Raw genomic sequence first — 63,667 nt, 5'->3', positions numbered from 1 at the left:
CGGGCATCCGAAACTTGAGGGCGAGACTTCACTCAAGTCTGACGACTACCACGGCTATGCACGAAACACGACGACGCTGCCCATACGATTGTTTGGAAGATGAGATGTTAGGCTACTGCAAGAAATAGATTCGGTTTGTTTTGTGCTTTGTTAGCTCTACACAAGAGGCCGTCCAAAACTAGAGGAATTTGTCCGGGTCTAGAGGTAGGGCGTGGTTTACGTTTAGTCGAGTCTCGTTCTCGCTAGAACGAGCCAAATCCATTGATTGTCACGGATCAAGATCAGCTGCCTAACATCTCTACGTTGCCTTATATTTCATACCTAGACAACAGCGTTGGACCAAGATCTCGCGTCCGAATCTAGCCGTTATCCAAAATTAGATATTGGACACTATTCTACTCCACTGCTTTGTTAACGTTTACACGGTAAATAATCAGTCTTTTCCTTAATAGATAGAATATCTATCAATGCTTCTTCACGAGTTCGGAAATCGGTTCGCAAGCCAAGAGTTCCTGTTGCTACTAGAATGCCGAGGTGATGTCATGCAGACCTTTTGTGTCACTAAATACAGTTTACATGCTTTTATTACCGCAAGATTTAGTTGTAACTGTTAACTCTATAGCTTTGATTTGCAGGAGCGCATCCACAGCCCAAAATGGGATGTACGATTGATATCAATAAATGCAAATTTATGTGAACACAAAAATAGGATAGGCTTACAGAAGCTCTGTAGTTACTAAATAGCACTACGCACTAAGTTGCCATTATGTCATCTGTGTCCAGAATATGGATATTAAATAATTCAATTTTTGGGTTTTCTAGCAAATCGTTGTTGACTTCTTCGTATTCTCTTTCCGTGTCGTAGTGAAAGTGTGACCGCGGGAGACCGTTAATTTTCTGTCTCATTGTAGAAGGCAGGTAAGATTTAGGTCGTAATAGTTCACTCATGCTCCGGTCACAATCTACAAGTGGTTACTGATAGTGTGCAAATAATTCTCAAAAGTGTATTTACAAATGGACAATACTGCTCATCTGCGGCGACTGTTAGAGGCTGCTAAAGAGTTGAAGGCAAGTCTTTAATTTCAAATTCCTGCCAGTGACCGATACCAGCTTCTCGTCAAAAGTCGCTGGACAATAGGCAGATCCGTCTGATTAAACACTCCAATCTTTTCCGCTTGCCTTTCCAGAATTGCTTTGTATACGCATACCTAGAGGGACAAGGTTTAGTCTAAGTACTTAAGTTCTTCTACGTTTCAGAAACTCGTTCCTATACGCAATTGCACAAACAAAGAAATGTTCAAGGTCCCGACAGCATAAATTGAGTCCAAACATTTACTCTATTCTGCCAAGGGAAGTGGAATGACAGTAGTTCATTATCAAGCTCTCGTCTACTGTATCTGATGCAACATTTGCGCGATACCTTTGTCTACCAGAACTATACAGGGTGTATATAGACGGCACAAAGTTGCCTACAGCTTCACAAACCTTTATGTTTCGCGTGCATATTTAAACCATCGGTCATTGGTTCCGACACGTTGTCCCTGAAAAGCTGCAGCCCTTGGCAAGTCCTATCTATACGTTTATATATGCTTTACTTTTAAAGAAGACAACTATAGCTTGACACTAAGACCCTTTACAGTAGACATTACTTTGAATAGAATATTGAGAACACATGTGAAAATTTCTCAAGACTGTGCTGCATATATTGGGTGACCATCCCTGGATCCGCGCTTGATATTTTTGAATGGCTCTGCCATCACCACATGACTGGTAGCTCGCCATGAGATGTCATACACTATCTGTAGAAAGAATATGAGTATGAAAATCAGTCTATTTTTCATGTGAATAGCCAAATTAAAACTAAGTTTATCTCAAGTCGAGGATTACCTAGGAAAAGCTTTTAGTAATTTACTCAGACAAAAATTAATCACTTTAAGTTGAATGACCGAAGAGAAACGAGGTTTTCGACTTTAGTAAACGCTATTATAACAACTGTAAAAACGTTCTTTTGTACAAATTTTTGATTCAAACTTATAAAAACACTGACGTGATTCCGCATCATGTTTAGCAAGTTTTACTCTAAGACTGAAGCAGTAAAAATAATCGAGCACAGCAGTACGAAAGCAACAAGACAAAAATACACAAACATCAGCACGTAAGATAAGCTAAAGGCGCACTCTTTGATGCGCCCGCTTACAGAAGATGGAACTAATACTAGCGCACCAAACCAATTAGCATATCAAAGACACCAGTTAACAAAGCTTTTATCCTTGAGACTGTTAACGAAGAAATGCTTCTGCTTCGTCTGCGAACAAGTCTTTATAACGATTGGTGATCCTGTCAATAACTTGGAACTTTTTGAGTAAAGTAAATATTTGGAATGTTACCCAATGTTTCTGACGGACTCTGACTGCTACATATACACTAACCGCGTTCAATGAGTTCCTTTCTCAAACTACGGGGCTGCAGATGTAGATTCGGCGGTGTACTGTTGGTAAAACTGAATGCTGAAAAGGAGTCGTGACACTGCAGAATATTACATGGCTAAGCTGTCTAGATACGTACTAGAAGCGAACGATGATCTCAACTACATACTTCGCGCAAAACAAGCAAGTGCGTGAAGTGATGTCGCCTGTTACTCAACTTTCATACCTACATGCTTAGCTAATCGAATTAGCCTTATCCAAGCTGTGAAACCGGATCCAGGGTTCCACGTCACTATGACGTTTTCGAAAGCGACCAGGCTCTGCTCGCGCTGGAGCAATTCCGGCAAAAGCTCCTCCTCTTCGCGTGATTCACGTGCGTTTAGATCAGCGACTGCGCGGAAGATCCTGGCTTGCGAGGCTACAGGAAACTGCATGCATGGCCTCTGGACGGATAACTACTAACCCTCGCAACATGTTGTCAATTGGTACCTCGTGCGCTAAAGGTCTATTGCGCTAAATAGCTGCTAATAGGTAGACTGGATTATATTTTGCTGACGTGAACAGACCGTTGTCAGCAGGTCCAGCCACGCCAAGACTATGATTGCAGTCACTTGTCTTCTGGCGACAGGTGCCTGCTTTCCGAAGGTAAGACAGTTTGAGTCACTTCAAAGTTCTGTACGTCTGTCCCCTAAAATTCACGTCTTTGTCGTCCAATAAAAGTCTGTCGCCAATTTTGGTAACATGGCGACAACTTAGACATCCCTTAGTTCTACCATTGTCACTTGTTTCTTGACCAAATCGAATCCGCAGCACAACTTATAGAATTCTTTACATAAAAAGGCACCGCAGATTCAGACAGCTGTAGGTGTTGCTGTTGTAATATGTATCACACGTATGTGGTCCCTATATTATTTACCCTAGACCCGAACCAGGAAGAAAGACGGAGCTGGTCAGAAAAACATTATTGAGGTCGGAAATGTATAGCGTAGCTAGACCACTTGATTATCATAGGTGAACCAGTTTAGAGGCAGTATGGATTAGTTCAACGTTTGAACACACCTTGCGCGTGACAGTACACCAGAGTGTTACAATTAATTAATGCAAACCTGGTTTTCTAACCCTATAATGTGAACACGGCCAGTGTGAGTAAGGCCAGAAAAAACATATCAACGCTAAACCCAACAGACTTGATGAATTGTCTGCAAATAACTATGGCATCTAACTAAACAGACGTGTATACATTCAGTCAGGCTCGTAGACAAGGTCGAACGTTCTTACAGGCTAGACGATACTAACTTGAGACCGTTGAAGTGAAAATCAGGAATTGGATCAACACCATAATTGGAAAATATACCATCAACCCAAATATTCTGGACGAGTAATGGCTACAAGTACAAAATATGCACCTGGAAATAGTAAAAAACGTAACCATTTGTTCCACTTTACCTCATTCTGATGACTGGAGTCGAGAACTGAGCACGATCAATAATTTCAGTAGCTCTAATTTACGTTAGTCGATAGAAACGTTACCTCGATCTGATGACAGGTATACAGGGTCGTACTAGTTAAGCACTCAAGAACTTCAAAGAATGCAATAGCTTGATACGATACACTCTGTCCAATATCTTTTGTGGTATTAACTGTTACCGTAGCCGACACGCCCTCTGGCGCATTCACAGATTAGGTAAACCTACGTAATGATGACAGCTTCATTTTAGGAGACGTGGCAGGTGCCACTGTCTTGTTTACTGCCGCACTGAACCGGTTCAAACGTCACTCATTTTTCTTTTCTAGGCGACCGATTACACGATCAGTTGCAAAGCCGTCTCAGAACGACCGACCAATGGTCTTCCGATCTAATTGACTTGAGATCGCACGTATAGCCATAAATGAAAGTTTCATTTGACGTCTAAAGTTACATTAGTTGCATCGTTTAAGTTAACGCTTGTTCGCTGAACGAACAGCTTGTACTGCAGATGAACGCATCCAAATTAGTTACTCAATTGTGTCTATAGATAACGTTTCTAGCAGAAATGCTACTACCTGGATAATGGATTATGAAATCATCGAATTATGTATTGATAAAAGTTTATTTTACTTTTTATTGTACACAAAGGGCTGAATGCCTTTCGTATTAATTTTGTGATATGCAATATACAGGATAAGCGGATATCACAACTTAGCAAACTACTTTGATCTAGTTGTTTGATTGACGCCATGTGTATGTGCTTGTGACAGCCCTACTTTGCAGGTTACGTTGGTAATCACCAGAGCTAACTTACAGATATGCGAGTAGATAATGGCTTCATTAAAGCATCCGTGGGGGTGAAGTCTGGTTGTAGATGTAGCTGACAATATGTGAATGCTAAATAATTAAAGTGCGGACGTAAGTGTAAATACCTGTGCTTGAGTAGCACGTGTTGTTCAGCTATACAGAAGTGTGTGTATATGTATGTATTTATGTAAGTATGTATGTGTTTGTGTGTGTGTGTGTTTGTGTGTGTGTGTGTGTGTGTGTGTGTGTGTGTGTGTGTGTGTGTGTGTGTGTGTGTGTGTGTGTGTGTGTTTGTGTTCGTGTGTGTGTGTGTGTGTGCGTGTTTGGGTCTGTGTGAGACATGGGGTAAAGATGATAGAGAGACAGCGAGAGACATAATTCTTCAAAGTTAACGTCATGATATCTTGATGATGTTACAGTTCTTGGTCCCAAACAAGACGTGTTTTCAACGACAAAGAGCTAAAAGTCTAAATTATCGAGCATTGGCCTTGAGTTGACAGATTCAAAATGTGAGGCATTTCTTTGAATTGTTGTCAAGAATGGTCATTTGTTACCTACTCTCGTGCGATCTAATGGTATGAAGCTCTTAGGGACTCTACTAGAAAAGGAAAAATTGTACAAAGTCTATGCCTTACAAAAGCTAAATCGGAAATTCGTTTTGTCCAGACTGCTCCAAATGGAGGCAGTCAATCATCATCATTACTATGACGCTACTGAGGGGTGCAAAAAGTGTTCCATCTCTTACGGGCTGTTTCACAACGGGTAAGCACAGGTATGGCCCGTCTGCATGTCATCAGTACGTTTGAGAGCATTTTTGGACGCAAATTGACTAAAAGACATCGGAAAATTTCGATCAACAGCTTATGCTGAATCAAAGTTGGGGCTTTGGTCTCAATGAAGATTTCCTGACAACCATTTCATCATTTTAGGTGCGGAAGCTAACAGTTTGTCAAATATGCCCGTTTTCACTGACATTAAATATGTGAAGATCTTACAGCTGCCTGTATTGTCGAAAATCTACCCTTACAGTAGATTTGAAGAATTCTTTGAATGCATGAGTCTTACAAGTTGAAAAGAAGCGCAAGACAAATCTACCCATCTTTAGATCAATTGTTTAAATAACCAAACAATCTTCAAACAAGAACCCACAAGGAGATGAATGATATGCAATTTGAAGCATTTCTTGCATCTTTTTTCATCAAAGAGCACCGGTCAAGTCTTATTAGCTGTCGCGGAGCCATTACGGGAAATAGCTGGAGGTTAACACTTTCTAGCACCATTTCACACCTTGAAACGGTGAGTTTTGAACTGCTTGGTTTTGTGACTTGAAGGAGGTCTTCGTCATCTAAGTGACACCTGCTGCTTTGTTCCTCAATGTCAGCAAGAAGTGGTCTCTAGATGATACGATCTTCTCACATGGAAATTTGGTGAAGGCACAATTAGGCGACACGACCTTGTCCTGATTGCTTTTATGACGTAGTCAGGTTTATCAATTTACGCTGCCAAAGTGAGACTCCAGATCAGTTTGAGGGAAAACAGCGTCCCGATATTGTGATTTACAGTCATAAAGATGGTAAAAACCTATGATACAATCGCTCATCCTTGTGCTCTAAAAAGATCTGTCTGGAAACAGCACACACGTAGGATTTGCAGCAGCTACAATAGGAAAAGAGAAGAACCACAAATATCTCACAAAATTTTTAAATCTTGGACATCTGTTTAGACCGCTAGCTGTTGAAGAGTTTGGCAGATATGGGAAGGAATCTGTAGAGATGTTAAAGGAAGCTTCTACACTGGCAGGGGAGGAGGAGCTGGCAAGAAGAAATTTGGTCATGTTTTAGGTGCCATTCGCAACTTGCTCAAGCTACTCCTGGTATCAAGCCTCTCTGTGCTACTCGCTAAACGGTACGTGCGCAGTAAACTCTTTCTTGTCAATTATGATGTTATTCGAATAACCATGGAAGAAATCATGGAAGAATACAGCGGCATGATTGATGTCACAGCACAAGCAAGAGGTATGCTATTCTCAATGGACACGTTTCAATTTCTATTTGGCATAATGATAAGCAAGACCTTTCAAAGAAAACCATTTGTGCGATAGAAGCTCGAGCCTGCACGGCTGTTACTTTGCATACTATAAAAGAGAAAATTATGACGATCGATTTGAACAAATGTCGGATGACATATTTAATTATGGCGAAACGTAATCAGGTGGGAGTTGGCGACCCAATTCTATCGCGGAGAAGAAGATCGAGCACCAAGGAGATATGACGAAACAATAGAGAATGCCTTTCACAATCCTACATCCAAAGAATTCTATCGCAGGCAGTAATTTGAAATTGCGAAAGAGTACGTAGGCAAAATAGAGAGAAGGTTTGAAGCTCCCAATTCGTTGTACCTACAAAAGTTGAAAGAATGTTCAAGGCAGCCGCTGAAGGCCAGCACATCCATCTTGACACTAGTCAAGAAATTCATGGCCATTTTGGGGTTGACGTTCAATAAGATTTGCACACAGAGGTATGAATTAATGCTTAAGAGTACTTTCCAAGAAATTGATTTTTACAAATAAGAAAGTTAAATGACCAACTGAATCGGTACCAAGAGTTGTTTCTAGGACTCTGCAAACTTTCCGGTTGCCATTAGTAATGTCTGCTACATCAGCCACAATGAAGGGTCATGTTCTTCTCTCAGACGGATCAAGTCGTATCTTCAAACAGCAATAGAACAAGAGAGATATCATAACTTGCAGTTTCTTCATATACATAAGGAATGAACGATAGATTACTCTCAACCATGCGAGAACCTGTTTTACGTAATGAAGACCGCTTACGTCTTTTTGGCAAGTTTTAATCACTTCATTAATATCCTAAAACGCTGTATGTATAGTGAGTAACAATAAACATCTTTTCGACAAAACAATTTTAGTTTAGTGTATCGCAGGTCGAACGTAAGTACTCACAAACAGTAGGGTATTACACACCATTATATCACATTAAACAAATGGTGTTGGGCTAATCAGTTTGTTTCCACAGTAGCACTCTAGGTCTGTGGAGTGCTCCGCCGCCCCTATCTGGCACATGCTGTTCAAGGAAAATCAATCGCCCAGTTCAACTCTAAATGGTCTATTCGGTGATCTACATGTTTGCAGAGGGAGAACGCAGAAATACTCAACAAAAATCAATGGAATCGTTTAAGACAATAAAGACATAATGTTTATAAATAGTTTGCTACTTACGAGCTTTCCCCTTTTAGTTGTACTTAATTCAGTTAACTTGATGTACAGGGCATATAACCCTAAGATTGTTTTAATTAATATTAGTATTTTCTGGTTAAAGCATATTAAATTGTTTAAGACAGACAGAGACGCGGATGTGAAGGGCAGAGTATACTCCACAGCGAAGCTCACAGTTCCATGCGATACTGTTGTCAGATTTCGAAATTTTGGTTTTCTAGCCTTCTTGCTTCTAGCAATGCAATCGCCTGGTCTAGTATTCTGTCCAATTGCTGTCTGTCCGGTCAAAACATGTCGTCGGCATCATGGCTCACGCCAGCGAGTATTCGATCACATCCGACGCAATCAATATGTTAGTTTCATCCCAAGAATTTCCTTATTCGTCAATCGCTAAACCATGTCAATTTTGTGGTAAGCCCTATGTCGCTTGCAGTACCTGGTAATCAAGTGCTACAGGAAAGTGCTTTGGAATCGGAGACAACAATTTTGACACCAGCAGCATCAATAGTGCCGACAACACTGTCACATGGTACAAATAAGCATTCAGGGTGGTCGTATGAATTGGTAAGGGAGGACCTCAGAATGAATTTGCTTGGTTCGTTCGCATCCTTAAATAACCTCGGCCTTCCAGACTCGTGTAGCGCCAATTCCAAATCGAGCTCCACGGGTCTGGGATTTTACCGCCTCTTCTCAATATATTGCGGTTGGTCCTAGAACAAGCATTAGTGTTCAGATTCATAAATGCATATCTTTCCAATTACGGCGGTAATTTCTTAGGAACGACTAATCAAGACATGTTACGCTAGAACATCGTGTCCCATACCGCTGCTCGGGTACCCCTGTGTTTACTGTAGCTACGGTTTCATCGTTTATGTGTACTAGGGAACGCGAAAGAAACACCTTCTCTTACTTAATCCTCGTTCACAGTATGACGCTGACGCCGACGTTAACGCTGACGCTGACGCTGGAATAGAAATGAATCTTATTCCAGCGTCAACATCACACGATACCGCCGGCGTCAAGGCGGTGTCTTTGATGTTGACGCTCAGCTGAGCGTCTGCGTCAATACTGTGAACCGGGCTTGATGGTGCTGCGGAAGTGATCGGCACGTGTCTGATCGCGGCGAGTCGTGGTTAATCGTTGCGAAATCGCGATAAAAATTCGCGATGCGCCCATCCGTTGTGACTCGTCGCGGATTTTATGTCAACTTGCCGCGAAATCGCGACAAAACTTCGCCGTGAATTCACCGCGAGACTTTGTCTAGTAGACGTGATCATGAAGAAGTTGAGCATGCTATAAAGTGCACATGACGAACCATCGGTTCGCGCATTAGAAAAACCGCTCTAAAGCCGCTACTAAAAGTTGACGTCGCTTAATACAAACCACAACGTGTAGGGACGTGATTTTGCGTGAAGAGCGTCATCGTTTGTGTACAGTACTCTTTGGTATACAGCAAATCACTATCACAAAATGCATGAGATGTCTTCGTTGGATTACAGCCGTAATTGGGATGGTATGAAACTGAACACTAATGCTAGTTCTAAGACCAACCGCAATATATTGAAAAGAGGCGGTACCATCCCAGACACCATTTTGAATCGATTCTACAACCCCCATATGTACACGCCTGTAACTGAACGTAACTTAAGACATTATTTCAACGCAATCGTGTATACACCAGTCGTTACATCTTCTAACTTACCAAACTAGTCGATATACTACAGGCAACATCCAAGCTGTTTAGCCTTGAGTCTCATCCAGACGAAATTCTTCAGCTTTTTCTGCGAACAAGCTTTTATAATCGTCGGTGATCTTGTCAATAACCTGGAACGTTTTGAGTGAAGTAAATATTTGGAATGTAACCCAGTGTTTCCTTTTGCTATGATATGGTAAACGAATGGTGGCCACTTTAAAGCTTCCATTGTATAGCTCTACAGTTCCATTTCCTTTGCGAAAATCGTAGTACGGATGCGAATATGAATCAACGTAATGTCCGTATACGCCAGGCTCAACTCCTTCGGTAACTAAAAAATACAAAAATACAACATTACTTTTTATTACAGATATAGGTTAAACCTCTTTACTTACTTGATATAGTTTCATAGCCGAATTGTGCTTTACTATCGGTATCCAAAGTGATCGTTCCATATTTAGATTGCACTTTCTTGTTGTCGTAACTGACGTGCTTACTATAAGGTTCTGGGAGTACCAAGTAGGCATCGAGATCACTTGGTACTTTACCCCACGAAAGTACGATCTTCCAAGTATCTAAGTAGACTATGACGTCACATAACACAATTGGGAATTAATTAATTCGGTCTACCTGATTCCAACACTCTAGTGATTATAATGTCAGCGACTGTGCCTTTCGTAATATTGCCAGTTACATGAAGGATTTTTGAGTTAGACACATAGCCATCTGCAGACGCATTCAATATGTAATAAAGAGCAGGAACGTTGAAAAACCGGAAAACGCCTTCGCTGTTTGAGGTTGTTGATCTCGGTCCAAGGGAAACGACCGCTCCACTAATGAAGTCATTAGTAGAAGCATCCATTACTCGTCCTTCAACAGCATAAACGTCACCAATACACGTGTAGCCATTTCCATAGTATCCAAGCTTGCAAGTGCACCGATAACTACCTATCGTGTTTTGGCAAAGTCCGTGAGCTTTGTCGCAAGGATGCCTTTGGGAGCACTCGTCAATGTCTGCAAAGAAGAGTTCATATCATATCGGCTGTTTATAATAATTACAAATTTTTATTTTAATTATAATAATTGCATATTTATTTTAACCATATTATATTCTAATGCGTTATAAAAATAGAATTAATCCTGATTATTATATGATGTAAGATAGTTAACATTGATTCATTAACTAAATCGTTTTATTTTTTAGACAAGCTGTCATTAGGAATCAACCACTAACCTAAACATGATGGAAGTGCGTCGCCCCAATTTCCTGTATTACTACATGTGATTTCGCTTGGTCCAGAAAGGTCGTAACCAGGTAAGCACTCAAACCTGACAGTAGTTTTACAAGATGTAAGTTCTTCCTCATTTCCACTATATTCTAGTCTGGCATGTTCGGGAGGTACGAAACTAGGGCACTGAATTACTTCACAAGAATCTCCATTCCAAGAGTAACATGGATTGCACACGCACTTGTAGCTGCCGTAAGTATTGACGCAGTGACTATTTGGGTCACAGAAATGTGACTTTTGACGGCATTCGTCAATGTCTGCATAACACAACATAAATTGCATTACGTGATGTTTTATTTTAATTTAAACATGTTTAAAATAAAGTCAATGGTTCTAATTGACTTGATTGGAAAAAGAAGCACCATTTTAATATGCAAATACTAACCTACACATGATGGAAGAGTGTCGCTCCAATTTCCTGTATTATTACATGTGATTTCGCTTGATCCAGAAAGTCCGTAACCAGGTAAGCACTCAAACCTGACAGTACTGTCACAAGCTGTAAGTTCTTCCTCATTTCCACTATATTCTAGTCTGACATGGGCGGGAGGTACGAAACTAGGGCACTGAATTACTTCACAAGAATCTCCATTCCAAGAGTAACATGGATTGCACACGCACTTGTAGCTGCCATAAGTATTGACGCAGTGACTATTTGGGTCACAGAAATGGGACTTTTGACGGCATTCGTCAATGTCTGCATAACACAACATAAATTGCATTACGTGATTTTTTATTTTAATTTTAAACATGTTCAAAATAAAGTCAATTGTATTGATTGACTTGAATGGAAAAAAGAAGCACGATTTTAATATGCGAATACTAACCTACACATGATGGAAGTGCGTCGCTCCAATTTCCTGTATTTTTACATTTGATTTCGCTTGATCCAGAAATCTTGTAACCAGGTAAGCACACATACTTGACAATAGTGTTACAAGCTCTACGCCCTCCCTCAAATCCACGATATTCTAGTCTGGCATGGACGGGAGGTAGGAAACTAGGGCATTGAATTACTTCACAAGAATCTCCATTCCAAGAGTAACATGCATTGCACACGCATTTGTAACTGCCATAAGTATTGACGCAGTGACTATTGGGGTCACAGACATGTTGCCTTGTACGGCATTCGTCGATGTCTGCAAACATAAATTGCAGCGTAGAATCTTAGCTTCTTAATATACATTGCAAATACCTTACCAGTACATGTTTCAGGTTGACCGCTCCAAGAACCGTCGGTATGGCACGTACGGGAATTCGCTCCGGACACATCGTATCCGGCAATGCAGACAAAAGTGACGACATCTCCTGGAGAGTGTCCATTGCCTACTTTGAAACCATGTGCGGGAGCTTCAAGAACACTGCACGGTTTATCTACAATTGCAAAAGAAACCTAGAACTCTTTCTGCTAAAAGATATTTGGACAAGAGGCTTACAGCATTCGGGCACAATCGCTGAATAGAATTTTTTGTTACATTGTTGGCATTGAATTTGATATGATCGAATTGTGGAGCAAGCTTTTGTCTTATTTCCACGATGCAAGCAACCTATAAGCACACATTTCCTGTAAGCCAAACCGGGAGCGGTATAAGGGTGACATTCCGCAAATGGGCCCTTTGGATCAATAATGACATGACAAAACCGTTCCACATTTGTTCTCTGATTTGGCAGTTCACAATAGGAGACGTCGGTGGGATCTCGACAGTCGTCATTACGGAGCAATATCAGTCTTTCTCTGCTTACGGCAGTCCATTGGAGTCCAAATTTGTGGACGTTGGAGATAGAAATAGCTGATGTTGAATCATTCACGCTGCTGATGCTCAACGACTTCCTACTGGGCATCATAAGGTCGTCGTTTGGGTTGCCATTGAAGTTACCGCACAGTCCACACGTTTTGTTCTTGAATGACGGCGGAACAGAAACGACAATTTTGGTTTGTCCTACCAAAACTATTTTTACATCTGTAGCTGCCAAAAAGATCTCAACTCGGTCTTCGACTGCGTCAGTAGACAGCAGCACACGTGAACCGTCGGCTGTGTCAATAGTTGATGGCCACTTTATACGTTTGCCGTTCATATAAACTTTTACTTTCTCTCGAGCAAAGATTGCTTTAATCACGCCTACTCCTTCTGCACGTACCGCAACCCCACCGACTACGGCACTCCGTATAGCACTATGAAGGAGAGGATCGTTTTCGATATGAATATCAAAGAGACCTCCAGTGCAGTCACGAGCCAAGATGTATTCACAGTATCCCTGGAATCGGTGAACAAGACAGTCAAATGTTACAAACTTCTGTTTTGATCTTTGAACTGATTCCAGTGTATTGCTGAAAACAGTGCATTCGGAACGTCTATTTTCATGTAACAACGGAAAGTTGCCAGACATTTCATCTTCATAAGATGGCATAGGTCCGTCTGTGTTTTGCAATGGATTTCCTTGTACACCTAAAATGCATTTGACTTCTCAACTTATGCCTGTCAAGCACTAGTAAACTATAGCTAATTATAGTTTTGAAGAAAGGACGATTGCACAAACATATGTATATGTATGTATGTAAGTATGTACGTATGTATGTATGTATGTATGTACGTATGTATGTTTGTATGTGTGTGTGTGTCTGTGTGTGTGTATATATATATATATATTGTATGTATTTGGCTCAATTGGTTAGAGTGTGCATTTGGAGATTGGCCACATCCGGGACCTTCGGGTCAAAATTCGAGTGCGGGAGGGCCAATACAATACCCTCTCTCTCCGGAGTGTCAGGTTCTGTCTACAGCAAGTATCTACAGCAAGTACAGCAAGAGGGAAGTACGTCACAGTGACTTCTGATAGTGACTTCTGATACAGTAGTGTTAGATTGCAGTGTTAAATTGCGGTGTTAGATTGCAGAATAGTGATTGCAAGATCTAACCTGGGCCCTAAGGGTCATTGTAAACAAGAAACAAAAAAATGTATTTATGTATGTATGTATGTATGTATGTATGTATGTATGTGGTCACCAGAGACACAGAGGACACTAAAGAGAGTCATCAAAGTTATCAGTGGACATGCCATCATCATGTATGTGGCTCAATTGGTTAGAATGTGCAGTTGGAGACTGGCTTTATCCGGGACCTTCGGGTCAGAGTTTGCATGAGTGCGGGAGAGCCACATACATAAATTCCCCTGGGCAAGGAACTAACATACAATTGCCTCTCTCTCCGAAGTGTCAGTTCTGTCCAAGAAGAAGAAGTCACATATAGACAGAGACCGCTGATAGCATTGTAGCATCATAGTATTGTATCATTGTAGCATTGTAGCATTGTAACATTGTAGCATTGTAGCATCGTAGCATAGTCATTGCAGTATCGAACCTGAAACTTAGGGACTCTTGTATGTACGTAGGTACAAAAAATGTATGTATGTATGTATTGTATGTACGTACGTATGTATGTATGTATGTATATACATACATACATACATACATACATACATATATATATATATATATATATATATATATATATATATATATATATATATATACTACTCATCCCTCAAATTAAACTTCATTGCCGTGGTTGTGCTTTTTTCTAACTGTTGAAAGTAGCAATTTATAGCAACAAAGTAGACAAACGTACGGTCGCGAAGTTTGAGTAAACAGCTTCAGGCTGAGTTGGAGACGTGTAAAATCAGTTAGTGAAGACGAATTTAATTAAAAACGAAAAGTTTATTTTTTAGTAAGCAGTATTAATCAAATGTTTAGTAAGCTGCCTATTCTAAGTACCAAAAATAGTTTATTATTATAAAATTATATCTGTTACGTTGCAACAGCGAGCAAGAAGAATTAAAGGCATGCAATCACACATATTTTTACCACTATAGCGACACCCCTGTTATCGGACACCATCAATCATCGGACAGCCGTGCAAGAAGTAAACGAAGTAAGACTGAGCTTTGTTAAAGTCCACAGTAAGAAGGATTAGTAAAGACTGTAATTGCATACGCGAGACGTCCAAAGGCTTGAAACGGTTATGCTAGGACGGTAAACATGATCCTTCTCTGCGACCCCGTTCATCAGACACAACCATCATTCACCGGACACGACCTCCCCTATGAAAACGCAAAGGCAATTCTGCAACTTCGCACCTGAGATAGGTTTATAGGTGACTAGCTAACACAACAACACTATCGCTGTCTCCGTTTGCTACACTCCAGGAGAGACAACGCACGCTCATTGAGTTGAGGTAACGCCCCTTTCGTCGGAGAATCTTTTTCTTTGCAGCAGCAGTCTTCAGGTAATAATGTCATGAGAGAGAGAGAGAGAGAGAGAGAGAGAGAGAGAGAGAGAGAGAGAGAGAGAGAGAGAGAGAGACAGAGAGAGAGAGAGAGAGAGAGAGAGAGAGAGAGAGAGAGAGAGAGAGAGAGAGAGAGAGAGAGAGAGAGAGAGAGAGAGAGAGAGAGAGAGAGAGAGAGAGAGAGAGAGAGAGAGAGAGAGAGAGAGAGAGAGAGAGAGAGAGAGAGAGAGAGAGAGAGAGAGAGAGAGAGAGAGTTGGAAGGATATATCGTACGGTCCCCAATTCGTTTGACCTTTATTTGACTCAGCAACGGTTATTAGCGGAAACTGCTGAATTTTCTCTGCTGACAAACTCACTCTGTTGGCATCTACTAGCCCTCCAGTACTGTCTAGTCTTCCCAGCGTAAGAATTTGAACTCATGAGTATCTTGCAGCACAACTGCACAGGCTTGATGCACCAGATGTAGCAGACGATCACGTCATTCATGTTCGAGCTTTGCGGTGAGCACATTCTCCCAACTCGCACAGGAACAGCCCGTACTTTCCTTTCAAGGCCCCTAAATTGTTACTTGGCTCTGAATAGGACGTGTGCAGGTGTTTCTATCTCAGTTTGATATCTACCATTGCCTGACCTTGCACCTTCACGAAATGCAGCACGTCATCGTTGGTAAAATCGGCTGTACCGAATGCAGAAACTTTGTTTATTATCAGAGCAGCTAGAACCTTCACCCCTGCTTCTCCTAGATACATTTGAATTAGATTACGTCAAGTCCTTGTCAACGCGCGCTACGCAGCGATCGACGTTCTTTGCAAAAGGGTACATGAGCGTTTTACCACTTCAATCCTGCCCTCTTATCGGCTTCGGTTGTCGTCTTCTTTGTTGAACGGCTAGTTCCTTCAAGCGACATCTTTTACACGTCCTAGTGGGGGCGTGGTTGTAGGACAAATGACTCAGAATTGCCATCAAGCCCTCTGGGCAAGTGTTCTGCGTTCTGAAAAGCGTTTCAAATAGCTGAATTTAATCAACTGCAGTTATTTGAAACCTAGAGCTGTTGCTGAGAAGGTAGGAAGGCAAGAAAATGGGTGTCCGACGATTGGGGCCGTTACCACTGTCGTTTGACCGACTGTAACTCATACAGATCTTGGCTGACATGCAGGGTATCAACTCTAGTTGTAGGTAAAGAGTTGCTGATTAGCAATATATAAGTAACTAGGCTGAAGGATGCGTGTGTGCAATTTAGACGCTACTTTCCGGTGAACGATGCGTTTTTCCGGTGAACGGGGTATGCAAGGCTCCACACTGTTTTCAATCTCACTCTAAGCAGAGAAGAGGTACAATGCTCTCTTTTGGTGTGCTCGATTACAACTTGTATACCTACATTTATGATGTGGTAAGGACTGCGTTCAAAAACGAATAACTGAGAACTCGCGTCCGGAATATGATGGTGTCCGAGGAAAGGGGCCGCGCTCTACAAGAAACGAGTAAACGAGAAACGAGAAACGAGCAAAAGTAAACGAGAAACCTAAAGAAAGACCCATAAACTGTTGAATAGACGAGAAGGTAATGAAACCGGCATTACAGACATATATATGTTTGTTGCTTTCAATCATATATAAACACTAACCTAGTAGACAGTTGAGAGTGATGGACGGAATGAGAAGCAGAAGTAGAGTATACCAATCAGGGTAAATTCTATATTACAAAACATGAAACTGGAACATGTAATCGATTTAGGCTATAATTGTCTGAAATCACCTCATGTTGATGATCTAGAGAATCAATAAAGCAAAAACGAGATACTTCACTTTCTAATGCTTAACTAGATGCCTATCACAAACGTTATTTCTGCTATATAGAACAAAGATGGTTAATATCAGACATGATAGTAGATACTTACTCTAGACTTGAGCAACCACTGGAAAGAAGGACAACTGAAACACTGAATTTTGTACTCGTTCTGAATCGCTAAATAGTTTTCGTATGTCACAGCAGCTGACTCTTGACGCCTTTGCCCGCCTCCATATAATTGTCTAGGAATGACAAAGCCGACGTTACGTTGGCGTTTGCTAACAACCACAAGCTAATTAAGTTTACGATACAGTCAGCTGGAGAGACAGCAATACGCGAAAGATTACTATATTACATGCAGACAGTGTACATTTGGCTTCTAATTTGTTTATTATTTGTTCTAACATACACAGTTATGCCTAAATTATATAAATAAAATTCAAATCCTACAAATATATTTGTTTGCAAGATGAAATGACTAGACAGATGCTTTGGCGCGTCAGTCTAGTTCGTGAGCAAAAGAAGTGGGCGTAACGTCGATGACGTTTTCCTAGCAGTGGTTTGCTGATAGCTGCTGTTGCGCAAGAAATAGTAGATAAGAAATCGTTTCTTAGTTGATCTAGCATGCTACACAATTCAACTTGTATTAGTCGAATATAAATCATCTCTGAACAGTACTGAACAGTACTGAGTTTTGTTTCGACTACTAAGCCGATACGTGCACTGCATTGATTGATTAGAAGCGTCAGCTGATGCGCGTGGGCGTATAGACGCTGACAAAGTTGGTGGAACGCCGCCGATCAGAACTAGCTTGATGCGATTCCATGAAATAGCTGCCACGTAGAATGTTCAAGGATGAGGTATGGTAATTTTAAGGAAGTTCATCTGAAACGGATGATGAGCACTGTGACCAAAAAGAGGGCGTGGCCTAGGTAATTAATTTGGAATCTTCGAGATCATGTTTTGCAAAGACGCAAACCGCCGATCCTGCCCCAAAACGGAACCTACTCTGTACTACGTCGTTCGAAACTAGGGTGTAGTGTATGCTGATTGAGTATATAGGGATATGTATGGACTTGAGGTCCAGTCCCGTGGCTGCGCTAAAGTCAGTGCCCTCCAATGCTCTGGCCAGGCATCAAGGGGTTCGTCAGCGTGGACTAAAACTCCGAGTAGCGCCGGGGTCCTGACCTAGAAATAGGCAGGGGGTGCTATCTTCGGAACTTTCTGAAGAGCATATCCATTTGTCCATGTGTGTGTGTGTGTGTGTGTGTGTGTGTGTGTGTGTGTGTGTGTGTGTGTGTGTGTGTTTGCGCGCGCGCGTGCATGCGTGTGTGTGTGTATGTGTGTGTGTGTGTGTGTGTGTGTGTGTGTGTGTGTGTGTGTGTGTGTGTGTGTGTGTGTGTGTGTGTGTGTGTGTGTGTGTGTATGTGTGTGTCTGTGTGTGTGTGTGTGTGTGTGTGTGTGTGTGTGTGTGTCTGTGCGTGCGTGCATACATTTAAAGCTGTTAGAGGTGTAGTTTTCCTAAAGGTAATGCCAATAATTAACATAATTAATTGATTAATTGATATGGCGTGACAGTCATCTATTCTGACATTTATTTTAGTTGCAAGACTTAGAGGCAAGTCTTTAAAATGGTCTCCCAAAGGTTGCCATTTGGTTGTCGTTGAGTGCTGTGCCACTGATTTCATGGATGCGTTTGCCAGATGCCAGCCAAAATGCTCTGCCTGTGTATTGTTTGGTTGATGAACTTGAGATACAACAACGTACTGCAACCTCAAGATGAGATACTCAAATTGCTAGAAGTCAAACATTCTAATGGCTAAATTATATATTTCTGGTACAAGTTGACCTGCTACATTTCGAGATCTGACAAATACTTTAGCATTAGTTGTGCTTACAATGATAATTTAGAATCCAACTATGTACACAGTGAACTTTGTCATACATCACTGAAACTGAGTGATCTTTGGACATTGCTAGGTGACTTTGGGATAACAACAATTGGGATCTAGTGTGAAACAGTACTATACTTCTGTATAATGTAGCTGTGATTCATTTATTGAACTGAATTAATTAATTAAGAAACTTACAATTACATTTTTGTCAATCATGGTCAGCACATGGTCTAAAAGCTTCAACAGTTGTTTCTGGGGCATGAAATTCAGGGTATCAGAGTTGGTGGAACAAAAGTAATTGACACTTTTCAAGGTGTGAAAATCATAAAACTTAGCCTGAGTTAAGAATGGGGCAACTATATCCTCGAGATCATGTCACTTAGGTCATACAAGTCGGCCAAAGTTAGTGATATTGAATTACTCACGTGACTGTGGTAATCAGTCATGTTGTCGAATATTCTGTACTAAACACATACCCAACAAATGCAAGAATTCATGCATTGGAATGAGAATGTAACTGTGCAGTTTCAAACGTTTTGTGAACTGTAATCAAGACTGTCCTGCTTCTTACAATTTCAATAAATGGATGTGCATGTTTAATAATTCAATAAATGTTTGCAGAGATAATGGGCATTCAATGTCACTTTTCCTGGCCATCACATTTGCTTAGTCAATCTACTTCTAATTAATTAAGTTAAATACTGTAGACAGCCTAATAAATCTGAGCATGTATGTCAAGTATATTGTCAATGTTATCTTGATCATGACTAAAATTTCGACATGTACGTAGCATGCACCATTTGCGAACAGATTGGGGTTTGGTTTTTGAGCTCCCAAGAAGGGAAAACGGTTTAATTGTGTATGATTAAATGCAGTGTATTGTTGTGCATAGAAATAACAAACAGAAGCTACAAGAACTGATGACTGAAAATGCTTACCAGGTGGGATTAGTGCAAGTTGCTTTGCACTGTTAATTAAACTGATTCTGCTGTGTGCATTTTAGAGTGTTAAGAAACAATGTACAGACAAGCAGCTCGTGTGGAAGTTTGTGAAACAAATAGTTAGTCCACGTATTGTTGATGCTCGGATAGAACCCGTCCTTACAAAGGAAACACTTTTTGCTCAAATCACAGTTCGCATCAATGCCAGACAGGTCGGCCATAAAGCAGTTTACTTGCTAGACTTAATTGTACTCATATATAATCTCCTGATACAGTTGTTTGGTGTTCGTCACCGATTTGGAAAATTACTGAGAGGGGATGACTGGAAAGAGCGTGATGTCATTGATTATGTGATACTGGAGAGACACATAGTTGAAGCATTATCAGTATGGCGCGTCTGTGGTAAAGTTGCTCCAGAACAGATTTCAACTCAAACAACAAGTTAGTACAATTGAATAATGACTATATGCATACAATTGTAAAGAGTGGTATACCCTACCAACAGATGTTGTCTGTCTCTTATATATATAGAAGAGCTTTCGTGTTGCAATAGTAGCTGATTTCTCCAGTTTAGTCAGTCATCATTGTCGTTTACCTACCTGCACGTTCTTCACTGAATCGTCTTCGTCACTAGATGTATTACGTACTTCGGTATTAAATGGGGTCATGCTACACTTAGCTATTCTGCTAAAGAATGTGTCCAAATCACGATTTGGGACTGTCTGCATCGCAGCGCATATCACCTCCGATTTAGTTCTCAGTGTAAATCTCTGTAACAATGGAGATATATTGGATTTGAGTGAAACTGAGATGCCATAAAACAAAATTCAATACACAAACCTGTGGGTCACCCCACACCGGTTTTCTTGCTTAGCATAAAAATAATTTGGAGTTGCTTGAGGACCTTACATCCAATGTGCTTCTTTCAATATTAGCCCCAGAAAGTCCACATTTTCTTTTCCAAGAACCACAATGTCTCAGCAGGAAGTACGATGTCTTCTTCCTGATCTGGCAACAAATCAGCATACATTCTGAAACAAGGAGGAAAGAATGCAATAATTGATTTAGAGTGATCTCCAGTTTGTTGCAATATCTGAAGTGTAATTCTTAAAGTGTAGTTTATATTGCATAACACGACCCATTTATGTATGCTTTTGGTTATGTATACTACTCTAGTTAGGTCACACTTCACTGTAATTGAGAGATCTGATCCTCGATGATTCAAAACAAATGTCAATGATCCACAAATATGATTGACCTTGCAGTATGTAAATAACCAGATTATGGATGTAAGTAATATTATTAAGTCTTTTCATAAATATAATGCAATTATGGAACATAAAATAGTACTCGTAGAAGTGTCTGTTAAATCATTTTTACATACAGTTGTATGTTCAAGTGCAGTCCATTCATCAAACAATTAATAGTATGAAGGCCAGACCAATCAACCAATCAATATGAAAATTCAAAAATAATGAGAACATGGGGTCTGAGCATGTGCAGTTCTCTTGGTGCCGCACAAGAGCATAGAAAGAGAACACGAAAACCAAATGGAGTGTAGAGATACTAAAAGGAAAACACAGCATGTGGGGGACACAGACTGGATCACATGCTGTTGTCAGTTGTCCTACCATTGATACTCGCTTTCATAAGTAATATGTACCAAATGCTACAAAAGACAAATGGCAATGCACATACGCATTCAAATTTTAATTTTGGTCAAACTCAAAATTGGACTGGCAAATCCAACCATTGAAATTTAATTGGTTTGGCTTAATAGAATATCTAAATGCATTGCACAAGTAGAGCGTATGCAGTGTGGAAAATAGGGAACTATTTTGGCTCGGACAAACTGAGCCTTGGTAGGACATTTTTATGGTGTTACATGTCTAATTAAGTGCCTCCCCTCCTGCAGCCATTTTACATGTAATTTTTACAACCAACTTCCAAGGGAGAAGTGACATTAAAGGGAGCTAAGGTTTTCTCTGGATAAAGCATACTAGTAGGCACCTAAGTTCATGAAATTAACAGTTACACCATTGGAAAGGCCATCACGTGCCAGGGGTGTCTAAGTTGTGCCATGTCACCAAAATTGGCGACAGAAATTTCATTTTAGCAACAAAGACGTGACTTTTAGGCGACAGACCTCTAGAAATTGAAGTGACTCAGCTAAGCCTTCGGTTGGCAGGCACCTATAGCTGTTGTCAGTAGACTCCTGCCTCCAGTACTGCATATGTATACAGTAGTCTTGGCGTGGATAGACCTGCTGAGAACTGTGTTGTCACATCTGCAAAAATAATCCAGTAGAGTAGTACAACCTATTTTACTGGAGGTACCAACTAATTGACGGACATGTTGCATGCTATTATTTTATCTGTTCAGAAGCTAAAAGTAAGGTGTCGGCGCATGCATGCAGTACAGCAGCTGATGTGAGAGAGGTTTTAGTACAATAACCAATCTAAAAATGAACTTCATAGTAGAATGTGAAACTATTAATGCATGCATGATTGTTGGTCTTGAAGAGAGATCTGTTTCCTTTGTGAACTTTGTGTAGGTATTTAAAAAGATATCCAAGTATTAAAAAGTGGATATGTTGCTCTGGTCACGTGATCTCAAAATAGTTGGCGCCTAAGTCCATTCTGTTGCTAGAACTTGCCACGTCATGGGCGACTGTCCTCAAAACCATCGACACCCGTGCGTGCTAAGAGACAAGGTTTACATTAACATATATGCGTATGGAAGGATGTTTTGTCCAGACAAGTCCCAACACTGGTGCAGTATTTGGTCAGACAAACAACACATTTGGTGGGACATCATCCTATGTCCTACCATTACTTTCTACACTGGTGTGCCAACTAGATTATCAAAATGTTAATTTTGTGTCTTGCCAAATTTATACAATGCAAACATGGAGAATTGCAAAGAGGACTTAAACTTTTATGGTTGGATGAGCACATATATATGAGTTGGTTAATTTTTATGGCATAACGTACATAGTATGTACTGATAACTGTATTTCCACGAATAGTGCCCTGTCTCGTGCAAATTGTGCCTCATGCTCAAGTAATGCCCCATGGTGAGACTATACTAAATAACAACGCCCCATGCTCGATTAGTACCCCACTAGGGTAGTATTCAAACCCAGTTATATTCATGCACGTCTATCAATGTGTATGGTTGAGATGAATGAATACCGAGATAGAACTACTGAGTGACGATGAAGATATAAAGTACCAAGAATGCTACTCCTCAAGTGAAAGCAAAAGTAGCTAGTGGGTAAGTGTAAGCTTAGAGTAAGTAGTTTGTTTGTGTAGTGTGATGGAATGCAAACAAACAACTCAACAGTCTCTGAGCTTGTGAAATAATAATGGCCCATGCTCGAATTGTGCCCATGCTCAAATAATGCCCCATGTTTCAGAACTATGAAAATATAGAGACACATGGGCAACTATTAGGGGAAATACAATACACCAATTCTCACTACTTTTCTATGATTACACACTCAGCTCTTAATTGATATTTTCAGAAGTTGGTTGTATCCTGTTCTGTTTGACTAGGCAAAATTTCAAATACTCTAGAAATGATACAATGGATCACATGCAAACCCTTATCAGAGTGTTGAAATAATGAGGACTGACTGTACTTATATCACGACCACTGACTAACAAGCAGAAAGAGCTAATTAACTGATCACTATACCTTCTTGAATATTTCATGAGGTTATAAGGGTTAAGGACGCCGGTCTGTGATGCATATGTTCTGTGTGTTTCGTCAAGGAATGCTCTCTCTTCTTCAGCTATTAGTTTCTTTGCCTCAGATTCTTCATCTGCTAACTCATCCTCATCTGTTAGTTCTTCTGCAAGTTGTGTGAGAAATTCTTCTCTTTCCTAGAAACAATGAATAAAACACAGCTGAATAATTTGGTGGAATATATTTCATTGCAAAATTTTACCAGATGACATGCAAAACTTGCTGCATAATTTCCATCAATTGCCCTTTGAGTCAGTCTTTATATGGGTCTGAGAACATTTCCAGCTACCTGTCTGCATGATGAATAATTTACACTGTCACCTTGCACTATTTGATATCAACTGCTACTAGGCTCTCTACGAACCCTAGGCTCTCTACCTGTCTGTTACAACCTGTCTGTCTGCCTGTGCAAGAAGACATCGGCTAAAGTGGTCATCCCGTACGTGTAGCTTGCTCTGTCTTCAAGTTGATGCAGAATTCCCAGCACTTGCACGGGAGATTTCGTTCCAATCCTGCGAGCAATCGCTAGTACGGCAGAATGGATCCTCGTTCCAAAGCGTTTTATAGCTGCATAGAACGTTGCAATTTCATCCTCGTGCCACGTACGTGAAAATACATTGAACCTCGGGTGTCCCATGATCCAGTCTGGCCGCGGCTTTCGTTTCCATGACGATGGACAGAATTGTGGCCCCGTTTCAGGTTAAATTATTGTGGCTCCAGGCCAAACAAAATGCTAATTACAAGTTATCGTATGGCCACGTCGAGGATATCGTTGTTATTATCAGAGGGGAGTGGCAGCTATTTCAGAGGTAATTGTTGAGGTAGGGTACCTGCTCTAATCTCCGACATATTCTAATCCTGGTCACTCGTTCTCTGCCAAAGAGCTGCAGCCAGACCTAGCTGCTACGCTAGCGTCATAGTCCTACTGGATAGCAACTAGGTAGAGCGGGTCACATACAAGCATACACACTTGGACACATATGTATATTACCTTAACTTAATGAGTCATTCTCATTTCTAACGACTTTTTGAAATAGCCTATTGCATAATCAACGCTGTGGAAACGTAGTAGGATACCAGACACCAAAATGAGGTTCGAAACAGCGAAACTTTTAGCCACTTGTTTTTGGATATAACATCATTTAGCGGATTCCTACATTTATAGATCGGAAAAATTCTCTTTTTTGACGTAGTCTAACATCTACTTCTGCGTTCAGATAAAGTCACTATCAGTGAGGTGCAGTAGCTATAGTAGATAGGTATGCACTGAGACCGATTTCAGGTGTGTCTGATGAACCTGGGTCACGTTTCTACCACTAAACGTTTTGCATTCTGCACGTATGTGGCGTGTCATCTTTGCCAATTAAAACATTTGAGCTCGCATTTTTCCAAAGTTGATTATATAGTCTGGCGTTCACATCTCAAATGCAATGGCAGAAATACATTTTTATTGGGATATTTGGTTAATTAAAGAAAACTACTTAACTCAAACTATTTTAAGTATTATCTTCAATTTCAAAATGCGATGAGTTGTAGATTTAGAGTAATTCTTACAGAAAAAATAGAAACAGAAAATTTAGCTATGCCCCCACATATTGACGCGCGCTTTTCTCGGTTTGTAGATTGTCTTTGTAAAACGAAAGTACCGATCAAGGCTTACACTTTTTGATACGCAATTTTAGCAAAGGTTTACTTTTGTTTCCGGACTTTTCTAGCGGTTTACGCAAACACTCGGCCACGCCATAACACGTACAAATTCCTACATACAGAGTGCTACCATTCCACTTTTCATTTTAATGTTTATTTATTAGTTTATACACTTCTTGTTGAAATTCTGAATGCCATCAAATGCCTCAGATTATATAATCCCATACAGTTCTCACAGAAAGAAGCGAGATACATTGTATATTTAAGCAGTAATTGACGTGCAGGGAATGCACGATATCAAAATTTAATAGTACATGCTTGAAGTGACATTGTCATTTGTTGAGCAACATCCCACTTGATTCGAGGACTCCTGCATGTATTGTCCATGTAGACACCATCAGGGGCGGAGCGTGACCTCTAAAAAGGGCAAAATAAACTTCATGATGTTACGGGACACGCCCACTTTTATTAAAACGCTTAATTTTATTGGCTTCTAATTGACGGATACGGTAGAATCAGTGGCAGATCCAGACTGGAAAAAGTGTGGTGTATATGCTTTACACAGCTTTGGTCCTCACAAGGTATCTACAGTAAACAATTTTTATGACCACACCTACAAATGATGGGGCGTTTACGCTGTTTCATCTCTGGGTCAGTGCATTGGCGGAGTAGCTATGGGGTACTTGGGGGGAGTTCCGTACCCCCAAAATTTATGGGCGTGATTGCTGATCTATTAGATTTTTGTTTATTCTATAAGAGTGAGTTTATGTACGTAATTATACAGTAACGAGATGATACTTTGTTAATTCGGACGGTAGTGCACAGTCTTTCTATTGTGACACTACCTGAAAACAATAAATATGTTTAGGCTGCGTTAAAAAGTAGAATTTTCAATATATATAAATAAATATGCAATCTTCTTCCGATGCTTGTGTCAAAGTTTTGTGTTCCACAAACCAGTGCCCATACTGTCGGGCACTTGGTTTTTGGTACTTATCGTTTTTCCGTTTTATCAGTGTTATTCACCAGGCTATGTCCAGAAGTCGCTAGACGTGCTATGAATGCATTAATTAAATATGGAAGAAATGGGGGTGTGCACGTATGTATATGCTATATAGGTGTATAATATTATAATGGTACTGACCGTCTCAAAATTATAAGCCACTCTCTGCACGTGACCAAACCGGAAAATTTCCAGATCAATTTACTGATTAAAAACTGATGAGCAGTATTTTACAAACAGGCTATATTATGTAGTAAGAATAGAGCAAGAATGTGACAAATGTTGTTTGAGGAAACTTGGAAAGTCATTGCGTTACGTAGCAAGATGCAAGTGGCGTTCGTGTGGGCGGCTGTTCCGTTTAGCAGATTCAGCGTACACCCACAATCCCAAAGACGGGTACCCACAACCGAAGATAGCCCTTCTCGAGAATCTCGAATTCCAGGTCTCCGTATTTCTTGGACACCGCACAGATACGGCCGGTGGTTGTGACCTAAGTTTTTTCCTTAGAGCTGTTTGGTCTGCTTCAACAAGAGTACCATCTTGCACTGTATGGCCAACGATAAGGCTTTCCATTGTTCGCATAGAGGTTGCTCCCAGATTAGTGGAGCACCTGTCGACAGGGAGTGTACATGCGAGACGGACTCTTGTCCTGTTTCCAAGCACGCTTCCTCTGGTCGTATCCCGTACAACGACACCTAGATGCGACAGATCCCACGAGCTTGTACATCCGGATGGGCGAACGTCTCGCCAAGTTTCTTGTCGAAGCATTTGCAGTAGTTGGCCACGTTGTTCCCCAGATTCTCCTGGACGCCTGCACACTCAAGTTGGCATAAGAACTTGCGCCTCCACAGTGATCCACATGGTGGTTCTCAGAAATGGAATGATAGGCAATTAATGCCCACACTGTCTTTGTTCGCCAAAATCCTATTCGGATTGTGTCCAGTACCATCTGGTGGTAGGAAGTCGTGCTCGGAGACGAGGTACCGCAGGAGTGCTTTCGTGTTCAGGCATCCGGAGTAGTCTCGAGGACAGTCTATGCAGTAGGAGCTCAGTTCTTTCAGGAATTCTGGAAGCTGTCCAAGAGCTCTTCGATCGGAATATCCGCCACATTGATCTTGCATAACATGATCGCAGTCGGTAAGGTGTTTGGATACTTCCCGTTGTACACACGTAGCACCTTGTCGTCGTCGGCGATGATCTGTTGTACCGTGTTTCGATGTATGGAATGCCCGTGTCTCTCGTATGAACAGGTGGCCACGATCTGCACGTGTAGACGCTCCAGATGTTCTGCCATTGTCGCGTGTGCTCGAATATGGGCGAGAAGCGCTTTTGCGACTGCACCCGCCGCGGATACGGTGGTACCGCCACTGGTTTGACAGACCTGGTCTTTGGAGAGCAGACTTCATACGAAGAGGTGGTCGACAAAGACGTCGGATACGCGTTCCAGATTCGTTCGTAGAGCGTCCGATCGTCAGACTGTAGATAGTACACGTTTGCGATATCACTCGCCAGGTTGTTGTTGTTGTACATGTTTCGTAGTAGGACGTGGGGGTCCATACGCTCGCCGACGGTGTGAAGACCTAGATCTTTCGCGGTGGTATATTGGTCGGTGACCTGGTAGCAGAAAGCTGTGTTCTCTACGTCGTTTGTAGCACCTGTTGCAAATTCCATTTCCAGATACTGTATATCTAGGTCTACATAGAAATACTCTCCCGAGCTACTATATACACGACTAGAAATCTTTGCCATGTCGAGAGATACCGCTCCGACTCCGGCTACTATACGTAGGAAAAACGATTTGTGTAGATGGGCGTTCCAAGATGGCCACAAAGGGTGGGTGATGCACGTTGGCTCTAGTGTGGGAAGATTGTGTAAGATGGGTCGGTATCATGCGATGGGTCGAGCTATGGATAGGGCATGGGTCCGTCGGATGGAAGTGTCGGCCTAAAAAAAGGTTTGTATTGGAAAGGTGGCATCCGAAACTTGGGGAGTTGGTAGCCAAGGCTAGAAAAGATACCCATTTGTATTGGAGAGGTGGCAGCCACAACCGACAAAAATGGTAGCCGGAGCCGAAACAAGTCTCGGCACGGATTTTAGTATCTCAGAAGGGGGTGCGAAGAACCTGGCGGATGCAAAAATTTTGTGGAGGAGCAGGTGGTATTATGTTATCTTTTTGCGCCCGTTATCTGGACAGATTGTACACAGGTTCAGCTGTCGATACAACAGATGGGCTCTTTAAACCTTCTAGACTGACCATATCTCAAAACTATGCAGACCAAATGCACAATGTCACATTTTTGTACGTAATGGCCATATCACTGCTGCTGATTTGTATAGTTGAATTCCAGAGGTAACTGCAGTATTTCTCACAAATTCGTCTAACAAATTAGTAGTTCCTTTTAGCCAAGATTAGTTAATAATTCTTTATATATATTACAACTGCTAGCAGATCAACACCCTCATTTTAAAATTCATGATTTCTGGAGTGACTACAAGGAATACACAAAGAATAATTTAGTGTATACGCTTATAATTGCTACGTCTGGGGACTCTGTTATTCCAATTGTTTCGTAATGAGTAAGACGTACTGCCCTCGATGCATGGATAGCGCTTTCCGCAAGATAGAATGATGTCTCATGATCTCTGCCTCTATAGAGGCTTGATGAAATGTCGAATTCAACTTCCTTGATTACAGCGACCATTCAATCCTGTTGCCTTGCACTAATAAACGCAAATATATCAACATCAGGTACATCAATCATACCTAATACAGTGTGAGTTGTGATATAGACAAGGACTGTAGTTTGCTAATGGGCTGAAAAACGACTAACAACAAATCCACAACAATCATAAATTGCAATTAATGCGGCAAACCGACCAAAGTAAAACAGCAAAGGCCATCATTGCAGTACATTTGTTACTAAATGGATGTCTATTCGTTTCAGTCTTCTAAAAAGAGAACGGTTCGTACGCTCTCTTTGATTAAACGTTTTGTCCTAAAGACCGAGCTAGCCCAACAACTTCTGGAATGAACTGACTCCAGTCGGTCAGCCCAGAATCAGCGACATTGTTGGCAGGATTGGCAGGATCTCGAATAATTCTTTTAGCATTCCAGATTGGTAGATATTGATATGATAGGTCATAGTACTTTGACCAAGCAATACTGCAATACAAACAAAAATAGTTATGACAGTCTGAGCATTATTAAACTAGTAGATGAGATACTTCAATCGATCTTGTTGGACGAGTCTGGCGAGGGCTCCAATAATACCAATCTTTCGATTGATGGCTATGAAACGTGAATTTGTGTTTAATTACAAACATTAATTAAAACAGTTATTAATTAGTACTATTTTCTCTTGCTGAAAACGTCCTGCTAACCTTCTCAGCTGCTCTGACCACCAGCAAAGACAAAAGATAAGATTTTGGTTTTCGACTTAGATGGCTCCACTCGACTTTTTCCTTTGCCCAGTGCTTCATGAAAATGATCACTTCTTTTACCTGTAATCAGTTCAATATAAGTTTGACAAAAATAATATAGACTGATGTCTTAAAGTGTCTGTAAGAGTGCCCTGTTCAAACCCCCTTGAAGAACAGCTGGTTACGTGCCTAGAAAATGTCAAGGTTGTCGTTATATAAAAGCGAGATACAATCTTTGAGCAACAAGGAGCATGGCTAGTATAACCACATGAATCGTTCACCACATTGTATACGGATATATCTGCTCCAATAATTATAAGTCTAGCAGTAATGGAAAGTACAAAATACACCTCATATGATTGAGTCCTGATAAATTCCACTTGCAGTTTTGCAGCAGCTGCAGAATACCTACAAAATAACGATTTTAAAGTTTTGTAAGAAAGAAAGAGTCTAACCTACCACAGCCTAGCTTCTTCATTACGTTCGTTGAAGCAAAGATCAAACAGACCTTTGTATTCTTTTGGATCGAGCTCCCAGTCATAGCTTATAAGCAGATCTACTTCCAATCCACTGCATTTGAATTGAAGAGCAAATCGAGTAATGAAGAAGTCCGTGCAACGAGGCAATGTCTGTGGAGCATCTTCTCCCAGTTCAGGAAACGATTCTATGTTAGGCTGACCACGTACGTAAAGCGCGCTCAATCAAATGTTGCAGGTTCTCAAGTTGAGGACGCAGCCAGGTATTATGCCCCTTCTGAGGTAAATCTGGTAAGAATTAGTAAGTGAAATAGACAAACAATGTTACTTAAGAAGCATTTCCAACATCTGTATTATTCAAATTTTATGCATGTACATTGTTACTCATGTTGCTTGAGTTTTTAATTTTTAATATGTTAGGCTGACGATATGAAGCATTCTCAATCAAACGTTGCAGGTTCTCAAGTTTAGAACGTAGCCAGCTGTTATGCGCCTCCTTAGGTAAATCTGGTAAAAATTAGTAAGTGAAATAGACAAACGTTAGCATTTCTAATGTTAATTAACAGGCATTTTCAACATCTGTTCTATTCAAATTGTTATGCATTTTTCTTGAGTATTTAATTAATTTTATACTAACAATAATAGCACCAAGATGGGAACTGCACCAATGCCCGATATAAATAACTAAATTGCACTAGTTAACCTTTGCTCATGATCACGATATCAATATCAGCTTTGCTACTTGTAGTTGTTCCCATACCAAGAGATCCTCCCTTAATGATCTGTGACACTTTAAACGGTTCATTCACCTAATACACAAACCCGCAATAAATTTCACAGTTACGTGCAACATCAATTCTACTACAACCAAAAGCGTTAGGTGGGTCTCAAAATTTCAGTCGTCAACACTGAATCTGAACATGTGGCGTTATAGAGAATGTTTTCTATACTAAAAATAATTTAACACAAATTATAGTTCTGTTGAAAATACTCAATAAATTATATTACATATTCGACGACATAGTTGTCAATACCACGACAAATCTACAGTTTGCGACTTATGCGAACCGCTGGCAGTGCCATGTTTATAATCTCTGTATTCTCATTACTTTTGCGTAACATGTCAAAACTAAGATGTTAGAAAACTGCTTGCTTCTCTAACAACCCGAGATTAATTAATTAAATCAATATAACGATAATTTTAATGAACCATGCTCTCGAAAATTGGGAGAGCGCCTGTGTATGTGTCGCCCATGCTACGTATACCAACTCTGAAACTGCAAACCACGCTCTACAATCACGTACTTTTCTTTCTTTCGATTTTATCAAAGCATGGGAGTCGTGCCGTTTGATTCAACATCTTTAGCACACTTTAGCACGCGTTAGCACGTTACCAAAAGATTATCAATCTCTAGCATTGAGTTTGCAATTGCAAATTTCCGTAGTTACACAAACAGTGAAACACGCTACCAAGCCCCACTACTAGACCGAGCGAACCGGTGTAGCAGCGGATTAGGTCCGGCCTGTCGAATAGGTCCGGTTGTTAACGCCCTTGTACCGGAAGACAATCTGCGCTGGTACAAGTGCGCTAGCAAGCGGACCTATTTGACGGCCGGACTTAATCCGCTGCTACACCGGTCCACTGTTCAATGAAAAGCAACTAGCAGCTCAACCTATGTAAAATGGAATTGCATAGCTCTTTGTACAACCTGTAAAGACAAAGCTATGCCGTCTGCAGTCGCATCATACTAGTTAGAGTCCAATTACCTGAAAGTAACGCACTAGATAGTCAATGATCTTCCGTTGCTTCTCTAAGTTGTGTGGAATAGGCGCAAACTCTTCAAACAATTGAATGTTTAAAGACATTTTTCAGCCGACGGCTAGCTATGGCTAGATTAGGACGTGCGGCTAAAGACGGAGAACTTCTGCTGTAACGCACGCTAACGCGTTGTTTCACGTCACACTCACTGAGCCAAGTCACTAGCTCAGGGCCGGCGGAGCCTGTAAGGTAGGTTGGTCCGGCCATGGCTGGACCAATATTTGAAAGTAGTAGTTCCACCAGGAGACTTAAGCAAAGAACTTTCGGTAAACGGTATAGGTAATTATATATATTTGTATTTAATCGCCCTGCTGGTGGAGAAAAGGAAAGAATTCTATCAGCAGTTAATTACTGGCAGGGCCAAATCAAAGTAACTCACCAAGTCCATGTTAGACTGTCCGTGTGCCTGAAGTAGGCGGAAACGTTTCGGAAGTCACTAGGAAGACGGCTTACCGGAAGTAGTAGGTGTGCCCCAGTCAGGTAAGAGCTCAGCACATGCGTGATCACTGGACAGTATGTCGTCTTCTACAGAATCTGCTCAGGCCTGTCTACCTGAAGTTCCAAGTCAGCTGTATCAGCCAATGTCCGGTTTCGTCTTTCCAAAGCGTATCTTCGGTAAGAAAGTAGTCGTCAGACGATCTTGTCAGTCGCATTGGTTTGAGAAGTGGAAACGGCTGCACTATTCCACTAAGGATGATGTCGTCTTCTGCCACGTGTGTGTGGTAGCGTTGCAGTCAAAGAAGATCAAGGGGCAGAAAGGGGACCCTTCCTTTGTATCAAAGGGGGTTTTCCACCTGGAAGGAAGACACGGTGGCATTCGAATCTCATGAATTGTCGTCTTGCCACAGGGAGGCAATGCAAATGATCGTTGAATTGCCCTAAACTTGCCCATATGTAGGTGAGATGCTGTCTAGAGAGCACGCAACTGAGAAGGGACAGACAGGGAGTGTTTACTCAAGATCATCTCCAATTTGAAGTTTCAAGCCAGACAGGGATTACCGGTTCGAGGACATCGGGACGAGAATGACTCTAACTTTATTCAGTTACTGAAGTTACGTGGTGAAGATGATCTTCTACTAAAATGCTGGCTGACTAGAAAGTCATGCAAATATGTATCTCATGACATGCAAAATGAGTTCATAAAAATCATAGCATTGTCTATTCTGCGAGAAATAGCTGAATGTATCCAGAAGTCTACATTTTTCTCCATCATGTGTGACGAATGCACAGACTCATCCAACAGAGTGCAGCTGGTATTATGTATTCGCTGGATTGATCATGGCAATTTAGAGCCACAAGAAGATGTCATTGGTATGTACCAGATTGATGACATCTCAGCACATACCATTGTCAGTGTCATCAGAGATATGTTGGTGTGCATGAACTTCTCACTGTCAAGATGCCGAGGGCAATGCTATGATGGTGCTGCCAACATGAAGGGTGGGAATACCGGTGTTGCAAAGCAGCTATTGGATGAAGAACCCGAGCTTTATACACCCATTACTACGGACACGCGTTGAACTTGGCTGTTGGGGATGCTGTAAAACATTGCAAAGTGACGAAGAATGCACTGGAAACCACTTATGAAGTCTCAAAGCTTGTGAAGTACTCTCCAAAAGGGATACTGATTAGCAAAAGTTGAAGAAAAGTCTTTCACCAGACACCCTTAGTTTCCACACATTGTGTCCAACAAGGTGGACTGTCAGGGCAGACTCTTTGAAGTCAGTAATTGATAACTACTGTGTTCTGCAGGAGCTTTGGAAGATGTCCAAAGACTATGTATCTGATCCTGCTATCAAGAGCCGCATCATTGGCGTTCAATTCCAGTTTAAAACGTTTCGATATTTGTTTGGGGTTGCTTTGGGACAACCAATTCTGAGGCATAGTGATAACTTGAGCAAGACCCTACAATCACCAAAGTTGTCTGCTGATGAGGGTCAACGAATAGCTTTGATGACTGTTGCAACCCTGCACGTGCTCAGAGACGACACACAGTTCGGTCTCTTCTGGAAGAGTCTCCAAGAGACAAGGACTAAATTAGATGTTGATGACCCTGTCCTGCCCAGAAAGAGGAAAGTTCCAAGGCGATATGAGGAGGGCAGTGCTGAACCTGAGCTTTTCGATGTTTGCAAGCAAATTATTGCCAGCAATATTACGAAGCACTCGATTTAATTGTGAATGCTAATCAAGCCAGGTTTGATCAACCCGGATTCAAAATGTACCGCAACTTGCAGGACCTTTTGCTAAAGGCTGTCAAGGGTAACCATTATAGGGAATGCCTCAACTATGTCACTTCATTGTCTCATGACGATTTAGATGCCCAACGACTGCAGCTTCATCTTGAAATTTTGCAAGCCAACTTTGGTCTCGTACACAAGACTTCTGTGACAGTGTGTGACATTAGGGACCACATCTTGAGTTTATCTTCTTACGAACGGGATTTGATGTCGGAAGTAGTCACCGTTCTTAAACTCATTATGGTCCTGCCATCTACCAACACCGTCAGTGAGAAGTCATTTAGTGCTCTCAAGAGATTGAAAACGTACCTTAGGAGTACAATGAAGCAGGATAGATTCAATCACCTACTCTTGCTGCATGTGCACAGGGATCGTACTGATTCGCTGTCGCTGACACATGTAGCCGAACAGTTTGTCAGTAGTTCTGAACATCGATTATCAGTATTTGGACGTTTCTCGTAGCTATATAGTGTTATTAGCCTTGAGTTAAGAGGATTTTGCATTAGACTCGTATAGTGTCACGTGACTTGCCCCGCCCTTTAGCGTGCGTTAGGCCTGACCAATTTAAATTTGCTTCCGCCGTCCCTGTAGCTAGAAGTATCGTATTTGACAATCGTCTGTGTAAGTGTCTCCTAGTCTATGAGTCACAACATTTGACCTGCACATACATTATCATATACTATTAGAGTCTAGGTTGTGATCAAGTGCCCTTTTTGATAAACAATGAGTGTTGGAAAGGATCCTGCCATGCTTTGTCTAGAGATCAACTGCACTTTGCACTGTAAACGTTTGTTGCAGCTTAGAAAGCATCTTGGAGAAGCACATGGGATGAAAATAACCGAGGAATTCACCACCTTCAAAACCTTTTCCGGTTTGTTTCCTACAACAGTACAATTAGTCTCGCCTAGCCAGACCCCTTTCCGCCGCGTCATCCTTCCTCGCGAAATGGGGTCTGGTGAGTAGGCTTTGATGTCGCTGTGTGCCGCGTAGCCAGAAATCGGCTATCTGAAGACCGGATTTGGTTTCTTAGATGCTTGCTTCACTAAAGACCAGACTGATAGGCAAGCATTGCAATCCTATCTCATTAGCTTCTCTTGTTTCGTAGAGAACAACTCGAAGACTACAGCTAGAGTCGCTGCTGTTTGTGAAATCTGCATGTCTGCAGCAACAATTAATTATGCGGGGCCGCGGGAACGTTGACGTCAAAAGGCTTTATGCTTCCATCTCATAGACAATCTGTCATGATCGACTTCTTACTTAGCGTTTGTGCGCTTGTGTCACAACGGAGACAGAATGCGAACGTACTCGATGTAAAGCAATGCACAAAACACGTAAGATGATTACCCAAACACAGAAAGACGACTCAAATTGTTTCAATGACGTCAGGTCCAAGCCCTTCAATTCCAGTACCAGATATCGCTTACTCTGGACTGTCCGCGGTCGCTTTAGACGTCAAAACAGCAAACAGTATCGAGTACGTTCGTAGTCATTCAGTGCGTTCGCATTCAGTCGCCGTTGTGACACAAGCGCACAACGCTAGACGTACGACGTCGAGCCTGTCGACGTCAACGTTCCCGCGGCCGCATTTAATTGCTGCTATAGACATGCAGATTACACAAACAGTAACGACTCTAGCTGTAGTCTTCGAGTTGTTCTCTACGAAACAAGAGAACTAGGATTGCACTGCTTGCATACCAGTCTGGTCTTTATTGAAGCATTTAAGAAACCAAATCCGGTCTTTAGATAGCCGATCTCTGGCTACGCGGCACACAGCGACATCAAAGCATGCCTGTTCACCACACCCCATTTCGCTCGGAAGGATGACGCGGCGGAAAGGGGTCTGGCTACGCGAGACTAGAGTACATTTTATCAATTTGTGTAATTGTGACTGATAGTAATCTTAAGTTAAACATTCTGTTTCCTCTAAAACAAATTAGCCTGTATGTGTTGTGTGTGTGTGTGTGTGTGTGTGTGTGTGTGTGTGTGTGTGTGTGTGTGTGTGTGTGTGTGTGTGTGTGTGTGTGTGTGTGTGTGTGTGTGTGTGTGTGTGTGTGTGTTTCTGTGTGTGTTTGTGTTTGTGTTTGTGTGTGTGTGTGTGTGTGTGTGTGTGTGTGTGTGTGTGTGTGTGTGTGTGTGTGTGTGTGTGTGTGTGTGTGTGTGTGTGTGTGTGTGTGTGTGTGTGTGTGTGGACTAAGTTGTGTGCACATGCGTGTGTATGTCCACTCTTCAGATATGCACAGCAATGATGTCTTTACAAAAGACTTTTCGTACAGGTCTAGCTACAGCCTCGATATGTCTTCAAAGATAATGTACATTACATTCAACTATATCTGCATATCACTACTGCATGTCTGCCTGTATATAATACTTATGCGTACTATTCTGATTCTTTACATTGTTATGGTCTGACACCTGCTCAATTTTATACTCTTGATAATTGTGTATAACCTACCTATATGTTATAACTATATCATTTTGTTAACAGATTTCAAACTATGCAAAAAAAAGCTGAAAGAGATTATCAATCTTCATTTGTCAAATCAAGTGGTTTCAAGAGAACCAAGGTTAATACTATTCATTGTTACTAATGCAACAGATCTGGTTCTCATGTTAGCAAGACCAGAGGAAAGAGGCAAATTAAATCACATGAAACTTCAAAAATAGGACATCATTGCATTGCACAGCTCAGTGTTACAGTTGACAATGCACTGCACAGTTTCAGTGAAATCTTGGTTGATTTGCTATGGTCACAACTGTGACCTTGCTCATCTTCGTTAAGCAAGTAGAGACAGACTGAAAGTTGCTAGCAAAATCAAAGCTGGTATCACGTTTGACAGAATCATCGATGACATTCGAAGCAATGTGTATGGCAAAGTAAATCGTGTTTATTTAATTACCAAAAAAGATGCGAGTAACATTTAGCGACCTTTTCGTCTACACACAGTAGAAAGGCATCCTGATGATGCCACCAGCCTGGCAGCCCTGATTGAAGATTTGAAACAAGATACTGATGAAGGAAGATCAGTATTGTTTTATAAGTTTCAACCTCTAACCCAGAGAGCAACCTAGATAGCAAGGATTTTATGATTGTCATACAGAAATCTTTACAGAAACAAATGTTTAAAGCATTTGGCCACAACAGAGTAGTTTGCATGGATGCTACTCGTGGCACTCATATGTATTCCTTCCATCCGATCACTCTGCTTGTTGTGGGTGATTTTGGAGAAGGACTGCCATTAGCTTGGTGCTTAAGCAACCGTAAAGATGAACATGCAATTAGACAGTTCTTAGAAGAGGTACGCAGAAATGACAGCATGGACATACAACCCCAATGGTTCATGTCTGATGATGCAAGTCAGTACTAAAATGCTTGGGTAAAGAGTTTTGGTCGCCAACCTCACAAGCTGTTGTGCAATTGGCATGTAGAGAGAGAGAGAGAGAGCGTGACGAACGCAGTAAGGAATTAAGTGACAGTAATTTAGAACAAGAAGTCTACAGGCAATTGAAGACCCTAATGGAAGAGCCTGAGCAAGAAATGTTTGAGAAGTTTCTACTGTGGTGTGTGTGTGTGTGTGTGTGTGTGTGTGTGTGTGTGTGTGTGTGTGTGTGTGTGTGTGTGTGTGTGTGTGTGTGTGTGTGTGTGTGTGTGTGTGTGTGTGTGTGTGTGTGTGTGTTGATCTCAAGAAACACAAGAAAAAAGGAATTCGCGGAATATTTTGAGAGAGTATATGCGAGTCGAAAGAATCAATGGGCCCTGTGTTACAGAATGAGTAGTGGTATAAATAGAAACATGTATGTGGAAGCATTCCATCGTGTTCTAAAATGTGTGTACTTCCATGGGCGTGTGAACAGACGACTTGATACTCTTGTTTTCACTTTACTAAAACACAGACAAGTCCTTTGATCACCTAATCAAATTGAGTAAAGGAAAAGCAGGGATTAACCGACTAAGGATGAACCACGAGAGGCACGAGGCGAGCTCATTAATGTCACCAGATTGCATAGAAAATATTGCAGAACATCTCTGGCAAATCAAGTCAAACAATGGTAAAGATATTTTCATATACAAGTACAGAGGCAAAATCGCACAGCTTTTCCTTGCTGCACCATAGTGTGTAACCAATGTCACATTTGCAATCATCAATTTTCAGGCACTTGCTTAGACTTCGTCGTAAGAACGACTATTTGTAAGAGCATTCACTTGGTGGTAGCTACATATGCAGTGCATATAAGTCAGCAAGACTTAGTTGAACAAGATCTCCAACCAATTCAAACAGATGAGCCACCTCACAAAGATGTCGACTGAGAAACTGTAGTCAATTCTCTAGGCAATGAATGACTCAATACACAACAATGTAGAGATCAGCGCCGGATCCAGGAAATTTTGAAAGATAGGGTTCACCGTTAGCAGTTATTTATAGCATTACTAATTTTCTCTTTTCTAATGAAATTATATGAAATTATTGAACCACGCCTATTGGAAAAGAGGGGTTTGTAACCCCCTGAATCCCCCTCTGGATCAGGCCCTGGAGAGTGTTCGAGGAAAATGCCAAGAATACCTGTTTGATATATCATTGCAGCTATCTGGGTGTAACAGTGTCCATTTTCTGCTCTCCGGTTTGGCTAAACTCCGTGAAGCTACAGCACTTCTTTCTCTTCCCGAGAGATGTATTGGAATGGCCAATGAGGCAAACACATTAGCATCAGGACCAGCTAATAAGAAAATCACAATCCAGAGAACAAAAGCAAAGATCTTTTTTACATGAAAGAAACTTGGAGCCCGCTCCAAAATTTATCTCGAAAAGCCTACAACACAGGAGAAGAAAGAAATCAAGAGGGCCACTCCTCTGTCATCCTGGGTAATGAAGAAATACAAGATGCCCAGGAAAGATCACGGTATTTCTATTTCTGTGTTGGCATCTAACTATACTAGACATAGCAAGTATTTTTTACAGCTGTACTACATTGTTTACTGATGAAACAGGCATGTCTAAGCTTGAAAGAGATGGTCAACTGATAGAGAAAATTGACATCCCGGCGAGGCCAGAAGAACTTCCTGACGACTTAGTAGAAGTAGACTTTGAGAGTAGTCATCTGTCAAAGTATTTTAGTTCCCAAGCCTGGCATCACATTTGGAGACAGGCAATGCCTTTCAATGTAATGCATCTGCAATCAGGATAACTAAAATATTGTTTCTTTGTTTCAGTTGAACTAAAGTAGAGACAGTGGCATTGTGGGAATTGCGACTTAGTGACAACTCACCTAAATATGGTCCAATGCTATAGCGAGTGTGGAAAATGGTTGCATTGGTGGTGTCTTGTGGTTTAATCTTTCATATATGCAGGAATTCTTACATTCTGGGCTAGGAATTGTGTTGGACTTTGAGAAGAAGCGACTGACATGTGGCAATGCGACAAATGTTTGCTTTCCATAGGACAGAATACAATTATACCAAATACCAGTGTCAGAGCTCAGAATACGTCATCACTACTGCACTGCTGCGGAATGCTTCCATATTGTCAACAATAATTCTATGACTACCATTCTCATGCAAATATCATGGCAGTTATGATGTATTTCAAAGGCATGTCATGACACACACACACACACACACACACACACACACACACACACACACACACACACACACACACACACACACACACACACACACACACACACACACACACACACACACACACATATATATATATATATACACTGTAAATCAATTCATTTGCAAGCAAATACATTTAGCAATCTGTAGCCAAACTCTTTTCACAATCAATTTAATTTGGCACAACTGACATTGCCTGTGTCTGCTGTAAAAGGACTTCGATATGAAAGGCCTTGTTCAATCAGAGGTACGACATCAATTTCGTCAGCTATAACTACAGATTTGATCATCACTGTCTACTGAGAATGTCTCACAAACCCACTTTATTTTGCATGTGTTTTGTCTTATAAAGCCAAACATATCATGTATGCACAAACAACCCCATGGTTTTAACACATTCAATATACTAATAGGTTGATGTTGACTGTCTGTAAGTTGTTGATGACAGCTTCAGCAAGTTAGTAACTTGGGAAATTTGCCAATCCTGGCAAAATTTGCCACATTCAATACTATTTTAATTACAGTATTAATTCTGTCATGACATATTATTTATACGTACTACTCATTTTGTGATTTCAATTAGACAGGCACCATAACAAAGTCCACAACAGAGCATACAACATATGACAAAATCATTGAGGTAATTAACACACTATACGAATATCAATAAGTCATTGTTGTACATGTGCCTATGATAGGGAGTTCTGAACAAGAACATACTGCCATGTCCTGGAACAGTAGTACGTTTGCCAGAGAGAACCATTCACAGTCCAGTTAAAAAGAAGCTAAGAATGTGGACGATTGACATTGACAGATTTCTAGCTTCTGAGGGCAGGCAATGATTTGCAGTAAAAGGAGATAGTAACTACCTCTTCAGAGCTATGTCAAAACAACTCTTCGGAACAGATACCCTTCACCAGCAGCTTAGGAACTTTCTTGCGGGTGTCATAGTGCTTAACCGTGACAGATACCAACAATTTTATATTCTTTTTGAAACAACAACATTTCAACAACACAAAAAATCCATTCATGAACTAGGAATGTGAGAAACACAGGTTGAAATTCAGACAGCTAGTGACAGCTAACAAATGCCTGTGTATGTGTGCTCTCCCTATCCCACAACTAGACAAATCAGGTGGTTACGTTTCAAGCCATCCTCAAGTCCTCAAGTAGGGTACACATCACAACTGCCACAGCTGTCTTTGTTGTACACCAATGGTCGTAATGCAATAACACACACTGGTTGTCATTATGACAGCGCATATGCACTAATAACGGGCAAACTTTACAGTTTCCTGAGCTCCCAGATGAGAACAAAGAATATGAAGTCTATAGGATCAGTGACAATGAAAGAAATAGTGACAGTCATTAATACGTAACTTCTGTACCTGCAGAACAATTCTGCTAGAAAGAATCAAAAGATGTAGGTACTTGGCAACGTTTGTAAGGTTTTTAATACTGCAATAATCAGAGACTGATTATAGTTTGTAGCCCTTGTACACTGTTTGTAGCATCCCGCTAATACAAAGTTGTTACTTAACAAAAAGCACTGAAACTGTAGCCTGGTTACTCTATGAGGTGTGAAATTTACCTCATTCTTATGAGTAACGAAACAGTCTTTTCTTGAATCTTGTGAACACATGCGTTGTAATTGAAAGCACAACAATTACATAAAAATTGGAATTAGAAAAAGACAGTTATTAGCCAGTTAGAATTAGGTGGCCAAATTTTTAAAGCAACACATTAATCAACAAAAGTCGGCGTGTGACATCTACCCAGGATATAGTGATGGTTAATACTGGCGCCAATGACAATGGATTGCGAGCACACTGTGTGCGTACTGTATGCATGTAGACTACATAGTAGATTTTACCTGGGCTTTAATTGATGGCTGTGGAAAGTAACCCTATGGTAGTTATATGCTTTGGGACTGGGACCGGTAAGATAACTAACTTGGGAAAGTTTTGGGTATGACAGTAGATATATATAGAATAGCTATCTAACGTTACACTATTGCTATTGCATTTGAATTTGCATGCCTATAGCTATGAACTGCTTAGGCTACCTTCTCATGCACCACCTCATTGCCATAGTAAAATTATGTGGTACAATATTTAAACGTAATATTTAAACAAACACACACAAGTATTCCCTAGTGATGCACACGTAGAAAATCACTCCTTTTATAAAATTACACACACACACGCGCGCACGCACGCACACAAATACTTCGTGTACCTTTATCCAGGTTGTGCGTGTAATAGATTAATTAGTTGCATGTTTGCGGTTAGATTAGAGTTTGCGCAGGACTTTAGTTGTGTAGTAGTTCGAGTTGGTAGTTGACAATAAACAGCTAGCAATTGTATACACGACAATTGGCGATGAGGATTGCGGCTCGACACGGGAAACTCTTCGAGTTCAACGCGGCGTAGATGATGCCGAAGACTGCAAAGAACGATTCTTGCTTTATTGCACGGTACATGGAATCACGGACGACGACAAGAAGATAGCTGTTCTTCTGACGTTGATGGGCACAACGACGTACACATTAATAAAGAATTTGGTGCGGCCGGCGGCACCTCAAGACAATTAAATCGCTGGATACATTCTTCAAGTTATTGCAGGACCACTATAAACCGAGAATTACTGTCATCGCGGAGCGTTTTCGCTTCTACAAGCGGATGCAGCGGGAAGGCGAGAGTATTGCTGTTTACGTTTCTGAACTACGACGCCTTGCCAAACATGGTGATTTCGGTCAGCAACTCAATACTTCGATACGTGATCAGTTAGTATGTGGGTTGCTACACGAAAATGTTCAGCAGAACATTTAGCGGAGGCAGATCTAACGCTGCAGAAGGCTCTGCGGATTGCACAATCTGCTGAGACAGACCGGAGACAAAACACCTCCGTGAGGAGTCGACACGGCACGCCTCTTGTGAACATTCCAAGTCACTGGAGACGACATTTGCTGTCAAGAGGGCAACCACAAGCAGCCGCAGCCAATCATGATCGTTTCATGCTTTGGATAAGGCATGTTATCGTTGCAATGATCATGGTCATGACTCAACCAAGTGCAGGTTCAAGAACTACACGTGTCTGTTCTGCAAGACAAAGGCCATATCGCTAAATCGTGTAAGAAGCAACGAGGTAACGTGGAATATAACCCGGAAGGCAATTGGCGTACTCAAAAGAAACCGAAGACCCTCACTGCATATCAAGTAGATGCAGAAGATGTAACAGGCGCGGATCCAGGATCTTTGACAAGAAGGGGTTGCAAATTTTGTTAGACCACGCCTACTTCAGTTAACGCATTCGTATTATTAGAGGTGCAAAATGGCCCAGGCTTTCTACAGCTTAGCTAAAGTAAATGGCAACAACTATGGCAACATACCTCTGGCAATGTGTCATGTTATAAACTCCCTAAATCATCAAAACTGTCTAACAGAATCTAACTTCATCATGCATAGACTACTGCTGAATAAATGTTAAGTAAACTACGGTGCAACTATGACTCTTTCAAACAAAGACTGTATCAACAATCTTCGTGGATGATTTTGTACAAACTTTATCTGCTGGTACTCGGTCTTTGTAATGCATGGCGATAACTGATTGGTGTGCAAGACGCTTCTCTGTCATGGTAGACCTTGCCTAAGTTCAGTCTCCTCAGTAGAAAAATGACCTCTCTGCTTCTGCACTTGTGATAGGCAGTGTACATGCTATCAATAGCAGACGATGAACATTCGGGTACATGTTACTACAACCGAGAGTCACAGGCTCCCAAAGCCAGGAGAAGGCTAACTAATTGTTGGGTATGGCCTCCTTGCACTCTTGCTCTCTTTCCCATGCTTCTTGCATTTCCTAGTATTTGCTTTGCCATACTGACTGCCACCTTCTGACTTCACCTCCTAGAGACTTCAGGAATGGAAGATTGGCTTTCCATTGGGGCCACGTCGGAACGAACCAGAAGGGTAAACACTAGACACAACAATGCTCAGACATTATCTTACTCACTATTAGATCGTTCGCGCATCTGAAGAAGCAGGAAGTCTAAGAGGGGTATCGCAACGGATCGTTTGTAGTGCTCAATCGGACTCCGACTACTACATGTAGTAGGTTTATTGCTCCAGTTTCGCTGTAAGTTCGTTTTTATTGGAACAGATTCAACGGATTAAATCCTGTCTGCGAGTCGCAGAATGTCTTGATACCAGATGTCAAAGAGGTTGACTATTATATCCTGCCTTGTTGCCTTCATTCTTTCAGTTACGTACTGAGTGAACCATTCCCTACGCAACAAAGATATCCTGGTTACGAGTCTGGAGTTTCGCTGCCAGATGTCTCACTTCGTCAAGAATCTGCTTATTTATTTTTAATTAAATACTGGAAATGAGCACAATACGGCTTCAAGACCTCGTGCTTTAACTCCGAGGCCAAAAGGGGGAGGAGTTGCAACCCCCACAACCGCTATCCTAGATTCGCCACTGTGTAAGCCTCATTTTTTCTTTGCCTGGTAGAGGCGGGGTCAAGGTGACAATAGAGGTGGCAGGCAGGAATTTGGGGATGGAAGTGGACACTGGAGCTTCAGTGAGTTTTGTACCGACCCAGATGTATAATGAAGTTGTATCCCACGTACAGCTGAGGAAGGGCACGCTCAACTTCAATCACATAGTGGTGAACGATTGAAGGTGAAAGGAGAAGTTGTGTTACCAATCAATCATGGAATGCAACAATCCATGGAGCGGTTGATTGTAGTAGATGTGAGTGATAAGCCAGCAATCTTGGGACGAGATTGGCTGTCAAACCCCAAGCTTGATTGGGCTTCTCTGTTCAATGTCGACAAGGAAATTTTTAGTGTACCTGACAATTTTCCTCAGTTGTTTGCAGAGGGTAGGTACTTTGCAAGGCTATCAAGCCAAGATAACTTTGTCTTCAGATGCCAAGCCACGGTTTCATAGGCCACGCCCAGTGCCTTATGCCTTACAACAGAAGGTAGAGGAGGAGCTTAATCGACTACAGGAAGAGGGCATTATACAGCCAGTGGAAAACAGTGAGTGGGCAGCACCTATTGTCATTGTGAGAAAGGTTGATAATTCTATCAGAATTTGTGGGGATTACAAGGTGGCAATCAACCCCTATCTGGAGATGGACCATTATCCAATGCCCAACCCACAGGATCTCTTCGCAACTTTAGCTGGAGGCCAGTATTTCACTCGACTTGACATGAAACAAGCGTACCAGCAAATTAAGATTCATGTGGATAGTCAAAAGTATTTCACGGTAAATGCTTCCAAGGGACTGTTTGTCTACTAGAATGCCTTTTGACATTACTACATCTTCTGCCATTTGGCAGCAAGCAATGGATGGAATTTTGATAGCGATTTTAGGAGTAACCTGCTATCTAGATAATATTTTGGTGGTTGGGTCGTCGGAAGCAGTACATGATGACAAGTTACGACAAGTTTTGAAACGACTGAGTGAAGTCGGTGTCCGGTTGAAGAAAACGAAATGTGAGTTCAAGAAAACTCAGTTAGAATACTTAGGTCATGTGGTAGATGCCCAATGGTTGCGACCAGCAGAGAAAAAGCTGAGTGCTGTTAGGTATGCTCCAGAGCCGGCTAATGTGTCTGAGCTCAAAGCTTTCCTTGGTTTATTGAAATATTATAACCGGTTCTTGCAACGCTTGTCGACGACTTTGCAACACTGACACGTGTTGTTGGAGAAAAGAATACTCCCTGGAAATGGCAACGGGAACAGAAGAGAGCTATTCAGGATACAAAGCAGAAATTGTTAGAGTTTATTGTCTTGACACATTAGGATCTGCGGAACCAGTACGGTTGACATGCGATGGCTCACCTTATGGTGTGGGAGCTTGTTTGAGTCATGTTATGGCTGATGGTTCATTGCAACCCATTACTTTCGCATCAAGAACCCTATCCAAGGTGGAACGAAACTATGCGCAACTGGAAAGGGCAGCACTGGCGTTAGTTTTTGGTCTGAAACAATTTCACAAATACTTTGTGGGACGTTCATTCACTTTATTCACGGACCACAGATCACTGTTGAAAATTCTGGGTTCAAAGGAAGGAGTTACATCATTGGCTGCTGCGCGACTACAGCGATGGGCACTAATCCTTATTGCGTATAACTATGATCTGGAATACATCGCAGAAGCCAAGAATACAGAAGCTGACATGCTGTTAAGATTGCCTGTTCCTGTGGATGTCATCGATCCGAATGAGGAGATTTATGGCTTAGATTATTGTGAGCACTTACCTGTCACTGCAAAAGAAGTAACCACTGAGACTAGTCACGATGCGGTACTAAGAAAATTATACAAACAAACTCGTTTTGGTTGGAATTTCAAAGCACAAGTACCTCCAGAGTTACAGCCTTACAACAGGCGTGCTGAGGAACTAACCATGGATAAAGGGTGTTTGTTGTGGGGAAACAGAGTGCTTATCCCTCCAAAATTGCAATCCACTGTGCTAGGGGAGCTACATGAAGGGCATCTCGGGATCAGTCGGATGAAAGCACTCGCACGCAGCTTTATCTGGTGGCCGAGACTGGATAAAGGTATTAAAGATTTGGTCAGATCCTGTCCCGAATGTCAGAGTTCTAGAAATCTTCCAGGCCACACAGTTCCACATCCTTGAATTTTTCAAGAAGGACCTTGGAGACCTTGTAGAAGGATAGTTGCAGATTTTGCAGAGTGGAAAGGAAAGCAATATCTACTGTTGATTGATGCTTATTCCAGATGGCCAGAAATTCACGAACTGGGGAAACATGCTACTGCTACGCAGACTGTGGAAGCCATGAGGAGAACATTCAGTTTTCATGGTATTCCTCACAAGCTGGTCACGGATAACGGACCTTAGTTCGTTGCTCACGAGTTTGAGGAGTTCATCAGGGCCAATGATATTAGACACCAACGTACAACTCCCTACCATCCGGCGTCAAACTGTCAGTGGAGCGATTGGTGCAGGAACTAAAAAATTAGCTTTAAGACCAAGCCAGTAGGACGATCTATTAGTCACCAAATCTCTTTGTTCTTACAGAAGTACAGGATTCCACCTAAATGTACTACCAGAAGGACACCCGCCGAGATGCTAAAGAGAGAGAGATAAGGACAAAATTGACACTCTTACGTCCTGATGTGGGAGGAGAAATGAGAGATACTCAACATGATCAATATCAGCAAGCCTTAGTAGTAACACGGAGTTTGAACCCTGAGCAAACAGTTATTATTTTGAATCCCAGGAGAGATGGACGAGGAAAATGGCTCAGTGGGTTAATACTTCAAAGATTGGGACAGTGAGCTATTTGGTGGAAGTAGATGGACAACCCAGATATGTACACATAGAACATCTGAGAGTTCGAGACATCAGAAGTATGCCGATACCGGTTGCTGAGCCTACATCTACTGATGCTGTTGAAGTGAACATACCTGATACAGAGATACCATTATCAATAACAGAACAAACAAGTAAATCTCTAAAAGTTCCACTTCAAATAGTGCAAGATCCACTACCGTCCAACCAGCTAGCAGAAGTAACTACTGTGAAGGAAGCAGCTAATGTAACAGAAGAAACACCAGGAAGACGACATCCCAAGAGACAGAACAGACAGATACCAGTTAGGTATCGTTCAACTTAAGGAAAAAGGAGAGTAGTAGATTAATTAGTTGCATGTTTTCGGTTAGCATTAGAGTTTGCGCAGGACTCTAGTTGTGGTAGTTTGAGTTAGTAGTTGACAATACACGGCTAGCAATTGTATACACGACAGTGTGCAATCGAAATCTCTTCTAGTTCGCATCACGACAATACGAGCCCCAGTCCTCAAGCAGCAAGCTTCGTTTTTACACTAAATCTTCGCTATCGCAGATGAGGGAGTCAGCACGCTACCACCGATCAAGCGAAAACTAAAGTCATGTGCACTTTCTAGAGGTGTCAGACGAAGCAATAACTCTTGCTAGCGTGCGCTACAATAGTTCTCTGTCTCTAGCCGCAAGTTCTAGATTAGCTGTCGGCTAAAAATGTTTTCACAATGGTTTCAAGAAGCTGCGCCTAATCCACACAGCTTACAGAAGCAACGGAAGATCGTTAGCTACCTAGTGCGTTACTTTCAGGTAAATTGGACTCCAGCTAGTATGATGCAACTGCAGACGGCTTAGCTTTGTCTTTCTATGTTGTACAAGGAGGTATAAAATTCCATTTTACATTGGTTGAGCTGCTAGTTGCGTTTCATTGAGCAGTGTGTCGCTCGGATTACAAGTGGGGCGTGGTATCGAGTTTCGCTGTTTGTTTAGTAACTACGCAAATTTGCATTTGCAAAGTCAATGCTAGAGATTGATAGTCCTTTGGTAACTTGCTAATGCGTGGTAAAGATGTTTAAGTAATCAAACGGCACGACGCCCATGCTTTTGATAAAATCGAAAGTAGAACTATGTGATCATAGGGCGTGGTTTGCAGTTTCAGAGTTGGTGTACGTAGCATGGGCGACACGTACCACATTGGCTACTAGTAGGTTAGGCGCTATCCCCAGTATTTGAGGGCATGGTTCTCTAAAAGTATTGTTATATTTAAATAATTAATCTCGGGTTGTTGGAGAATCAAGCAGTCCTAGAACATCTTAGTTTAGACATGTTACGCGTAAGCAATGAGAATACAGAGATAAGCATGGCACTGCCAGCGGTTCGCCGAGGTCGCAAACTCTAGATTTGTGGTGGTATTGACAACTATGTCGTCGAATATGTAATATAATTTGAATTTTAGCATAGAAAAAGTTCTCTAGCGTCACATGTTCAGATTCAGTTTTGACAATCCAAATTTTTGAGACCCATCTAGCGCTTTGGTTGTAGTAGAATTGATGTTGCACTAAACGGAGAAATTTATTGCGGGTTTGTGTATTAGGTGAATGCACCGTTTAAAGTGTCACAGGTCATTGAGGCAGGATCTCTTGGTATGGGAACAACTACAAGTAGCAAAGCTGATATTGATATCGTGATCATGAGCAAAGGTTAGCTAGTGCAGTTTGATTTTATATAGCGGGCATTGTGCAGTTCACATCTTGGGGCTATTATTGTTAGTATAAAATTAAGAACTCAAGCAACATGCGTAACAATGTACATGCTTAACAATTTGAATAATACAGATGTTGGAAATGCTTGTTAAGTAACATTGTTTGTCTATTTCACTTACTAATTTTTACCAGATTTACCTCAGAAGAGGCATAACACCTGGCTGCCTTCTCAACTTGAGAACCTGCAACATTTGATTGAGCGCGCTTCACGTGGTCAGCCTAACATAGAATCGTTTCCTGAACTGGGAGAAGATGCTCCACAGACATTGCCTCGTTGCACGGACTTCTTCATTACTCGATTTGCTCTTCAATTCAAATGCAGTGGATTGGAAGTAGATCTGCTTATAAGCTATGACTGGGAGCTCGATCCGAAAGGATACAAAGGTCTGTTTGATCTTTGCTACAGCGAACGTAATGAAGAAGCAAGGCTGTGGTAGGTTAGACTCTTTCTTTCTTAATTTACAAAACTTAAACATCGTTATTTTTAGGTATTCTGCAGCTGCTGTAAAACTTCAAGTGGAGTTTATCAGGAGTCAATCAAATGAGGTGTATTTTGTACTTTCCATTACACTTCTAGACATATAATTATTGGAGCAGATATATACGTATACAATGTGGTGAACGATTCATGTGGTATATTAGCCATGCTCACTGTTGCTCAAAGATTGTATCTCGCTTTTATATTAGCGACAACCTTAACATTTTTGGCACATAACCAGCTGTTCTCCAAGGGGTTTGAACAGAGCACTCTTACAGACACTTTAAGACATCAGTCTATATTATTTTTGTCAAACATATATTGAACTGATTACAGGTAAAAGAAGTGATCATTTTCATGAAGCACTGGGCAAAGGAAAAAGTCGCGTGGAGCCATCTAAGTCAAAAACCAAAATCTTATCTTTTGTCTTTGCTGGTGGTCAGAGCAGCTGAGGAGGTTAGCAGGACGTTTTCAGCAAGAGAAAATAGTACTAATTAATAACTGTTTTAATTAATGCTTGTAATTAAACACAAATTCACGTTTCATAGCCATCAATCGAAAGATTGGTATTATTGGAGCTCTCGCCAGACTCGTCCAACAAGATCGATTGAAGTATCTCATGTACTAGTTTAATAATGCTCAGACTGTCACAACTATTTTTGTTTGTATTGCAGTATTGCTTGGTCAAAGTATTATGACTCAACATATCAATATCAATCAATCTGGAATGCTAAAAGAATTATTCGAGATCCTGCCAATCCTGTCAACAATGTCGCTGATTCTGGGCTGACCAACTGGAGTCAGTTCGTTCCAAAAGTTGTTGGGCTAGCTCGGTCTTTAGGTCAACATGTTTAAGTAAAGAGAGCGTACAAACCGCGCTCTTTTTAAAACACTGAAACGAATAGACATTCATGTAGTGACAAATCTACTGCAATGATGGCCTTTGCTGTTGTAGTTTGGTCGGTTAGCTGCATTAATTGCAATTTATGCTTTTTTCATGGAGTTGTTGCTACTCGTGTTTGGGCCCATTAGCAAACTACAGTCTTTGTTTACATCACAACTCACACTGTATCAGATATGATTGATGTACATGGTGCTGACATATTTACTTTTGATTAGTGCAAGGCAACAGGATTGAATTGTCGCTGTAATCAAGCAAGTTCAATTGGACATTTCATCAAGCCTTTAAAGAGGTAGAGATTATGAGATATCATTCTATCCTGCGGAAAGCGCTCTCCATGCAGCGAGGGCAGTACGTTTTCTTCATCACGAAAAAATTAGAATAATAGAGACCCCAGACGTAGCAATTAGAAGCGTATACACTAAAATTGCTTTGTGTATTCCTTATAGTCACTCCCGGAATCAGGAATTTTGAAATGAGGGTGTTGACCAATCTGCTACGAGTTGTAATATATAAAAAGCAGTATTAATTAACTAATCTTAGCTAAAGTAAGTACTAATTTGTTAGACTAATTCGTGAGAGATAACTCACTTACGTGTGGAATTCAACTATACAAATCAGCAGCAGTGATATGGCCATTACGTACACAAAAATGACACATTGTGCATTTGGAGTGCATGGTCTTGACATATAGTCAGTCTAGAAGGTTCAAAGAGCCCATCTGTTGTTTCAAAACTGAACCTTTTGTACAATCTTACCATATAACGGACGCAAAGAGATTAGTCATCGATATCATGCACATACCAATATTTTACTATTTGTCTGGATGGAAACTAGGCTAGGCACCCTCTTTCATTTATCAATGGTGAACCATGCCCATAGTGGGATCGAAAGACGAGTTTTTACTCCGTTGAAGTCATATCTGGGTGCGTCCGGTCGCGTACGATTTTGTTTAGGTTGAGTTAGGATGAGAATGGGTGTGGGCGTGGGAGTGGGCAGGTACGCGTTCCGTGCGACAACTAAACCCACCAAGACGACACTTAATTACAATTACAACAGTGTCATACAGATACACACAATTTGGAACCGATAGATGGCTACATTGAGACAGGACTCCATTTCGGGACTACACGACGGCGATCGCTGTAACATGAATGGCAGAGCCTTGATTGACTAAGATTTGTGACGACCACAGACCTTATCATTACTAGAGTAATTATGTTAATGTTTCTAGAGTGTAGCTACTCCTACTTCCGTTATGAGACTCTAGAGTAAGGGTACGTACGTAGTGCACAACACATACATTTGGTGGAGAACCATTTTTGTTCTGAAGTTTCCGTTTGTCAGAGGTTCAAGTTCTTAGCTATGCCGAAGTCGAGAAGCCGCAGAGTTCCTATGCTCGTTCAATTTCTGTCCGTTCTGTCAGTCCTGCCCCCATCAGTGGCCACGATACGGGTAAAACTAACTGTGCTCGTCGTTCACTAGTCCACGTTCTGTTAGATAAATTCTTGGGAGGCGACAGAGAAGACCTCGACAGTTGGCTGTTTCATGTTCATGGTGTAGCGATTTGGAAGTTTTTTCAAAAGGGCTCACAGTTTTGAACGTTGTCCATGCACATAGCTATATCTAGACTGCTTTCTCTACAGATCAAATTAAAGTTAATTGGATGAAATTTAATGTGATCCATAATAAACGTAATCTTGAAATTTTTTTGAAATTATTTTTAGTCTGTTTTAGTATTTCTTACTAGCTATATTCAAGTGCACCTCGATAAGCAGTGTGTACATGCATGCATCAAATTGTTTACTATAAGTGGGAAGTCAATTTTTGTATAAAATTATACACACATAATACATACATTTTTGTTTGTTACAAGAGCCGTTAGGGCCCAGGTTACTGCAGATGCTAAATACTTGCTACATGTTACAATCTACCACTATTCACATGTACAGTCACCATTTGTACTTTAGTCACTTCAAACTTCAAACTTCAAACTTGCTGCTTGGACAGAACTGACAGAGAAGCAATTGCATGTTAGTTCCTTCCCCAAGGGAACTTATGTATGTTGCCCTCCCACACTTGCACTCTAACCCAAAGGTCCCTCATGTTGCCAATCTCCAACTGCACACTCTAACCGATTGAGCCACATACATAATACATACGTACATACATACATATATATCTATATATTTATTTGCATACACACACACACACACACACACACACACACACACACACACACACACACACACACACACACACACACACACACACACACACACACACACAGTATCTATGTTGTATAATACACTGTGATATATACTGTATTATATACTGTATAATTTACTATATAATATACTGTACGGATACTGTATAATATACTGTATGGATCCTGTATATATCTATATTCTATTCTATAATATGCTGTGTATATACTGTAGGAATACTGTATAATGTACTGTATAGTATACTGCATGAATACTACACTCTATATATGTTGTATAGGATACTGTATGGATACTGTGTATTCTATTCTATAATATACTGTATGGATACTGTATATTATACTATACTGTGTATATACTGTATATATGCTGTATAATATACTGTATAATGTACTGTATAGATACTGTATATATACTGTACATCTAAAGGGTATACACTCTATAACGTATATGCTGTATATAAAGTATGGACTTTGGCGCTTGAGCGAAGGTGCTTAGGTGTACGAGGCTATAGCGGCACGACCTTTGATTCTCTGTAGTTAGGCCTAGTGGACATGCTATAACTACAATTTTGACGTAAACAAAGTTCTGTCTTTCTGTGCACTTTTCGAGCAGTAACCTGTACCGTTTATTCAAAGGAGGCCTCAGTCTTCAACGTCGTCAGCTGAACGTTGTTTTCTCGACACAAATCGACTTCAAATATATTTGACCGCAGGTAAAGTGACTTATAATTGCTATGCTTTGCGGTTATACAAATTTCTAATTTTCTTGAATCTTTGTTGAGTGCATGTGCTACGCACATTAGTTAGCTTTAGTAATGGAGTATTTGCTCTGTTGCATCCACTGCAAATTGTGTAAATTTATTTCCTGTGTGAAATTGAATAATATGGAATTAATAATAGGATACATGCATGCAATTACTAAAAAAGTGCAAAGTACTCGGGCAATTTTATTCTATTTCAAAACTACTACTACAAAACATTTATTAACAGATAAACACTACACAATTTAAATGAGCATAGGATATGCGTGAATACACAATATTTATTAAATTTAGTTAATTAAGTTACGTTAAGTTAACCACTCTTGTTTAAGTTGATGGTATCTCTCATCGATGGTATCACTCATTGTGTTGTTGACACTTGTAGGTATATCAAGGATATGCCTTCGAGCCAATTGGCATTTTATTTCAAACAACATGCCATAGCATTGTTTGTTATATTGTTGGTGACATGAATGACGGCATACTGGTGTGTGTGTGTGTGTGTGTGTGTGTGTGTGTGTGTGTGTGTGTGTGTGTGTGTGTGTGTGTGTGTGTGTGTGTGTGTGTGTGTGTGTGTGTGTGTGTGTGTGTGTGTGTGTGTGTGTGTGTGTGTGTGTGTGTGTGTGTGTGTGTGTGTGTGTGTGTGTGTGTGTGTGTGTGTGTGTGTGTGTGTGTGTGTGTGTGTGTGTGTGTGTGTGTGTGTGTGTGTGTGTGTGTGTGTGTGTGTGTGTGTGTGTGTGTGTGTGTGTGTGTGTGTGTGTGTGTGTGTGTGTGTGTGTGTGTGTGTGTGTGTGTGTGTGTGTGTGTGTGTGTGTGTGTGTGTGTGTGTGTGTGTGTGTGTGTGTGTGTGTGTGTGTGTGTGTGTGTGTGTGTGTGTGTGTGTGTGTGTGTGTGTGTGTGTGTGTGTGTGTGTGTGTGTGTGTGTGTGTGTGTGTGTGTGTGTGTGTGTGTGTGTGTGTGTGTGTGTGTGTGTGTGTGTGTGTGTGTGTGTGTGTGTGTGTGTGTGTGTGTGTGTGTGTGTGTGTGTGTGTGTGTGTGTGTGTGTGTGTGTGTGTGTGTGTGTGTGTGTGTGTGTGTGTGTGTGTGTGTGTGTGTGTGTGTGTGTGTGTGTGTGTGTGTGTGTGTGTGTGTGTGTGTGTGTGTGTGTGTGTGTGTGTGTGTGTGTGTGTGTGTGTGTGTGTGTGTGTGTGTGTGTGTGTGTGTGTGTGTGTGTGTGTGTGTGTGTGTGTGTGTGTGTGTGTGTGTGTGTGTGTGTGTGTGTGTGTGTGTGTGTGTGTGTGTGTGTGTGTGTGTGTGTGTGTGTGTGTGTGTGTGTGTGTGTGTGTGTGTGTGTGTGTGTGTGTGTGTGTGTGTGTGTGTGTGTGTGTGTGTGTGTGTGTGTGTGTGTGTGTGTGTGTGTGTGTGTGTGTGTGTGTGTGTGTGTGTGTGTGTGTGTGTGTGTGTGTGTGTGTGTGTGTGTGTGTGTGTGTGTGTGTGTGTGTGTGTGTGTGTGTGTGTGTGTGTGTGTGTGTGTGTGTGTGTGTGTGTGTGTGTGTGTGTGTGTGTGTGTGTGTGTGTGTGTGTGTGTGTGTGTGTGTGTGTGTGTGTGTGTGTGTGTGTGTGTGTGTGTGTGTGTGTGTGTGTGTGTGTGTGTGTGTGTGTGTGTGTGTGTGTGTGTGTGTGTGTGTGTGTGTGTGTGTGTGTGTGTGTGTGTGTGTGTGTGTGTGTGTGTGTGTGTGTGTGTGTGTGTGTGTGTGTGTGTGTGTGTGTGTGTGTGTGTGTGTGTGTGTGTGTGTGTGTGTGTGTGTGTGTGTGTGTGTGTGTGTGTGTGTGTGTGTGTGTGTGTGTGTGTGTGTGTGTGTGTGTGTGTGTGTGTGTGTGTGTGTGTGTGTGTGTGTGTGTGTGTGTGTGTGTGTGTGTGTGTGTGTGTGTGTGTGTGTGTGTGTGTGTGTGTGTGTGTGTGTGTGTGTGTGTGTGTGTGTGTGTGTGTGTGTGTGTGTGTGTGTGTGTGTGTGTGTGTGTGTGTGTGTGTGTGTGTGTGTGTGTGTGTGTGTGTGTGTGTGTGTGTGTGTGTGTGTGTGTGTGTGTGTGTGTGTGTGTGTGTGTGTGTGTGTGTGTGTGTGTGTGTGTGTGTGTGTGTGTGTGTGTGTGTGTGTGTGTGTGTGTGTGTGTGTGTGTGTGTGTGTGTGTGTGTGTGTGTGTGTGTGTGTGTGTGTGTGTGTGTGTGTGTGTGTGTGTGTGTGTGTGTGTGTGTGTGTGTGTGTGTGTGTGTGTGTGTGTGTGTGTGTGTGTGTGTGTGTGTGTGTGTGTGTGTGTGTGTGTGTGTGTGTGTGTGTGTGTGTGTGTGTGTGTGTGTGTGTGTGTGTGTGTGTGTGTGTGTGTGTGTGTGTGTGTGTGTGTGTGTGTGTGTGTGTGTGTGTGTGTGTGTGTGTGTGTGTGTGTGTGTGTGTGTGTGTGTGTGTGTGTGTGTGTGTGTGTGTGTGTGTGTGTGTGTGTGTGTGTGTGTGTGTGTGTGTGTGTGTGTGTGTGTGTGTGTGTGTGTGTGTGTGTGTGTGTGTGTGTGTGTGTGTGTGTGTGTGTGTGTGTGTGTGTGTGTGTGTGTGTGTGTGTGTGTGTGTGTGTGTGTGTGTGTGTGTGTGTGTGTGTGTGTGTGTGTGTGTGTGTGTGTGTGTGTGTGTGTGTGTGTGTGTGTGTGTGTGTGTGTGTGTGTGTGTGTGTGTGTGTGTGTGTGTGTGTGTGTGTGTGTGTGTGTGTGTGTGTGTGTGTGTGTGTGTGTGTGTGTGTGTGTGTGTGTGTGTGTGTGTGTGTGTGTGTGTGTGTGTGTGTGTGTGTGTGTGTGTGTGTGTGTGTGTGTGTGTGTGTGTGTGTGTGTGTGTGTGTGTGTGTGTGTGTGTGTGTGTGTGTGTGTGTGTGTGTGTGTGTGTGTGTGTGTGTGTGTGTGTGTGTGTGTGTGTGTGTGTGTGTGTGTGTGTGTGTGTGTGTGTGTGTGTGTGTGTGTGTGTGTGTGTGTGTGTGTGTGTGTGTGTGTGTGATTGTGTACAATAGACTATACCCCACACACTTTTTCATACTAAGCATGCAGTCTGGATCAATCCTGGTTATGTAGTCAGTCTAATTTGATGTGACCTGGCGCTTGCCCAGCAATCATAGAAGTTTGGTGACTCTGCTGCATGGCTACAGGTTGCTTCTGGGATAGACGTCGTCGTTCGTTAGGTTTACTAATTTGATCAATTATAGTCCATGTACTGCGATAGAATTAGAGAATTGTAAAAACCTCTTTTGTGTATTAGGTTGTTTTCAACTCTAGCCATTATTTAGTAGCTGTTAATTTCCATTCCTGGTTTATCATTGGTCAGTGCATGTTCTATATGGAGATATCACATTACAATGTATGTCTGTTATTCTTTGCTAGTAATTAATTGTTTGTTGATTGCTTTGTCAATATTATATTTAGCTCAAGCTAGAGCTAGAGCTATGACTGAAGTTTTATCAGTTTTTTGGAGTTTTGTATGTTGTGCAAAGGCATGAGATTGTCAATTAAAGTAATATGTAATATGTGATTGTCCGTGTATTTATAATTGGAATTAGTGGTTAGGCCAATAGTTAGTAAGTGTTTATGTAATTTAGTTTCAACTTCAACATATCTAATTAGGACTAACAGTGGGGACTATGAAACTCCGTCTTCTGCAACATTTATTGGAATCTGTTGAGATGTTAGGGCTTGTGGAGCTATTTCTGTTTGTGATACAAGCCCCTGAAAGTAGTTCGTACCATTTAAAACGTTGCACTTGGCATACATTTTTTACTAATCAGATGCAGTACAGTTAGGACCATTTCTATCTCCATAACTTACTTGTTTGCAATTTTTTATTCAATGTGGGCTTAGTTTGCTTCAGCCATCATCACACCAGGAAAAGCATTGTAGACACGTTCTGCCATTACTGGAAATTTGACGTAATGCAGTAAGTAAATTCTCTGCTAGTACTACATTACCTCTATACGGTATATGCTGCATGTTGTTGAAGTAAGGCAAGTAGCTTTTTAACGCTAGAATAGTTTTGAAAGCGTATATTGCCCACAAGCCAGCTCACAAAAGGTGCAAGGAAATGCATGTATTGATATAGATAAGAATGACCAGAATACTTGCTAACGTTAATGCTACGTTTATATAAGAGCAGTGCGTTTATGCAATATCAGCTGATGATTCTCTTCTTCTTTTGTAATAATTGTTTAAACATATTGTTCACTCTAAATTTGTACTCTAAAAATATTTGGTTAATCTGTTGTAACAGATGCAGTGCATGGTCCAACTTAATGTGAGGTCTGTATACTTTTCTAATTAATCTCTATTTGAACAATATACTCTGGAAATGATGATTTCAGCTTTAAAAATGATTGTTATTAGTTTTGCAGTGATAACAGAGCAGAAATGATAACAGAACAGAAATGATGAGATACAGGAAAATTACTCAATATCCATTCAGCAGCAGAACAGAAATGGACTGTAAGGGTATTTGTATTTAGTTGTTTAAACATCAGGTCCTAGTATAATTTAAGATTGAATTGAATTATTATTTTGACGCAAATTTTTGTATCGATAGCTTTGATTTCTTATGACTTGTGCAAATGATTTTTTCTGTTTTTCTTCTAAATTTTTTATAACGTGTAAGATTCTATGTTATCAACCCCATTGGTTTAGTAGACCAGGTCAGTGATTGCTGAAAACGTATGGCACTACGGTATTTACAGGCAAAATTGTCACTTGTTACATCAAATTCTTGTTTGTTCAATCAAAGTAGTTTGTCTAGTCAGATCATATTCACAAGACGTCCAATCAATTTTGTAGTATGTCACAACAAGTTTGTAATCTGTGAAATCTAATTCATAATGAGTCAAATCAAAAGTTTTCTACGCCAAATGAAAATAGTCACACTAACTTCGTTGTGGGTCATTTCACATTTGGACGATGTCAAATAAAACTTGCAAAGATAATTAGATATCTTGCAAATTTTATTTGACATTGTCCAAATTTGATTAATTAAAGGTGTTGACTGCACTTCATCTCCACAACAACTGTACACAAAATGTCGGTCAATGACTTAGTGCTCCGAATTTTTATATCCATTAGAAGTAGCAAAGAGAAGTAATCATGGCGATGCTAATGTGTAGTTTCTGGGTCTACGAGCTGTTTCTACTGTAAGGTATGTTGCAGGGGCGGATCCATGAAGGGCCCAAAGGGCCAGCAGGCCTCCGCTTCTCTGAACTCTATCTACTAGCATGATTAAAAGTACCCGTCTAAAAGGACGGCCTCTGTCCTACAGGTATAGATACATGTTTATGCCTTCTGCTACCAAGATGGCAGGTAATGTGCATGCTATACAGAGGTACAGCTAGTACATATGCAGCTAATATCTGTCTTCGAAGCAACAGCTACTGACCAACAGCTGTTTTTTCCAAGACGGTTGCTTGATCTCAGATGCACTTGCGTTCAGTGCCTAAGTATGTTCATAACTGTTTTTTCAGGAATGCAGGGCGTGCCACTATTCTAGTTTGGACCCCTTTAACTATAATTAACCCGAGGTGGAGCCCCTGGTTACAGTAGTGATTGTTATGGATCGGCGACTAAACGGATGTGGGCGGTCTTGTCGACCAACGACTAGACGGATGTGGGCCGTACCATCTAGTTTGCGCACGCATAGGTTCACTGTTTTGAATAGAAATAAACTAACATTGTTTCTAGACAAACACAGGTGCTTCACACCTCCGGATCTAGAGGGGGTCCCGGGGGTTCTGTGACGTCATCGCGTGGCGATGACCGCATACCAGCAGTCGGACAGTCCGAGTGAGTCGTACGGTACTCCTACGCTTGTTTTAGCCTACTAAACGCGAACATCGGACACAATGCGCCAATTCAGCACATGAAAGAGCGTGCTGAACGGCTTCACATCGTCAGTTGACATCTTTGTTTGGCTTGCCTAGAAAGTCATGGCTTGAAAGAAGCTAACCCTTTCAGACTTCAAGTTGCCAAGACATTCAAAAAACCTTGTGAAGGCTTCTTTCTGTACAATCAAGGCATTTCAGGCTTGCAGCCAGGAAAAAAGGTGTGGCGGTTACGGCTCTCTGTGAGCCGTACCAACACATCTTCTGGGACATGAAGGCTGAAAGGGATAGTTGAAATCAAACCGTGGCTTTTTGGCTCATCTCGAACACCACCACTTCGTTACTTTCTTGCAATGCTAATGTTTCAAAGTAGTTATTTTCCATCTTATGAAAATAAATTTGATGGTCACATTATTCACAATTTTATGAAACCATATATGTCGATTATACCTATAAGCTTTTCTCGAAAAAAAAAAAGAGCAATAACATTTGCCTGTCTAGCGAAAGACATGTAGGCTTGCAAAATCAATTCAAATTGGCCAGTACTGTAGATTTATTAATTAACTAGTATACATGGCCCGTCCTTCGTACGGGCAAGATACTGTAGTGTAAAGATAGGTCTGTGGACACGTCACGTGCAATCTTTGTTGCGAGGTCCCGGATATGCTGAATGAATTCGAATCTTGCTGTTCGCGCTTGTTTCGATAGAAATCTACACACTCGCCGTGTAGCGCTTGCTGCAGAAAACGTGTAGGTTGGATTCGGTGCAAATGCAATCAGAATTTGGAGAGAAACGAAAGCGATAGAAGAGTAAGTTTCGTCGGCAAGAGATATTCGATCGCTCGAAGTTTTTTTTGCGAAGGACGACGATGCATACGGTCTACACAGGACTGGTGTGGGCGTGTGTTCGAATAAACCGGAATATGTAGTGTTTGCGTCATCGAGAAATTTTACGCGGGGGGTCGACCCCTCGACAGGAGACCCGTTGCGTAATTTTTTTATTTTTTTACGCAAACCTTCCCCTGTGCGTACCGAGTGTGCGTGCCGATTTCGGTTGCAAACGGACAGAAGACGTGGCCTCCAAACGCGAACACACACACACAAACACACACACACACACACACACACACACACACACACACACACACACATACAGACAATTTGAGCTTTATATATTAGACGCATACTTCCGTTCTATTGTATAGATAATTAAACAGCTAATTTATATTTGGAGGCGTGGCTGATCCTAACCCTTGTGACGTCACGCAACCCCCATCCGAAAATCCTGAATCCGCCCCTGTTTCATTGTTTCAACCCTATGTTACAAGACAAAGTAGTTGCATCAATATGTGGAATTGTGTTGCGAGTGTCATAGTCAATTTTTCCTGGATCTAGTAGGTGTGTCTACTGTCGTAGGGCATTGTTATTACAGTCTGGTATGTTGCTAGACAAGGTGTTGCCGCTCAAAATTAGATGAACGTATTGTTGCGTGAACACTAGATTTGCCGCGGCCATAATCACTCGTTCCGTGTTGTGGGAACATTCGTGCGCAAGGAAAATGAGTAGTAAGATTTACGACCTAGTACATGTAGCTGAAGTTTAGCTGAGTAAACCGTAACATTTTCCTTGTTTCGGACGACAACCGCGTAGCACGTGACCAAATCAATAATTTAACTTATTTAATAGTTATTATCACGTCATACAATTCTGCAACTAATTATATTCAAGCTGCATAGCAGCCGAGGGTTTGCACTTTTAGTTTTTCTTCATTGATTAAGTAGATCCTTTATGCGCTACTATAGACTATTGCATGTGTCCCAGGCCCGCTATAAACAAGTACAATGATTCCCAGGATTTGATATATGTTGCTTTGCTATACTGAAGGTATAGCTTAATTAATTTTGTGATGAATTAATTAATGTGTAATGGCATTGATTATCATTCATGCACTGCATGAAGTCCTACATGGCGCAAATGAGCATCCTACGTATGATATAGATTGGACATCTTGTGCATTTGATTAGATATCTTGTTAATTATATTTGACCTCGTCCAGATTAAATTTTTATTTGACCAACAACGAATTTGGTTCTTCAGGTTACAAATTTGATTTGACACATTGTGAATTTGATCTGACTACAAACTTCGATTTGGCAAAATGCTAATTTGATCAGAAAGGTGACAATTTTGACCTGTGAATGGTGCAGTGTATTTAATTAGCGTTGAACTTGTCAAAGCACTATGTTATTAATCTTCGTTGGATGGCAAGCAGGTAGTGTATAGAGATGATATAATTTTCAATCTTCTTTGAGTACGGATATTGAACAAATTGTCAATACGCGTGTAAGAATACACTGTATTTGCATTACTCGTTGCAATTTTTAATTTTATGATTGCAAGTTTTGCTGAATAGCAGGCAATTAATACATAATTAGACTTAAATGGCATTCTAAGCAGCGTTGTGACATTGCACCATCTTTATGTTTCTCTATTACTCCCTTGCTCAGCAACAAAAGCAAATACAACAACGAAATAACAACAACAGCAACAACAACAACAACAACAACAACAACAACAAAGAGCAATATCGAAAGAAGCTTTCATCAAATTATTCGTTATCTCATCGTCTCTCATAATGAACGAAGTTCAGAGACATTCAGGATACTGAGAATAAGACTTACATTTCATACCAATTGGCACAAGGCAGGAAAAGACTAGAAGTCAGCACAACAACAGAGATTGTGTTCGCAGCATCCCTGACTAAAACAGCATTCACCGCAAACAAACGACCAGCAATCGCAGTTACGCCCACATAGTCCCAAGCATTCATTGTCTTCATTTGGAGGGCAGGTGCTATCGTCTCGTCGAGCTCTTGAAACAGACCTCTGCACCAACATCCGCTTCTTCTAATTCGTCCTCGTTCTTCTGTTGTTGTTGTAGTCGTTTGCTGACAGACATTGCCATACTGTAGACAGGAAGGACGCAAGGAGAGTTTGTTGCAATGATTTCAAAATAAAACGAGAGTTTTTCTAGAAGGCGGGCACCTTGATCAGCATCTACTTATTGTACAGCCGTCTTCATTTCCTCGTTGTCTGAGCAATCATGCCGGCTTCTTCTCATTTGGTATTTTGCTGCTGTTGTAGATTCCGATGGGTTTACTGCAAAAGTTCCGTTCTTTTTCTTACCGTAGACGAACGCACGTTGTTCGGTCTTGACATAGTCCGTGTTCACACTTGGGCTAGAAATAGACTGCAACGACTGGTCTCATTTTCTTTTGCGAAAACGGTGAGATGGGAGCTAAAGCGCATATCTCTAGGCTACTTGTGATGGCTGGGGTAGATGGTTAAATTTCTAGTTTTAGTTTTTAATTTTTAAATTATTTGACTTATATTCTAATGTTTTTGTTCAAATGCAAAATTTTAAAAATTGGTAATTCAAGTTTAAATTAAAAACATTCCAATTTTGCTTACAAAATAGTTAGCAAAAATTAGAAATAGAATAAATGAAAGTTTTTGAAAATCGGAAATTAGAAAATCCGAAGGGTTACGGACGTAGCTCTCATCAAATTATAGATTATCCTAGATTAGTATTTCTAAACATCCGTATTGTACACATGTAAAAGGCAAAGCCAGACAGAAATACCGAAGTGTAGTCTGACGAGTTATGCGTGTAGCTTGTACCGGGCGTACGAATTCTATCCTTGCAAGCTTTGTCAAAATCTCGCCCACTGGCCATTGACCATTGAGTGCATCAATTCCTTTCCTACTCCACCTTGGTGAGAATAACACATTCACTCCGTAGGAATTGCATTGCTAATTGCATTGCAAATGCCTAACTGCTTGAAGTACCCTACCCAACGTCCTGATGTGCGACATAGTATTCACACGGTCCGTCAATTGGGGCGCTATCAGTGATATAGTTACGGAGGTTTTACGGAAGGGCACGGCTCATCTAAAGGACAATCTACTATTTGGTCTGCTTCTAATCTACTTAAAAATAGAATAGCTCGAATGGGACTCATGCATGATGACGTTTATTGGTTGACTTTTTTTAATGAGATAGATACTGCATATGTCGATTGCATTTTTGGCATCGTGGAATCGATCATTTAATAATCATTAAGATACTAGCAAAGTAGCATGGTATCCCAAAGTCGATCTCGAGAAGCAGACCTTAGATGAAAAGTATGCATAAATTTGTAGTCACAATGGCTTTTTGTGCGCAATTTGTTATTACCTAGCTATATCATCACGTTAAGCAGCCCCCTGAAATGGTTTGATCTAGGTACGTCACTGGGTGGAATACATTTGTACATCGTGTTTGCGTTAGTTTCCTGAAGTCAAATGAAGGGAAATTCAACAGAAAATAATTCTTTGTATTAAAACACATAAATTGCATGGGCTCAAGTTCAGAATTCGTTGACGCAGTCGTTTGTAGGCTATAGGCACTCTAAAATTTAAAGCACAAAGCTACGAACAATTGACGGCTTTATATGTACGCGACTTTGCGCCTATTCTCACGTGAAGATCTTTCTTGTCTTTGTAAGAGATTAACAAGATGTTTCGTGACTCTTCC

General features: G+C 41.1%; 4 protein-coding genes and 1 long non-coding RNA gene across 6 annotated transcripts; 2 read left to right on the top strand and 3 right to left on the bottom strand.

Moving 5' to 3' along the window:
* Positions 1-9,585: 9,585 nt before the first annotated feature.
* LOC134195054 (IgGFc-binding protein-like) lies at positions 9,586-17,150 on the bottom strand. Of its 2 annotated transcripts, XM_062664058.1 has the most exons (11): positions 17,096-17,150; positions 16,954-17,025; positions 16,823-16,890; positions 12,352-13,362; positions 12,116-12,289; positions 11,743-12,054; positions 11,301-11,612; positions 10,861-11,172; positions 10,257-10,640; positions 10,022-10,201; positions 9,586-9,957 (listed from the first exon to the last, which is right to left on the bottom strand). In XM_062664058.1, exons 2-11 carry the CDS (start codon positions 16,956-16,958, stop codon positions 9,674-9,676), a joined length of 3,042 nt encoding a protein of 1,013 aa, XP_062520042.1. In that variant the 5' UTR covers positions 16,959-17,025; positions 17,096-17,150; the 3' UTR covers positions 9,586-9,673. The 2 variants fall into 2 exon arrangements, with proteins under 2 accessions (XP_062520042.1, XP_062520044.1); XM_062664060.1 differs by lacking the exon at positions 11,301-11,612 and having other exon boundaries at positions 16,954-17,118.
* A 2,550-nt stretch (positions 17,151-19,700) lies between these two features.
* Positions 19,701-20,268, top strand: LOC134195120 (large ribosomal subunit protein mL45-like). The gene is made up of 3 exons (XM_062664130.1): positions 19,701-19,822; positions 19,885-20,034; positions 20,098-20,268. The coding sequence occupies exons 1-3, from the start codon at positions 19,751-19,753 to the stop codon at positions 20,266-20,268; spliced, it is 393 nt and encodes a 130-aa protein (XP_062520114.1). The 5' UTR covers positions 19,701-19,750.
* LOC134195121 (uncharacterized) lies at positions 20,138-24,137 on the bottom strand. Its single transcript, XR_009972323.1, has 4 exons — positions 23,775-24,137; positions 23,522-23,709; positions 20,663-20,853; positions 20,138-20,592 (listed from the first exon to the last, which is right to left on the bottom strand). It is a non-coding gene; the product is annotated as an uncharacterized LOC134195121 (long non-coding RNA).
* Positions 24,138-29,178: 5,041 nt separating this feature from the next.
* On the bottom strand, positions 29,179-29,968 carry LOC134195167 (uncharacterized). The gene is made up of 3 exons (XM_062664174.1): positions 29,573-29,968; positions 29,448-29,511; positions 29,179-29,385 (listed from the first exon to the last, which is right to left on the bottom strand). Exons 1-3 carry the CDS (start codon positions 29,700-29,702, stop codon positions 29,205-29,207), a joined length of 375 nt encoding a protein of 124 aa, XP_062520158.1. The 5' UTR covers positions 29,703-29,968; the 3' UTR covers positions 29,179-29,204.
* A 17,807-nt stretch (positions 29,969-47,775) lies between these two features.
* Positions 47,776-50,436, top strand: LOC134194891 (inactive 2'-5'-oligoadenylate synthase 1B-like). Its single transcript, XM_062663870.1, has 7 exons — positions 47,776-47,913; positions 48,698-48,803; positions 48,999-49,299; positions 49,355-49,412; positions 49,681-49,831; positions 49,893-49,956; positions 50,019-50,436. The coding sequence occupies exons 1-7, from the start codon at positions 47,821-47,823 to the stop codon at positions 50,197-50,199; spliced, it is 954 nt and encodes a 317-aa protein (XP_062519854.1). The 5' UTR covers positions 47,776-47,820; the 3' UTR covers positions 50,200-50,436.
* Positions 50,437-63,667: the final 13,231 nt, after the last annotated feature.

This window comes from Corticium candelabrum, chromosome 19, assembly GCF_963422355.1.
Source record: "Corticium candelabrum chromosome 19, ooCorCand1.1, whole genome shotgun sequence".
In the NCBI taxonomy this organism is placed as follows: Eukaryota; Metazoa; Porifera; class Homoscleromorpha; order Homosclerophorida; family Plakinidae; genus Corticium; species Corticium candelabrum.
This window is presented reverse-complemented; position numbering and strand designations above follow the sequence as displayed.

Excerpts from the sequence above, each read along its gene's own strand:
- LOC134195120 (XM_062664130.1), top strand. The coding sequence starts at position 19,751 with ATGCAGTGTATTGTTGTGCATAGAAATAACAAACAGAAGCTACAAGAA. Across the intron at positions 19,823-19,884 it reads TGACTGAAAATGCTTACCAG|AGTGTTAAGAAACAATGTAC; the intron begins GTGGGATTAGTG and ends TGTGCATTTTAG. Across the intron at positions 20,035-20,097 it reads TTCGCATCAATGCCAGACAG|TTGTTTGGTGTTCGTCACCG; the intron begins GTCGGCCATAAA and ends CTCCTGATACAG.
- LOC134195167 (XM_062664174.1), bottom strand. The coding sequence starts at position 29,702 with ATGAAGCACTGGGCAAAGGAAAAAGTCGAGTGGAGCCATCTAAGTCGA. Across the intron at positions 29,512-29,572 it reads GTTTTCAGCAAGAGAAAATA|CCATCAATCGAAAGATTGGT; the intron begins GTACTAATTAAT and ends CACGTTTCATAG. Across the intron at positions 29,386-29,447 it reads GTCCAACAAGATCGATTGAA|TATTGCTTGGTCAAAGTACT; the intron begins GTATCTCATCTA and ends TTTGTATTGCAG.
- LOC134195054 (XM_062664058.1), bottom strand. Across the intron at positions 12,290-12,351 it reads AGCGATTGTGCCCGAATGCT|ATAAACCGTGCAGTGTTCTT; the intron begins GTAAGCCTCTTG and ends TTGCAATTGTAG. Across the intron at positions 10,641-10,860 it reads CGCACTTCCATCATGTTTAG|ACATTGACGAGTGCTCCCAA; the intron begins GTTAGTGGTTGA and ends TCTTCTTTGCAG.
- LOC134194891 (XM_062663870.1), top strand. The coding sequence starts at position 47,821 with ATGTTTTCACAATGGTTTCAAGAAGCTGCGCCTAATCCACACAGCTTA. Across the intron at positions 49,413-49,680 it reads TCAGGAGTCAATCAAATGAG|GTAAAAGAAGTGATCATTTT; the intron begins GTGTATTTTGTA and ends AACTGATTACAG. Across the intron at positions 49,957-50,018 it reads GTCCAACAAGATCGATTGAA|TATTGCTTGGTCAAAGTATT; the intron begins GTATCTCATGTA and ends TTTGTATTGCAG.